Source organism: Pinus tabuliformis, chromosome 5_2 (assembly GCF_031772625.1).
Source record: "Pinus tabuliformis cultivar Carrire ecotype Pingquan chromosome 5_2, CPIR1, whole genome shotgun sequence".
NCBI lineage: Eukaryota > Viridiplantae > Streptophyta > Pinopsida > Pinales > Pinaceae > Pinus > Pinus tabuliformis.
In genome coordinates, this window is record NC_142306.1 from 555,015,094 (window position 1) to 555,087,182 (window position 72,089).

A 72,089-nucleotide genomic window follows, 5' to 3' on the forward strand; every position below is an offset into this window, starting at 1 on the left:
AATTACAGTTAAATTCCTAATTCATTTCAAGGACAAAATTAAATTAGCATTTTCTTGTTGCATTTTCAACACTCCCTCTCAACAAGAAAGGGATTATCTGTTACCCCGATCTTGCCTATGTGAAACTCGAATTTTTATCTTGACATTGCCTTTGTCAAAATATGCATCCTTCTCCTCTATAGGAATGTACTCTAGCAACATGATTCTCCTCTACACACAATCTTGTAGATGGTGATATCAGATGTTGTTATGCTTGGACCAATCATGAAAAATTGGATTCTCAAAGAGTTCGAAAAAACTCTGATTGTCACAATAAATAACTATAGGATCCATCTGCTGACCAAATAACCCAATAAGGATCTTCCTCATCCAGCTAGCCTCACAAGCTGCTTGACTAGCAACCATGTACTATGCTTTTGCTGAACTGAGTGCAATTGATATCTGCTTCATGTTGTACCCAGAAAATGCTACTGACCCAATATTGAAGATTCCCCCTGATGTGCTCTTTCTAACGGATGGACTCCCTCCCCAATCTAAATCTATGAAGCCTTGAAGCTTCACTCCCTCTGTTCGTTTGTACCAAGGACCAAACCGAGTGGTGCCTCTAAGGTATCTCAACACATGTTTGGTTGCCTTCCAATAAATTTTGGTTGGCTTAACCACAGCTTGAATAAGTTGATTAACTACAAAACACATGTCTAGTCGTGTGTTCACCAAATACATAAGTGAACCCATAAGTTGTCTATAAATAGTAGCCTCCACTACTTCACCTAAAGTAGCATTTTCCTTCCTCCAATTATCTACTAGAGGAGTCTCCAATGGTTTGCTGCTCTCCATGTGGAACTTCTTCAGTCTCTTGTTGGCATACTTTCCGTGAGAGACAAATAGTTCCTCATCTCCTTGCCATACTTACATACCAAGAAAGTAATGCATCAACCCCAAGTACTTCATCTCAAATTCGCTTGCAAGATCCTCTTTGCAAGATTTTATCAACTTCTCATCACATGTTAAAATCAAATCATCAACATATAATACTATAATCAACAGTTTACCTTCAACCATAATATGGTAAAGATTCGCACCTACTTCAATTTTAGTGAAGCCCAACTCGGTGAAATAAATGTCAATTCTAGTGTACAAAGCATGAGGTGCTTGTTTTAGTCCATACAATGCTCACTTGAGTCTGCACACATGTGACTCTCTATTGAAGGTATAAAATCCTTTAGGCTACTCAATATACACCTCTTCCTCAACCATACTGTTGAGGAATGTTGTCCTTACATCCATCTGATGTATCTTCTATCCCATCTGCGCTGACAGTTTTAGAATAGAACTGATTGAAGACTACCTTGCTACTGGAGCAAAGGTCTCATCATAATCAATTCCCTCCACCCGACGAAACCCTCTGGCCACAAATATGGCCTTGTGTTTCTACACACTCCCATATGTTGTTTCCTTTACCTTGTAAAGCCATATGGAACTCACCACTGACTTGTTTGTTGGTCTTGGGACCACTTCCCAAACAATGTTTCTGATAATGGAGTCATACTCAACCATGGCATCAACCCATGTTGGTTGTTGCACTGTTTCCTCAAATAAGGATGGCTCAACTTCCACACTCTTGCTCATTAGAGCAATGTATCCAGTGTACTGATCTAGTGACATCCTCTACCTGCATTGTGATATGGGTGCTCCCACATTCTCTCTAGCATCAGGCATGTTATCACTCAGGTTGTCCTTAAGCTCCGTGTTACACAGTAATTTGTCACCATTGGTCACCGTCCCTGTTACCCCTTTCCCGCACTTTGGAGGACTCATTCCGGGACTTGTGAGCAGTGACATAACTTAAAAACACTCGCATTAGGTTCCCCTAAGTATGGACTTCATGTGCCTTGAAGACATCTCCTGCAAAATATCCCTGAAAAGTGCCCTTTTTCCATTAGCGTGGGTCCACAATGTACTACCCGCACCAATGAAGGAAATCCTCAAAAGAAGGCGCGACAGTTGGCGCTCTGTCTTAGAGTTACACCCGCACCAACCGAGTTTGGAAAAGATTTTTAACAAACGCGCACCCGGATGTTTTTTCCCTTCAAATCATGAAGTTTTTGAGGATAATGCTAATCTCTTGGATGTCGAGATTCATCATCTATCCCTTACATCTATCCACAATGGCTTTTTGGGGATAATGCCAATCCATAATGGGTGTCTTGATTCATTGTATCTTCTTCCCCTCCTCCATCTATAAAAGCTTGTTTTGGTGCATATGACAAGCTAGTTTTGAGTATAGGGAGAATGATACTGTCAGAAGTCTGAGAGATTGTTGTTGAGTCTTATTTGCATTCATAATCAAAGAGAGAGAAAGGCTTGTTGCAAGACATATGTAGCTGTTCGCCCAGCCAGAGGAGGGATTCAACGTCAGAACCTTGGTTGTACTTTTCTCTGTTGATTACCATTAATAAACGACTATCATTATGGTTCCGATCTTATTGTTCATTATGATAATGTTTGATCTATATCTTTTCTGACCGATATATGGTTGTATTTAGTGGATTTTATGCTTGTATTCGCTTCGTTCTTTGCATGTGCAGGTATCCATTCGCGGAGATCGTGAGGATCGTGACCTGCTGGAGCAAGGGAATGGGAGTATCAACTCTTCCACGACACTAGCGTTGGACTTCAGGTTGGTTCTCATAATCCACTTTCAATTTGCAACTAGGAACTTGCATGGTAGCGTTGATTGATTGTTGCTAGACCCATTTTAGGCTAGTGGGATTGCCTCTGTCTGCAGAGGGGATTTACCTCTCCAACAATTTGGCGACTCCGCTGGGGAAGCTATTTCTTGTTTGATTCGTAAACTTTGGACGGAGCCTGAAGTATGGCCAGGTAGCCTTCAAAATGCTATTGCTCTGCATTAGCGAAGTAGATCAACGCCACTTCAGTCAATCTCCGGTTTGGTTTACGAACCGAACAGCTTGGAGTTTGTCTTGCACTTTGGTTTTCTCTTGTTTGCTTGCTTAGATAAGCTTTCTGGGTTGGATTTTTAAGTTGTTTCTTGCTGCCTGGTCTGTCTAGATACTGTTGACCAAGCCTTGGACTACTTGTTTTTATTTTTAAGCTAGCAAACTTGATTGGCGCTAGTTTTTCGCCTGACAGTCGCGCCAGGCCTGTGAACTTTTCCAATTTGCTTGTTTGCAGCCTTCCAAGCTTGGGTTTTGTGTCTAGCTACACCTTTTTCAATCACTTGAGTGTGTCAGAGTCTTGTTTGACTGGTTTTGAGTTTTTTTGGCAAATTATTAATTTGATTTCCTTTGATCATTACTTGGAGGTTTGTCTCGATCTTTTCACAATTTTGCATCTTTTTGCTTTTGTTTTTGCAAAAAAAATTCCCCCTCATTCGCCAGGGGGGGGGCTAAATTGTGTATGAGTGTTAATCGCCTTTGAGTGTTTTTAGTTTATGATCTTTGGAAGTCTCACCCGTTTTTCTTGGTTTGCACTTGATTGGTTCTTAGATTACATTAGAATCATCGTGTGTTTGAGAATTCTCTTGCATAGATCACACTTGCATAATTAGAATTCTCATTTTCAGGATATGAATGAAAAGTGTGCATAGATTACATTTGCATACTTTGGGTGTTTTCCAGTTTCTGTTTCGGTCTTCTCTTGATCCAGTCAACTTTTTGGATACTCTTTTGCATCTGTTTGGTGGTTGTTGAAGCTTGTTTTTGGGTTATTCGAGCAATTTAGTTCTTTTTGCTTGATTTCCATATGGCTTCGTTTTGAGCCTAGATCACATGGCTCATTGAGATTTTGGAGTTTTTCTTGGTTTGAAGGATTGCCTTTCTTTTCAAAGACTTGATTGTGTCCATTGAGTGAAATTTGTTTTTTTTTTTTCTCTCTGTTATCGTATCTCTCAAAATTTACTTAGTGCATTTTGCCAATAAAAGAAAAACGAGCAATCTCTTTTGCGTTATATTAGTTAAGGAAATTAAAGTTTTTCGTTGTTGTTAGTGATTAATGACTTTAAAGAAAAGTTTCTTTTATTGCCATTAGCTGCATTAGAGTTATCATTGTTTGTTTTATGATCATTTTGTTCGATTGAAATATCTCAACTCTCTCGCAGTTAGCATTCATCGAATGAAATGATATATTTTGGCATATAGTTTTCATTTAGGAAATTTTGAGATATTACATACGGTAAGGCCTGAAAATCGAAACCTAATCAAAGTTCAACCACAAAATGAACTGAATGAATCTAACAACACATTGGAACTTAACGCACACATTTAGAGGTCTAGGCTAGAGACATGTTCCAGCGTCATTAAACCTAGTCACTTTTGTTTCACATTATGGTTGGGTGATTCCCCCTTTTGTGACTCGATAGTGGTCTAGCACGGATTTGTGCTCCCACGTACCGTCGAGCATATGTGGAGACCCCACTAGGTTATCATCCTTTATCCACAGGAAGCCGTGTCTGCCGCCTTACAAGCTGTAATGCACTGAACACAACATTCAGGAAGATTGATTGTCGTACGGGAAGTCCTTGGTTTTCATCTGATTGCCAAGGTGTATAAGCAGTTTTACGGATTGTTTGGTAAAACTTTTGCCTAGTTCTCCAGAGTAGTCACTTTTGACCCTTTTCGGACTCCCTAAAAGAAAAGGTTCACCTGAGCATTTGTCACTTCGGGCTCACTAAATATTCGAAGGAGACTAGAATCATCTTTTTGTCCTTTTCTCGACTCTTAAAAAATGAAAAGGTCAAGTTATGTCCTCGCATCTTAAAATTTATTCAGCCACGATTCACATTTACCCGGTTAGATCTTGTTTGTGTTAGCTTGAGTAGGGTTCTTGCTCGTTTTCAATGGCAACCTTCCCCGAGTCTACCAGTCAAGGTGTTCCCCTGGATGGAAACCCTAGTCCATTTCCTTCTTTTGGAAATGTCGGTGCTTCGTATATGGCAACTTTGTCTTTGCCTGGGTTAACCATCGGTTTGCCCGTATGGTTGTTTTCAACCTCGGTGGTCTCGAGTGTGATGACTCCTGTTCCACCGTCTCCTCCACCCAAACAACATCATGTTGATTCCAAGGTGGACCTCTCCGCTTCTTCGCCTGTTTCTACGTCCTCATCTTCTACTTTGCCTGGCGAAAGTCTGGATTCAAGTAACCAGGTGGCTAAGAAGAAGAAGAAGACTCCTAAGCGAGAGGTTAAAAGTACAACTCAAGTCGAGCCACCTTCTGCTCCTCCGCGGAAGGTCAAATTTCCTTGTAGGTTGTGCAAGGAGGACCATCTTCTTCGCGATTGTCCTGGAATTCCGAAGGTCTTAGAAGTATGGTCTCGTGATCTGGCCCACCCCTCATCGTCCTCTGAAGCTCACGGCGATGCTAATCTATCATCTAGAAATGGTAAGGGAAAAGGGAAGATTCGAATCCCTTGTAGACTTTGTGAAGGCAATCATCCCCTTCACCTTTATCCACTCATGGATAAAGCCTCTGTTGTCTTGGAAAGTCTCACAGCTTCTTCCCCCCAACTACCCATTGGCTATCAACGTCTCTATGCAGCCGCAGATCGTTCCCCTGCTGACAAAGAGATCGACCAAGATTCCTCTCTTGTCCAGCCTCCTCTTCCTGAACCTGGCGCTACCAAGCCTGTTCCAGACCAACCATTGGTCGGAAAGAGTGTCGACTCGAGTTCACCACCAGTCGACCACTCTGTTTCGGAAGAGCATCATTCCCATGTTCTTCTCGTCTCCTCAGATTCTCCTGCGTCCGGAAATGACTCTCCTATCCCAGCTACTCCTGAGAGTCCTGCTTCGGTCCCTTTAGAGAAAGGGGGAAATCATACGATTCCCCCACCAAGTAGTTCAGTCGTTTCCTTCAACTGGAGTCGTTTGGCTACCCCCCGCCTTCCATCCCATGTGCCTTTCTGGGTCATGATACACGCCTATAATAGGGCAATACCTGGCACTATTTTCGATGAGGGTGCATCTGTCAGTATTATGCCTGCCACTACTTGGCAAGCTTTAGGTTCCCCACAGCTTGTGCCAGTCGCGCCGAATCTGATGGCTTTTGACGGAGGAACTAGTCAAGCATTAGGGATCCTTCCAAAGTTCCCTATTACTTTGGGAAAACTGTCTATATAGACGTATCGGTTACCCAAGGTGCTTTAGATTTTAGTCTTCTCCTTGGGCGTGACTATGTATATGCCATGGGGGCCCTGGTCTCTTCACTTTTCCGCGTGGTTTGCTTTCCACATGATGGAAGAATCATGATTATAGATCAATTATCGTTCGTTCGTCCCCGGGTGCCTCCTACGCAGTTCTCATCCCCTCCTGGTTTTCATCCACCAGTTGCATCTGCCCCACCGCAGATCAACTACGTGGCCACCTATCCCGTGCCTGTATCCGGCGATGCCGCCGTCGTGCATAGTGTCTTGGGGGCATTAGGTCCTGACTTCCAAGATGTTGGACTTCCATCGAGAGTGCCACTCTTGGAAGCCCCGACTTCCTGTTCATTATGACGAGGTTCGGGCGGAGCATAGTTCGTTTTCCTATGTCAAGCTCCTTAAAAAATGAAACTAGGCTTGGTCGGAGCATAGTTCCTTTCCTGTGTCAAGCTCCTTAAAAAATGAAACTGGTACTGGTCGGAGCGCAGTTCATTTTCCTATGTCAAGCTCCTTAAAATATGAAACTAGGCTTGGTCGGAGCATAGTTCGTTTTCCTATGTCAAGCTCCTTAAAAAATGAAACTAGGTGTCCGAGGATAGTTTTGATCTTGTGGCGACCTCGTTAAAAAACGAAACAACGTGTTTCGAGCATAGTTCCTGATCTTGTGTCAAGCTCGTTAAAAAATGAAATAAGGGTTATGAGGATAGTTCTTTTCCTCTGTCAACCTCATTAAAAAATGAAACCACTCCCTTTCCAAATCGAGTCTTTTGATTAAGATCTCGTAAAATACAAGTCGAGTCTTTCACAGATCTCGAGAGTGAACCTTCATTCCATCCACTTTGTTGAATGCAATGAAGCTTGGGGGGCATGTACCTCGATTTGCGTTATTATGCTGGGGGCATGCGAACTTATAACAAGCATAGTTTTTCGTTTCAAGATTGTGTAAACATGAAACCGAATCCAAGCAGAGTTCTCCATGGTTCAAGCTTGTGTAAAAATGAACCCATACCCGATTTACATCTCGTGATTGCCGCCTATTCGCTAAATTTTGTTAGATGAGCCTTGGTTGTTTCATTCCATCGCCACCATCTCTTTGGCCGATCATATGCTTTCACTTGGTTGTTTATCCTTTCCTGAGGAACTGCAGTGATGAGTGGTTTTATTAGCTAACCTCTTGACCATTATATGTTTTGAGTAGTTCCACCATTACCGGAACCAGTTGCTACCCTTTATACCACTCGTTCCTCCAGGACGAGTCTCCTTTTAAGCTCTTTTCTGACTCGTAAAAAATGAAAAGATTGCCGAGTATTTTTCCCTTTTTGACTCGTTAAAGAGAATAAAAATGGAGGTCTGCTTTCAGCTCTTTTCCGACCGTTTAAAGACGAAAAGATCGCCGAGTTATCCCTCTTGACTCGTTAAACGTAAATAAGAGGCGGTCATCTTTAAACTCTTTTCTGACTGTGTAAAAACGAAAAGATCGTCAGACCTTTGTCGTTTCAGGTTCGTTAACGGTTTCGAAACGACGTGGTTTCGATCGCTTTTTTACTTTTTCAGGTTGAAATCACTACTTATGAAAAGTACTCCTCAATCGTAATGGTCGGGCGGTTCTTTCGAGCATTGTTTTATACTTTTTCGGGCTCAAGAGACACAACTTTACGAAAAAGGACACCCTTGGAGTTTTCTTTTCCGCAGTCTTTTCAAACTCTCTAAACATGAAAAGACGCCGAGTTTTTCCTTTGTCAGACTCGTTAAAACTTAATGGCATTGGAGTCCGTCAAGATGACGTTACAAGCATATGCTATCCCCATCAAGCTTGTAAATAAAAATAATTGGGGTACTCGCCAGAAATGGTAGTGGAAAATGGAACCATAATTATTGTTGTGTCGGTAGTATGTCGCTCTTGAACATGGCACTTGACTGCTTTTGTGTCTGGGTGGGGATATCTCATCTCATTTTTCACTTGCCTCCGTGGATTTGGGTAATCCTGTTTGATCTCTCATCTACTCATTGCCTCGTCACCATGACCTCTGATCCATTGATGTCAAATACTGCCAATTCCACTGTCGTGCCGCCGATATGTTCAAGGGAAGTTGACCTCTGCAGAGTAACAACCTCTTTCTGATAGCTCACATAATTTTGATCCACCACAATATTTTTCTCTGTCTCGTGTCGATGATGTGGGAAACACTATGGCCCACCTTCGATCAAGGTCACTTCCTGTCGACTTCAACTCATTATCCAGGAAGCTGATCTAGAGACTCCCTTCCGGTGCCTTGGAGCCTGCATACCTCAATGGCAGGTTCTTCGTGTTCGACGTGAGGTTTTCATCATTGGCCTCTGATCGAATGATTCTACAGGTGTTCGACGCCAGCTCACTAATTCGCACGCCGTAGATTGTACCTATAGTACCTTGAGGGCCATTGTCATTATTGGTGGTACCTCTCGCGTCTATTAACAATTTTCATTATTGACTGGTAATCAGACGATGTTCATGCATGTTCGACTTCAGCTCATGTATTCACATGCTTGAACTTGTACTTTTGTTCGGGTCAAGATGGAGCGCAAGACCCTGGATTTTGTCTGTTGGAATCCAGGCTGTGATTTTGTGGATTCTTGTTACATGACTCATTCACTGGATGGCTGCGACCATACCTGAGTCTATTCATCGATCCTAACCGGATGGCTGCGCCCATACCATGGATCTAGATTATTATGTACTCTGTTATGGATGGCTGCGACCATACCACATATATCATGTACTTGAGCTATCAGTTGTATCTCTCTATGCAGATTCTCCGGCGGCAGATGCATGTGTTCTTGTAAAGCATTTCACCCCTCTCTCTCTCTCGGGCCTCATGCTTTAGGGGGGCATCTGTTACACAGTAATTTGTCACCATTGGTCACCGTCCCTGTTACCCCTTTCCTGCACTTTGGAGGACTCATTCCGGGACCTGTGAGCAGTGACATAACTTAAAAACACTTGCATTATGTTCCCCTAAGTATGGACTTCATGTGCCTTGAAGACATCTCCTGCAAAATATCCCTGAAAAGTGCCCTTTTTCCATTAGAGCGAGTCCACAATGTACACCCGCGCCAATGAAGGAAATCCTCAAAAGAAGGCGCGACAGTTGGCGCTCTGTCTTAGAGTTGCACCCACGCCAACCGAGTTTGGAAAAGATTTTTAACAAACGCGTGCCCGAATGTTTTTTCCCTTCAAATCATGAAGTTTTTGAGGATAATGCTAATCTCTTGGATGTCGAGATTCATCATCTATCCCTTACATCTATCCACAATGGCTTTTTGGGGATAATGCCAATCCATAATGGGTGTCTTGATTCATTGTATCTTCTTCCCCTCCTCCATCTATAAAAGCTTGTTTTGGTGCATTTGACAAGCTAGTTTTGAGTATAGGGAGAATGATACTGTCAGAAGTCTGAGGGATTGTTGTTGAGTCTTCTTTGCATTCATAATCAAAGAGAGAGAAAGGCTTGTTGCAAGACATATGTAGCTGTTCGCCCAGCCAGAGGAGGGATTCAACGTCAGAACCTTGGTTGTACTTTTCTCTGTTGATTACCATTAATAAACGACTATTATTATGGTTCCGATCTTATTGTTCATTATGATATTGTTTGATCTATATCTTTTCTGACTGATATATGGTTGTATTTAGTGGATTTTATGCTTGTATTCACTTCGTTCTTTGCATGTGCAGGTATCCATTCGCGGAGATCGTGAGGATCGTGACCTGCTGGAGCAAGGGAATGGGAGTATCAACTCTTCCACGACACTAGCGTTGGACTTCAGGTTGGTTCTCATAATCCACTTTCAATTTGCAACTAGGAACTTGCATGGTAGCGTTGATTGATTGTTGCTAGACCCATTTTGGGCTAGTGGGATCGCCTCTGTCCGCAGAGGGGATTTACCTCTCCAACACTCCGGAAAAGGATACGGCTGAGGTAACCATAGACCAACTTTGGACTGCAGGTTCTAGCCAACCTGCAATCAGAGAGGGCTCTCTCTTTTAGGTTTAGCTTTGTTTGAAATGATTTTAGGCTAGTTATCGAGCTCAGGGGTTTTTGTTTTGTTTTTGGTGGGAAGGAAGATGTCTCAAGTAGAGAGGAAAAACATAGTCTGGTAAGTTTCAAACCATTGGGCGTGGAGTCAAAGAACAAGACTGTTGGTGTGTATTCTTAGTCACAAGACAAACATGGAGCAAGGTAGCTGCATATGAAACAATCTTTCAAGCTAAAAGGATGGAGTGAAAGTTAAGGCATGAGAGGCAATTAAGAATCTCTCAAACATGTTAGGCAGAAAGAAGATGAATGAGCTCTACCTAGGAGCAATTAAGAATTCCTAGTCAGCAGGCAGTCATATGTGAAAAAGGTTAAACATGAGCCATAAAGGAATTCATATTCATTCCCAAATCAAGAGGAAAACATTAAGAAACCACAGAAACTGATCATAGAGTGCAAGCATGCAAATTCTAAACCAATCTTTCTTTCTGTGATTTGAGCATATATGAGATGAAAATAACAGAGATGAGGAACACTTATTGATTCATACAACAGCGCACGAATTCCACCTTCACTTATTCAATCATTTAAACACAACGCAGACAGTCGTTCTCCAAACTTTTGAGCATTCTTTGATTATAGAAAAAGTATCAGACATATAGTGTGAGTCTCTCTTGAGTTACATTAGCCGACCAACCCTTTTAACAATGCTGAGGGTAGTATTTATACAAAAATTAGATACAAAAATATCTAGATGAGAAGTTAATAGCTAATAACTTCTCTAACAACTCTTAAGAAGTGGCTGATGAGAGATAAATGCAGAAATAAATACAAATGCAACAGCTGCCCTTTCTGTCAGTGAGTGTTGACTTCTGAGCTCATTTGAGTCGGCTGAACTGCGCTTTCAAAAATTCGCGCCCTTAAACTTATTGTCCCAACGTCTTTGCTTTGTGACCGCTTCAACCTGTTCGGCGTGCTCTGTAACTGCTCTGTCCGGTCTCTTGTGCTTTAACTGTGCTCGCTGATGACCTGCAGCTGTCTTCGATTTTGAAATAAACAAAAAAAAGGGAAAAACTGAAATCACCTGGGCAATACGGCCAGTATTGCTTGCCACCAATTCTCAAAAGGCCACTATTGTCTTTGTATTTTGACAAGTGTTTCATCGGCCTCTGTGTACTTGTAATAACTAGGCGGCATCTCAAACAGATGATTGACCTCGTGTTCCAGGTAAAATAAGCTTTCCAGTCTGTCGTAGAGCGTCTGTCCTGTAGGTGGCCCTGTCTCTGTTGCGGAACTTGATGCAACAGTAAGCTGATTATTGAAAAAATTATTGAGCCTGGTAGAATACTGGTCACATGTCAATAGTTTTCCAGCACTGGTCAGCAGGCTGGGCAATCCCCTGGTTTGTAATGCTGCAAGACTTACGTCAAAATTGTCTACATCTCTTTGTATGTCCCGACATCTTGCCTCCAGAGTTTGCACCAGGCTTCTCAATGTGAGCACACTTTTTGCGGTCAGTATGGCATCTGTTCTATTCATGATATGAAGTGCTGCCAGTTCTTCCCTAGTCTGATGATTCAGAAAATTGATCATTCTGTTGGCCTGGTCAGGCATATTTCCCAACGCTGCCTTGGCTCTCTAGCTTTCAGTCTTAGCACGACCAAGCAGTTCCACTTGTTCATATATTGCCTGAATTGACCTCCATTGGCCAGTGATTGACTGATTTATTTTGGCCCACAGGATCTTCTTTATTTCAGCTAAAGTCTTATCCAATGACAGCTCCTTCTCCAAGGCTTTGATTCTGTCCTTCAGGGCTTTGATTTCTCTTGATTGCTCACCTATTGTCATTTTAGATTTGTCATATTTTGTTTCTAGCTCAGCCAATTTTTCTCTGGCTTGTTTAATCTCTGTTGCCTGAAGCTCTACTTCTTTGATAGCCCTTCTTAATTCGTCCATACTCATACTAGACTCAGGGACTGCTGTTGTTGCTGCTGCAGCATCTGTAGTTGTTGTCGTTGTTGGAATTATAGAAGGGGTGGCCGTTGCTTGTGCTGGAGGAACAATAACAGTAATTGGAACTGTTTGAGGAGGCTGGGAGGCCGACTCTCCCTCCTTGCTTTGTAGTGCCCTCTCCAAATCTCCCTCTAAATCAATTACTCTTTGATTTAATTTCATTATCAAATCCCATTGATCCTCAGCTTCTTTTTCCTTTTGCAATTCACCTGTTTGAGGATGCTCAGTAGGAAGCAACCTCAATCTTTTCTTCAGTGCAGCAATGTCATCATCTTTCTTTTTCATAAGGGTCCTCACACCCTTAGGATCTTTTGGATCATGACCCAAGTCCATAATGATTTCCTCCAATGTTTTGATTCTATTATCCTTAGCTGTGGAGGACAATCTTTCAAAATCCAGTTGAGTGTTGGTATTCTTCAAAGATTCGCCTAAATCATGGGCCAATGTGGCCTTTTCTGCAAGGGTAGCATAAAGCATTTCAGCTGTCTGCTTGTGTAGCTCTATTTGGTCCATAAGGTGGATATCTTTGGACAGGACCTCTAACCTTGTCTTGACGAAATTTGCAGCTGACTGCGGCTGCGGAACCTTGGGCTTGAAGTGGGTCAGGAACATCTTCTCTTGTTTTATATCAAATGCTGCCATCAGTCTTTCTTGCTTGGCAGGTGTGGCCTTTAGGAATTGCTCATATAATTGCACTCTTAGTAGCTCATTTTGAGCTTTGATTTCTTTGAAGCTGGCCTTGGTGCTGACTGGTTTTTTGCCTTTTTGTGTGGAGGAAGATACCTCCATGCCGCGTTGTGTATCTTGCTCTTGCTGTCTCTGCTGCTCTTGCTGAAAAGAGCTTGTTGGTGTTTGCAGGCTTGCTTCCCTTCTTGGACTTTCTATAATTTCTTCACTGACCTCCTCCTCAATCGGAGAGTCCCCTCTTTGCCTTTTTGACTCAGGTTGTTGCATAGACCCACTAGCAGGTGTGGATTCTTCTCTATCTCTCTTCCTGCTTCTCTCTTCATGGGCAGGAGTCTGCAAAACTGGTATTTGGGTTGCCTCTGTTTGTTGTGGAAGGGCCTGCCCTTAAGTCTGTTCAATTGAGGTGACCAGCTGTTTAGTAACCGTTTGCTCTGTCTCCATTGGCTCCTTCCCTTTGGCTACACCTGCTGCTAATGTAGAAGCCCCCTGGGCGGCTCGTGCAGCTACAGTTGTAGCTGGGCCCTCTTCCACTTGGTAGGGCAGCTTGAAATTTACCTGGTCATCAGAATCCTAGTCAAGAGTTTTTTCAAGGTTTCTAGCAGTTTGTTCCAAAATTTCCTCTTGAGCTAATTCTTCAAATAAAGTTCCATGTGCCCATGCATCCTGATTAGCATATTTTTCAATGTCTGGTTTCTTGGAGTGGTCATAGGGTGTCAACCTATACTTGACCCTTCTGGCATTAATAAAACCAAGCGGGTCATAAGGGACCCACCAAAAACTCCTTTTCAACTTGAATTGATTACTGAGTATCAGGTCAACCTCTTGCCAACCATCCTTCTTATTCATGATGAAGGGGCCTAGGTGGTCTCTGAATTTCAGTTGTGCCCTTTTCTTAATGCTGTGGAAGTGAGTCAAATCTGAGTTTATAAGCTGCCTGTAGTATTCTAATGCAAACAGCCTCATTGGCACATATCTCGGAAGCCTGTAAGGGCACAGCTCACAGCCATAAATTCTGATGACAGTATGGTTTTCATATAGGTACCAATCACCTAATTTGAAATTTTTAGACAGCTGTAAGATCTTTTGTATTTCATAGGTTATTCAGGGAGGAGGAACCTTCATTAAGAGGCAGGACACAGGATATACAAACTGGTCAATGAACTCACAGTATGAATAAGGGGAGTCTTGAACTTGGTGGAAAACTGATGACCAGAAGATAACAGACCTCTTCTCTCCCCTAGCATCCAACTTCTTGATGGGGCATTGAAAGACTTCAGACTGATAAAACATGAACAAATGATAGATATAGGAGGAATATTTGAAAATCACCTGCCTATCTAATCTGGTGAGCTGGTCATGGATCTTATCTGATATGAACCTGGAATAATTGTACTTGGCAGCAGGAGGTTGTCCTTGGCTGAAAGAGGATAATATAACCAGTATTGTTTCGTCTACAAGTTCAGTTGATGTGAAGCCCAACACATATGATATCATATCTACCAGTAGTTTGCCCACCTCATTGAAATGGTCATAAGGATATGGAGGTGATTCCTTTGGTTGGCAATATTCCCTCATGAATGTCTCTGTGATCATTTCCATCTTGGTACCAAGTAACCAAGAAGTCTCTTGCAGCAAACTGTTTATGGAAAAGGGCAATAGCGTGTGATTCGTTCTGAAGTTCAGCATCTGGTTGATGGAGTCAGGAGTAGTGTAGAAAAGTATGCTTCCAGATGAAGACTTAACGGCCCTTTGACTCGGTTCATAATTTGCAGCACAGAGATGAATAATCTCAGGAAAGATATTCACAGAAGGAAGGAAATAATAAGGTAGATTGGACTCCCATATGCAATACTTGTCAGTTTTATCCAAGAAGCTGTTTCTCAGCTGGCAGTAGGTGCGTAGATGATTCCTTTTGGCAACAAAGTCTTGGATGAGATAATCTGTATCGGCCAAGGGCATGGACTCGAGCTCTTTACTTGGTGGGTGGACGGGAGTAACACTCAGAGCAGACGGAGCGGCCATTGGCAATTTTTGAGTGCCTGAGCTGAAAGGATGGCTAGTGAAACAATCGGCTTATGAGATTTGCTTACAATAAATAGCAGGAGTAGGCGAACTAAGCTTCAAATGTGACAATGGCTGGACAGCTTAAGAGCCTATGCTGTAAGAGGTCAATTTTGCAGAATTTTGGGTCGATTTCCCCTTTTCTTGGTGAATTCTCCGGAGCTAGAGACTATGAGGGACAATGCAGGGGAACAGAGGGCAATTGTAGCTTCAGTGGTCGGATTAAAACAACGGAACAGGGTAAAATAGGGCAATGCTGAACAGCTGAGAAATCTTTACTGGGGGCAGGGCGTTAAACTGAATTCTGCTAGTAAACTTGCAAATGGGCAGAAGGTCCGTGAGACCTTTCTGAAGTAAAAGGGTTTCCAATAGGTTTAATGGGGTTTCAAGTGCAGCAGAACTATAAATTGGGGAATTTTCGCAGGTTCACAACAGATAAAATGCAAGTAGAGGGGCGAAGAGAGGAAGATATGATGAATACCTGGTTCGAATGGCGCCGAAGGTGGACGAACTGGTGCGTAGGAAGGCTGCTAACTCGAAATGCAGGCCGAGGCAGCTTGCTTGGTTGATTTCCAGCTTTGAGAGTGAGAAAATGGATGAAACAGGGAGCCGAAGCATTCAAATGAAGCAATAAGAATGAAAAGTAACGGTCGTCCACGCCCTTTTTAAGCAAAAATTGACAATTGGCGCCTTTGGCGCTTTTTTCGGGATGACGTCAGCGTGACATCATTGGCAGGTCCCGGGTACGGACGGACGACGTGGTGGGATGACATCAACAGATGACGTCATCATGTACGGGTGGGTAACGTGGCAGCATGGTGGCAGGGCAAAGATACAGAAGGGACGATGTGGCGGTGAAGTGGCACAGAAGCGGAACGCGGATGGTGACGTCATAGGGGAGGAGGTGGCGCTGACGTCAGGCAGGCAAGGTGGTAAGTGGTATTGGGTGCACCGCTTTAGCGCCTGAGCGGTTTTGGGGGGAGGGGCTCCGCCACACCCCAGAGCTTGACGCGTGGCGGGTGTACGACGGCAAAACCGCTGAACTCCTGGACGCTAAAACTCAGGCTGTTGGCGCACGGAAAGGCCCGCCCACCGTAAATCTGGGGCGGGCTAGATCTAACGGCTAGCGGGGCAACCAAAGTGGCGGAGGGTTAAAACGGGCCCCTCGCGGTATTATATTGGATTATTAACACGGCCCGGGGGAGGGGGGGTAATCATTAATGAACAAGGTTTAAGTGTTATGTGCCGGCGGGGATTTAAACTTTGGAACGATGGGTTTGGGTTTATATGCGCGGTTTAAACGAAAGTTTAATGTTTAAACATAATATGTCGACATTTAAACTTTTTAAACAATGACTGCGGGGGAAAAGGAATGGTTATCAGCTCAACGGGGGGTTGACCGATTCCAAGGGGGGAAATGAGGGAAGGGTTAAATATAAGTCCCGGATGGACTTAATATTTCCCCAGATTAGGAACATATGGCTATAGTTCCTAGGGAGGCTATTTAATATTTTTGGGGATTTTTATATAGTTTTAGTAATGAATAGGGATAAGGGAGAAATTAGGGAGCTACATAGTAGAATTAGGGATTAATATGGATTGTGAGGTGAAAGAAGAGCAGAAGGCTAAGTTTCAACAGTAAAACTTAGATATAGGGGCAAATGAAAGTGAGAAAGTGATTTTAGACAAGAAATGTGGCTTCTTTTCAATTAAGAAAACCCACTTTACCTCAATGCCTCACAAAAATGAAATGGAAAGAGGACTTGTTGGGCAGATCCCAAGGTCTTTAAGGGGATGTTAGTGAGGAACTTTTGAGGGGGAGGAGAAGGGAAGTTAGACATGCTTCCAAAATTCTGCCATTTAGAGCCCGCTTTGCTACCTCTGCCATTGATGAAATGAGATGTGCTTGTTAAAGCCCAAAACTGAAGACAATCCTGTTTCTGTAACCCCAAGCTACCTACCCTATTTACAATACCTAGATTTTTTTGTTACTTCAGGAAGGGAGCACTTAGATTTGCAAATCCTGCTCTCTTTTTCTTTTCAACTGCCTTCCTATCTAAAAACTACCCTTATTTCTGCCAGGGGCTCAGCTTAAACTATTGAGTTCCCAAGATTCTCTACCTATCTGTACATCTGCCAAACTTAAACTGTTTGGCCAGATACATTCTCTATATTCTAAAGCAAGCAAATTTAAACCTAGAGAAACCAAGCTTAGGCTGTTTGGCTTTCCTTTAACTGAGAAATCATTCAAAAATGGAACTTTTGCAGCTTGAAAAAGATGAACATTTTTGGTACTTCCACTGTCAATCATGAAATATGGAACCTGTTGCAACAGGAGGCTAACAAGGCATCAATCTTTCAACCTCTTTGGTGCACTTCCTTCCATCTCTAGGAGTCTCTGCAAGAGTGGGTGCTTCCACTCTCTTCTCCTCTGCATGTGCTTTCTCCACATCATCCTGAGGTTCCTCCTTTGGAGCTAAAATCTCCTCATCTACATGTAACTGAAGCTCCCTCTCAAGGGAACATCTCATGGCCTTCTCTTCATCGAACTTCACATCTCTACGAACCACTGTCATCCTGTTGGATGACAGGTACACCTGATAGTTGTGAGGTGTATTAGTGTACCCCACAAATATACCCAATGCAGTTGTTGGCTCTTGATTTTTCCGTGCATCCTTGATAACATGACAATAGACTGATGAACCAAAGATCCTAAAGTGTGCCACATCTAGTTTCTTACCTGAAAAAACTTCTTCTGGTGTACTCATCCTAAGAATTCGATGAGGGATTCTGTTATGCAAATAAACAACTGTGTTGCATGCTTCAACCCATAAGTGAAATGGTAGGCCTTGATCATGTAACATCGCCCATGTAGCTCCCACAATAATTTTGTTCTTCCTTTCAGCCACCTCATTCTGTTGTGGGTTATGAGGTGTTATTAACTCTCGTCAAATGCCTTCTGATGCACATAATTTCTTGAATTCATTCAACACATATTTTTCACCGTTATCTCTTCTGAGAGATTTAACATTCCTACCAGTATATTTCTCGGCAAGTGCTTTAAATTCACAAAATTTAACGAACGTCTGATCTTTTTTCTGCATGAAGAAAATCCAGCACTTACGAGAAAAATCATCAACAAATATTACATAATACATGTGCTTGGTCGTGGAAGTTGCCAAAAATAGCCCACAACATCTGAGTGAACTTGATTAAGGATTGCTTGCACTCAACTATCTTTATCATGAAAGGAAGCTTTGGTGTACTTCCCCAATGTACAATGTTTGCATGTGACTCTCTACTCTAGTGTGCCCTTAGGAAGTCCTGTAGAAATTTGTTGCATGATATTCAAAGCTATATGGTGCAAGTGACCTAATCTTCTATGCCACAACTCACTAATGTCTAGGATTTCCACTTTCTCTGCTTTAGTTCTCAAAGCAGCATAGTATTCTACATCCAATTTTTAGAGGTTCTTCGCTTGAACCCTGATTCGCTTCAGCTGTCATGAGACTATGTGATGAAGGAAAGCCTTTCCCTTACTAAATGTCACATCGCAACCACGGTCCTCCAACATGGCAACTGAAACCAAATCCTTCTTCAAACCCGGAACATACATGACATATTTTAATGTGAGAGGAGAACCAGAATCCCTCTAAAAGGTACCAGTATTAATCTCGGTCACACTTTACCTCGCATCATCTCCCATCTCGATGTGCATCTGGAGGTCCTTCTCCTCCAAGTCACTGAAGAACTCTTTGTTGCGATAATATGGAATGATGCCAGCCTAAGCTGACAATACCCACATTATGCAAATTAAATTGCATGTCACTAGTCTCGGGAATTAATCACCTGATCCATAGTGAAAACCCTCTATAACCAAGGTTTAATTCTCTTTAATCAAACGCTTAAGCAGAAACGTTTTTTTTTAACTTATCCAAAGTGTAAACCTTTGATAAACATTCGAGCAGAACTTTACATAGCCCTTCATAAACTTTGGTTAATTCTTAATACCATGCTTATTAACCATACCCAGGTTAAAACCCAACTTAACCCATAAAACCTTAAGTCCACCTATTTCTATTATAATTCTCATATAATAGAAATACTCTGCAAACCACATGTAAACCTTACCTTTCCGCCAATCCACAAACCTCTGCACACATACCGATGTTCTCTTTATCACGTTCAACCTCCACCGTCGATTTCGCTCCTTTAGATCAACGGCTATCGCGCGATCTCCAACTGTAACCCATTCACCAGCCGAAACTCAAAGAGTTTAAACTTATTTGAATAATTCATCGGGTCTACTCGAAATGTTAAACCACGCACACTTTTCCACGCGATTACCGTCTGATCCACCAACCAACGGACAATCCAGATGATAGGAACTCAATGAGGATTTAACCCCGCTGTATAAGTCCTCATCGCATCTAATTTCTAGATTAAACTCCATTCATTTTTTGATGCAATATTCGTCTGATCAATCATCCAACGGACGACTGTGATCTATCCGGAACTCAACGGAATTAGATCACAGTTCATAACTTTCTCAGGTCCATTTTTTTAACTACCGCTTACGACTTTGAGGTCACACGAGAAACCACTTCCCGCTTACGAAAACCGCTTCGTCCTTCTGCTAACACATGGCTTAATCTCCGCCATTCATCTTCTTCACTTTATGTTGCACGACTTAATCCTCGTTGTCTATCTCCTTCGCTTTCATTTGTTGATCTAATTGATCTAACGACTCCTGTGCTTTGCTACCTCCTTTTGACTTTTTCTGTGTAATAGTCCATCTGTTTGGGTTTTTGCCTTCCGATCTTCAATTTTTTCTGATTCGATCTTCAGCTTCGTTCTTTATTCCTTCGCTCTTTTATACTTCCACTGCGTAAATCCTTAGGTTTTAAGAACCTTACAGTCTACCTTTAGTGTAACGTTAAGGTTTCCTCCAACACTGTCTGCGTGTAAACCCGATACACTTTCCCCTGCACTTGATCTTGGTTCTGCACACCTGCAACCCTATGTTATGTAGATTACTCCAATTCACACAATCTATAATTCCACCAATCAACACACATCACACACTCAGGAATCGAAATCTCTGTGTATATATAAACAAATAATTACATCATGAGTCTCTGTCTCTCTCTGTGGCCCGATTTCCTTATCAGTGGCCTTTTCTCTTTCTTGCCCATAGGCTTACAATCAAACCTATCTAACTCTCGAACTAATTCCTAGCTAGCTAACCTTCTTCTATGCCTTTTAGGCTTACATTTATACAAAAGGATTCTAGAACCAATTCTTGGTTCAGACCCATAACCTTCTCAACAAAATCCTAAAATCTCTTCTTTATCTCTAAGGATCCTCTCTAATCCACAAAATCATCAACTAATTCCTAATCTAAGCTTTACAATTAATTCTCAAATCTCTCAATCTCTCAACTATCCTAATTCTCTCATGTTTTCCAACATTCAAGAACATTTAAAAATATGCCTCACAATACTTAATTAATCCCTATTCTAACTTCTCTCATTAAAATCACTTAAAACCTTAACAATTACATTATTTTCATACATAGGAAACCAACTTCCTTGAAAACATAAGACCCCCTATGTCTATTAGAATACAATTAAATTACTAAGCTGGATGCTCCTGCATCAAACTCCCAAGGTTAAAATAATCATGATCTCTTGATCATGTGCTTCTGATTTGTGTCCTCCTGGACCCCATACTTTGTTCTGTAGTCTGTTTTTGGTTATTGTTTTTGTTTTTTGCTGTTCTCCAGGTCTCCACACTTTATGCTGCATTGCCCCACTAGCTATGCTCTCACAGTCTCCTGTTGTCTTTTTCTTGCTACTGCTTTGCTTTCTTTCTGTTGTCTTCTCCATTTAAGACACTTTTCTCATCAATTCCATCATCAATTCAATTTTTATGTTCAACTCATTTCTTGGTTGGACTTTTTCCTCTTCCTCTCTTACATATCCTTTGCAATCTTCATTAGTTTCTTTCTTCCCTACTGGTGCTTTCAGCCATTTCTCCAGTAGCTCCAATTCTTTCTCCCATTCACTGATCCTTTGATGAGAGTTTAGTCCTTCTTCTTTATTGACTGCCTCAATAACTTCCATGGTTATCTCCATTGTGCCTATCATCATGATGAAATGATGATCCTTTACTATGTTTTCAGCTAACATAGTCTCTTCTTCAAGTTTGCCTTTAATCTTCTACTGGTTCCTTCACTTTGTAGTTGTTGGATCCTTACTTCCATGCTTACATCCTTATCCTCTTGTTGCTTCTGAACTTCCATTTCATCTCCAAATAACCTCTGTTCAATTTCTTCGATCACAACATCATGCTCATTCATTCTATTCATTGTTTCTGCAAACAAAGTATTGGTTTGTGAATTAAAACACTCTTTTGTCCCCATGTCTTTTAGAGACTCTCTGCTACTGTCAAGTACTGTTGTAACCATTTCTTTTCTATTGCCATTTCCTCCTAGCAACTTCTCCAACAATTCAATTTCCTCTTTACATTTAGCAAGTGTTTTATCACTATGCTTTTCATTTCTAGCTTCATCCTTTACATGGTCATTGTTGCTCAATGATTCAATCATATTGTCTTCCATAGACAATTCTGTCTCATTCATTTCCATAAAAATAAGTTCTTGTTCAACACTTATAATCCATGTATTCACACAACAATTGTCAGTTTGAAAAATGTTGGGCTCTACAGCCTCAACTTATGTTTCACATATCAACTCTTCAGGCTGAACTTCATCTCCTTCTTCCACAAGGAATTGTCCTTGTTTTGTAACAACTCCAAACATCAATTCATCAATAATTTCTTTCTGCTGCAACAATTCAATATTTTCCTCATTCAAGAGGCATTCTCCATAATACTCTACTCTAGAATACTTATCTTCTGAGAAGTACTCTTCATCCTCTGTCAGCACATCACTATGATGATCCAAGTTCTCTTCTGAACTCTGGTGACTTTTATCAATTTTTATGACAGCTTCATAAGACTGCCAATCTTTTGTAAAACCTGCAAACACACCAAAACTAATAGATTCAAAAATATAAGGCTTGATAGCCTCTTTTGCTACCTTTGTCCACATTTCCTCAGGTTGATTTGAACTATCCCAATAGTTCAGTGATCTCCATTCTTTATCTTCACCCAGAACTTCCCCCTGTTCTGCTTCACAAATAGAAACTTCCATTTCTAACTCAGCTTCTCTGATTTTTTTCCACCAGCCACTTCTCTTCCCTTTGTTGTAGCCTTCTCTGTAATTTATGCCACTTCACTGCCTTTTTCCTCAAGATCCAACATTGTCTTTGGCTTTCCTCTAGTATCACCCTTAATGCACCGAGTTGTTCTTTTAACTCTGCAATCTCCTTGTCAAGCTCCCCTTGACCCATCCTCTTTCCATTTGCCTTGGCATCCTCCTTCTTCACTTTTCTTCTATTGTGGTCTTCCTCAGAACCTTTGTTACCTCTGTTATGAATCTTAGTAGTCATCTTCTTCTCTATCTTCATGAGTTCCTTACTCACTTACTATGAGCTATATTAAAGCAACAACAAGTCCACCCTGTTGCCACTTACCTCACCAAGATTTCCTCTGTACTTGGTCTTTTGGCAAGCACTTGGTTCACTATCTCTAGAACCTTTCGAGAACTTCTCTCTGCTCCTTCTAGGCTTCAACTCATATGCACCTTTTAAGAACACAACTATCCTCTTGTACTTCAATCACAATGAAATACTAGGTTCTGGCCACCTCTTCTTTCACTCAGAAATTCGTACCAACTTTCTTCATTTCTTAGCAATTCTACCCACATCCTCTGTGGAATTGCCTTTATGATCCTTCTGTGAGCTGCAACAAAACCTCTGCAGTAGCAAGTCTCCTTCTTGCTACACATGCCTCACTAAGCTTTTCTCCTCTGAGCTCAGTCTTTTGGCATCTCTCTGGTTCTTTCCTCTGGAACCAATTGAGCACTCCTTGCTCTAGGTTGTTGCAATCTTCCCACCTGCTATCTTCAAGACCTCTGCACTATCGTGTTCTACCATTCTCCTGCACTTTGAATGGATTGTTCTCTATTTCCTCTGCATCTGCCATCCTACTGCACTTTATCTCTGTGTGCCTGTCTGTCAGATTAAAATATGATCTCCTCTTGCCTGCATACACATCTTTTAAAACATAACTCTTAGAACAAAGTTCTCTCAAAGAATTCTTTCATACAGAATTTCCTTATTCTGCTCTGATACCAAATTATGCCAACCTAAGCTGACAATACCCACATTATGCAAATTAAATTGCATGTCACTGGTCCCAGGAATTAATCACCTGATCCATAGTGAAAACCCTCTATAACCAAGGTTTCATTCTCTTTAATCAAACGCTTAAGCGGAAATGTTTTATTTAACTTATCCAAAGTCTAAACCTTCGATAAACCTTCAAGCAAAACTTTGCATAACCCTTCAGAAACTTTGGTTAATTCTTAATACCGTGCTTATTAACCATACCCAGGTTAAAACCCAACTTAACCCATAAAACCTTAAGTCCGCCTATTTCTATTATAATTCTCATATAATAGAAATACTCCGAAAACCACACATAAACCTTACCTTTCCGCCAATCCACAAACCTCTGCACACACACCAATGTTCTCTCTATTGCATTCAACCTCCATCGCCGATTTCTCTCCTTTAGATCAACAGCTATCGCGCGCTCTCCAACTGCAACCCATTCACTCGCTGGAACTCAAAGAGTTTAAACTTCTTTGAATAATTCATCAGGTCTGCTCGAAATGTTAAACCATGCACACTTTTCCGCGCGATTACCGTTCGATCCACCAACCAATGGACGGTCCAAATGATCGAAACTCAACGAGGATTTAACCCTGCTGTATAAGTCCTCATCATGTTCGGTTTCTAGATTAAATTCCGTTCATTTTCCGATGCGATATCCGTCTGATCAATCATCCAACAGACGATTGTGATATATCCGGAACTCAATGGAATTAGATCATAGTTCATAAGTTTCTAGGGTCCGTTTTTTAAACTACCGCTTGCGGGTTTGAGGCCGCGCGAGAAACCACTTCCCGCTTACGAAAACCGCTTCGTCCTTCTGCTAACACGTGGCTTAATATCTGCCATTCATCTTCTTCACTTTATGTTGCGTGACTTAATCCTCGCCGTATATCTCCTTCGCTTTCATTCGTTGATTTGATTAATCCAACGACTCTTGTGCTTTACTACCTCCTTTTGGCTTTTATTGTGTAGTCCATTTGTTTGGGTTTTCGCCTTCCAGTCTTCAATTATTCTGTTCCGATCTTTAGCTTCGTTCTTTATTCCTTCACTCTTTTACGCTTTCGTTGTGTAACTCCTTAGGTTTTAAGAACCTTACAGTATACCTTTATTGTAACGTTAAGGTTTCCTCCAACACTATCTGCGTGTAAACCCGACACACTTTCCCCTGCACTTGATCTCTGGTTCTGCACACCTGCAACCCTATGTTATGCAGATTACTCTAATTCACACAATCTATAAATCCATCAATCAACACACATCACACACTCAGGAATCAAAATTTCTGTGTATATATAAACAAATAATTACATCACGAGTCTCTGTCTCTCTTTGGCCTGATTTTCTTATCAGTGGCCTTTTCTCTTTCCTGCCCATAGGCTTACAATCAAACCTATCTAACTCTCGAACTAATTCCTAGCTAGCTAACCTTCTTCTGTGCCTTTTAGGCTTACATTTATACAAAAGGATTCTATAACCAATTCCTGGTTCAGATCCATAACCTTCTCAACAAAATCCTAAAATCTCTTCTTTATCTCTAAGGATCCTCTCTAATCCACAAAATCATCAACTAATTCCTAATCTAAGCTTTGAAATTAATTCTCAAATCTCTCAATCTCTCAACTATCCTAATTCTCTCATGTTCTTTGACATTCAAGAACATTTACAAATATGCCTCACAATACTTAATTAATCCCTATTCTAGCTTCTCTCATTAAAATCACTTAAAACCTTAACAATTAATTCTCAAATCTCTCAATCTCTCAACTATCCTAATTCTCTCATGTTCTCCAACATTCAAGAACATTTACAAATATGCCTCGCAATACTTAATTAATCCCTATTCTAGCTTCTCCCATTAAAATCACTTAAAACCTTAACATTTACATTATTTTGATACATAGGAAACCAACTTCCTTGAAAACAAAAGACCCCCCATGTCTACTAGAATACAATTAAATTACTGAGTTGGATGCTTTGCATCATGGAATGAGGCTCCACTATCTAGGTACCACACACTACCCATCACTGATGTAACCATGCAAGTGATGAGGGTGAAATCCAGCTCGAATTGTGAAGCAAGAGCTTCACCTTCTGCTCCTCCTGAGGGCTTCTTACCGAACTTCTTGTGCAGACACTTTGTGGCATAGTGTCCTAGCTCATGATAGCGAAAACATTTAACCTTTGGCATGCCCTTCTTCTTTCCGCCCTGACTTGGAATCTGATTTGGAATGGGATGAATTCCCCTTCCCTTTATTCGCCTTTCTGGCTAAGGTATAGTTCTTGTAGTGTTCTAGCTAGGGTACTAGACTAGAATATATTAATTATCGACCAGGATGCGTAAGCTTAGAGGCATGCGTCTAAAGTATATAGACATAAAGGATTGTTGGCTAAGTGGTTATGATGTAGGTCACAGGGCTTCTTTACGGAAGACTGGGGTATGTCACCTATCATCAAACACTCAGGTCACTCTGCTAATATACCTGATTACAATGCTATCATTAAATGCATTTACCAAATTATACACTGAAACTAAACACTGTGTATCACTGCAACAACGATCTCAATCTCCTTACAAAGACATTACACATAAAACCCTTGTTCAGTAAACACCCAGCATTCGCTAATATTTATACAACATCAAAATATACAGAGATCATAAATGGATTGTGAAATGAAAACAAAGTTTATGACAGTGCTTTTAAAAGACAACACAGGGATCGAATCCCTTACAGGACGCACTTCCAGATCTCAGTGATGACTGTTCAGCATTACCATAAACGCAAACCATATACATTCGATGGAAATCAAAAGCTATGGAAATCGAAATCGATTAATTGTAACTGCTGTGCAAACCATATAATACCTATTGAAATCGAAATCCAATCAATCGTAACTACTGTGCAAACCATACGATAACCTAAGTGCAAATAAAATGAAAAGAACAGTATACCGGTTGAACGCAGGGCCCGTCCGCGTTCCAGAGGTACACTGGACTATATTCGACCGAATATCAAATCAATGCACTAGACACAAGTCGTAACTGCAACTGGGTTCTTAGTATTAAGTTTCAAAACTCTGTTTCAGAATGATACAACGATTAACCATTTATCCATTACTCGGACTGTATTTACATATGTTTTGCACAACCATGTCATTTCGATAATGAATTTACATTCGGAATTTGGCTGTTGCCACTTTTATTACATTGAGATTTTCAAAATGTTTCTATCCTAACTGATCTCAAAAAGAACAAAAACTAAATCAAAATAGAATGAGCTGCTGTTTCTGCCTTTTTCGCCAGTGTGCCATGCTTTGACCTGAGTTGACCGCGCATGTAGGAGGGTCGATCCGGCTGTAAGATAGGTGTTTGTCCATGCTTGGACATTCTACTTTTCATCCATGCCTTTCGTTCTCGCCCAGGTGTTGTGCCACATGTCAAACAATGAGCTAATTACAGGATGTTGGAACTTCCTGTAACCATTTCGCCAAAAACTTCTAATTCTTCAACATAAAATTCCTAAATCAATTCCAATGCATTTTAATAACTATAAGACTATTAATAATTAATTTTCAAGGATTCTAAGGGATATATGATGAAAAGGAATGGGTAAATGATATGTTTTTAGGAGGAAAAAGGGGTCTTGGGATGATACCAACAGTTCTCGTCATTGTCATGCTTGGATGATGATCTATCTCTGGTTTTCGTCAAATCTCTTATTGTACCAAGTCGAACCACAATCACTCGCACTCTGGTAGCTTCTCCCTCCCATTAATTGAGTCTTGGTAGTTGTTCCAGCTCTTGGGAAGGCCTAGAAGTGATAGGATCACTAGATCATATTCAACAACTATAACACCGACACTTCCAAGCTCATCCCGACATTGGGTGAACTTGGTCAAGTACATCGGTATGTGTCGCCTTTCTCCATCTTGATTTTTCTGAGCTTGTCCTTTAGTGCTAGCTTCCTATGGTCATTGTTGTTTTGAAAAAGGTATGTCAAGGCCTTGCACATTACAAATAGAGTTTCCTTATCATGGTTATTCGAGACAATATGAACTTGAACTCCTTCCTTCTCGCCTTTGCCACAAATTTTCTCCACTCTGCCAGATCTTGAGCATCAACTGGCTTAGGAATATCTTTGTCTATGAATTCCTTAAGCCTGTTGTCTTCCAACACTGCCTCCATCATGTCCTTCTAAGCAATATAGTTCGAACTACCCTCAAGGGAATATTTGAGTCTCAATTCGTAGAACTACATACCGCTGGCTCTGAATTATGATACTTCAAATTCAATATCTCCTACAAAAGACAAACTCATATTCTCCTCTTCTATAGTGATTTTGACTTTGATACCATGTAGAAATCCCTTGTAGATTCAAACTACAGATTGTAATATGCTAAAAAAATTGACTTGAATCTACTCTACTCATCAGCGAAAACAATAAACGGTCTATGAAATCATGATGCATAAAAGAGAGAGAATTCAATCACACATAACACAATAATTTTAAGGGGAAAGCCATAGCTAAAAACCCTTGTTATTTGTATATTGTATTAATCGGAAAACATGAGAATATTACAATGCTTTTCTCAAGCCCGAGCAACCTTTGCACTATCTCAATTTGTCTCACTACTTCCTAGACAAGCTCAAGCCAATACTTAACCAATTTTGCTGCCTGCCAAGCTCCTATTTCCTTGCATAGTTTTCTTGGGAATTAGCCCATATTTAATTGGGAAATTCTGCAAATATGAATTGTGCAATCCTCATAGGCCTTCCTCTGATTGCATGCACCATCTATAAAATTTAGATGATTATAAAACTGATAGTACATTGTCCCTTAACTCTAATCTCAACTGGGTCTTTCTTTGATCTTACATGCATGAATTAATTATGAGTGAATCTTTAGTTTATTGGTTGACCACTACAGATTACACCCCACTACTGGATCTCCCACTAATTCCTCCATTAGTTGGAACTAGTTTAATTAAATTTAAATCAGTTAGCCTGAATTAATTAATTACAACTCAAAATAAACTCAACCAGGACTCCTTTAATGTAGGAGACACTCTACATGATTAAGTTAGACCCTCAACTTGAATTAATTGAGCCAACTAAGTCAAATTAACTTAGTTCACTATTACAAGTTATAATGAGATGTGGAATTACAATTTAATTCAAGGACAAAATTAAATTAGGATTTTATTGCTGCATTTTCAACAAGGTGGAAGTGGAGGAGGGAGCGGGTAGCAACAAATTTAAGAACCTTCCAGGTTGGGAGCGAATCAGGAGCAATTTTTATATAATATATATATATATTTTATATTTTCTTATGCATATATGTCAACAAAAGCATGTAGAATGATGAATTAGTTATAAAAATCATAAAAACGTGGATTGAACCATATAACATCCATCATCTAGTAGTTATAATCTTCGTCAATCACATGTCCACAATTTACACGTTACAACATCTCGATTCTCATGATTTATCAATCTTAAAGTTTCAAGGTTTCAAAATTCAATATATAACACGTCATCACTAAAGTTGTACTTGTAACCATTATCAAACTATAACAAAGAATATCGAACATGAAATGAAATGTTTCGACTTTAACGAAGCATGATATTCATAATTCATTACCAATGAGTTATAATTGCCAACTCCAAACTTCAAACTTAAATTGTCATATATTGTTTACAAAAAATACCATAAAAAATATGAAAGAGCCAATAGTTATAAAAAGTACTAGAAAGGGGTCTTCACAGGGAGGCATTTCCCATTTAAGTTAAATGAAAATGTCCAGATGGCAGAAAAAATGTGATTATTCTCTTTGTTCTGTGGTTTGATGTAAATGTATTTACATAAGTTTCCTCCTATGAGGGAAGAGTCCCCATATAGAGAATGCTACACATATTTGATACATGACAACTAATGAAGATGGGCATGTGTGGAATTATTTTGTATTTAATAATTCTTAGAGTGGCAATGTCATCCCCGGGTCATGAAAATGCGACTGTTATTGTTGATATAAGCATGTTTGAATGTTTTTTGTATTTTGATAGCTTTGTTTTCGTATTGTGTATAGATATTACATAAAATGTCTCGTTAACAAAAAATGACAAGCAATCCAGAATACCAACTAATTTGTAATGGATAAACGGTGAACCCTTGTTGATGTGGATAAAGTCGGATGCTTGATGGGACATTATGCTTGAGGAAAAAGGCCCAAAATATTTATAACTTTTGTGGATGGTGATCATACATCACCAATGCATTAATTTTTTACTTATGATGCAAGGCCATAGTTGTTAAACTTAGTCACACAAACTCAAGAAAGATTCACATGAGAAAATGGACTCATTAAAATATATACTTTTATTACAATGAAGTCAATTCATAACAACGGGGTTGATCCCCTTTATGTCATTGGATAGGTAGTTGTTCTACAATTACAATGTAACTACCTTATATAATATTATCTAATTGCCATTTTAATAATCACTTATTTGAATGTTGACTTTTACACTAGAATATATACTATTGGAGCATTACACCCCAACACTCCCACTTAACGCTACAATACAAAGTGACAAAAAAAACACAATGTCAAAAAATTATTCTTGAGGAACTTCACTCCATAGTTCAAAATCAGTAGGCACTACATCAAGCTATCTCATACACTCTTAAGGTGAGTATTCTGAATTCATGAACTCGTCGAATTCCTAAATTGTCAAATCAAAGCAACTCTCTAAATTCCCAAGTACTTGAACTCCCAAATCAATGCAATTCTTGAATACCTGAATCACTTGGACAACAATCCATACTAAGTTAAACCTTGTTTGATTCCCTTCTATTTTGGAATTTCAACGACTCAATGCAAAATATGCACAATAAATTTTAGTTACTGTTGTTGCAAAATCTAGTAGGCTTGGTGCAAAGCCCCACTAGGAAGAATTGGACTTTATGGCAACAAGAAAAAGGGTTGCCACTATCACCTCAACAACCTTTCTTCTTCTCTTTAGTGGTATTTTACCCAAGGATGCTTGGAGGTGGGAGGCGGAAATGGAAGAGGGAGCAGGGAGCGACACTTTTCAAAAGATTTCGGGTTGGGAGCAAATCAGGAGCAATTTTTATATATTATGATGCATATATGTCAATAAAAGCATGTAGTATGATGAATTAGTTATAAAAAACATAAAAACATGAATTACACCATATAAAATCAAATCATCCAGTACTTATATTATTCATCAATCATAGGTCCATAAGTTACACGTTGCAACATCTCAATTCTCATGATTCATCAATCTTAAAGTTTCAAGGTTTCAAAATTCAATATACAACACGTCATCACTAAAGTCGTACTTGTAACCATTATCAAACTATAACAAAGAATATCAAACATGGAATGAAACTTTTCAACTTTCATGAAACATGATATTCATAATTCATTACGAATGAGTTATAATTGCAACTTCAAACTTCAAACTTAAATTGTCATATATTGTTTACAAAAAATACCATAAAAAATATGAAAGAGTTAATAGTTATAAAATGTACTAGAAACTATAAAAGACAAGTAAATATATTATCTTCTACATTTTCCTCTTGCCACGAGAAATTTCTAATTTCTCTTCTCGTGGTTTATTAGGAGTTTCCTCTCGCATAGTCAGATGGTCACATCTAAAACCAGAAGGTACATGACCTCCACATGAGGATGCAGATGGAGGTGGTGGCAAAGCTCGTGCAACTTGAACACTGCTAGTGGATGAAGCGGGTGGCATGGCTATCGATGTTGTTGCTACTACTTCATCATCATATTTCAAAAGTTTTGCTTCCAATTGTTCCAAATGTAATGTTCCATTCTTCAAATTGTCCTCTGAGTTGTTGTCCCAAGTGAAATATGCTCTATCATATCGAGCTCGCTTACTATAATGTTTCAACAACCTCAAGTTGTAGTGTACATAACCAAAATTTCTACCCAGTTTTCATTGAAGCAATTTCTTTTGACATTGTGGATGAAGCTATAGGTGCTCCAACATCTCTCCGCAGAAGAAGTATTAACCACCTGTGAAAGAACTTTAACTGCCAATTTTTCCAAAGCCATACACATTACATACATACATGTTACGCCACTCAACAGGGTCCATTCTATCTCTATCATCAATAGCATGCAAAGAACCAAACACTCCAGTTTGATTGTTCTGCATATTATGTTGCCTTGGATAATTGCGTCACCTTGAAGGTAAACCCCCAAGAGAAATGAAAAGAGTTGCTAGCAAAAACTTCAGGTAAATATCTCTGGGCTACATTCCAAGCAGGAAAGTAAGTGTTCAGGTGGCACTTTTGAATAGTCCGTTTTTTGTTTAGAATGGAGGCTCATGTAAAATATTTTGATCATGATGGTTTTGGCCTATAGGCCTTATTTATTTTTATAGTTTATTTATATATAAAAGTCTTGGTTGCGATAATTATTTAGCCCTAAAGCTAGACATTAATAAAAATATAGAATTTTGATTTTTTTGGGGTTTTAGAGGGTAGAATTTTATAAAAAGAGAGAGAAATATAGGATACAAATTTAAAAGGGTCCCAATTCTTTATTATGATTAAATACAAAATGGGAGGTTGTTGTTTGCTACAACAATTGGTGACACACTCGGTGAACTAGTTATCTCTGTTTATATTAATGAAGAGAAGAAAAAAGATAAGATTGCATGAATAAAAAACTTACAACTTAATAAAAATCACGATGAAATTTTTATGGCCATTTAAATAATAAGAAAGAAGGACTTCTACTCATACCTTTCATTTCATCTTTATCCAAAAGGGAACGAGCAACAAAAAATTATTTATTTAAATAAGAAAATAAGCTTTTGATTTGATTACTAAGCATAACTTACTACCACTATAAGGATCTCTGCAAAAATTGGTAAAAAATGTCAAAAAAATCTCTGCTACAACATCTATTTGTGGTAGCAGATGTTTTAGTGGAGTTGATAACGAAACTTCATCACAACTGAAAAATTCTAGGTAGCTGTATGTTTTAGCGGATGTTTTCTTAGTGGTGTGCTTACTGAAAAAATCACACCGATGCACTACTAATATAAAAACACCGCTATAGTAAATTTAAATAAAAGCACTGACACTGGAAACAAATGTTTGGAGCACCAGTGCATTAAATTTATAAACGCACCCATGCTTTAATAATAAAAATGCAGGGGCCCGTATAATTTATTATACCATGCACCGTTAAATTTATAAACACACCCATGCTTTAATAATAAAAATGCAGCGGCCCATACAATTTATGATACCATGCACCAGGGTGTTGAATGCAAATAACACCGGTGCCTAAAAAGTATATCGCCTCATTGCTTATGCATTCCAAAATGCCACGGATAATACTTTTAAGGAAGGGAATTGGGGCAGGAAAAAAGCTTCCATGCCTAGTGGTTTTATCTTTTCCAACACATTAGGTAGTTATGCGTAACAATGCATTAGTGCTGATGAGTTGCATAAATAACACCGATGCTTCAAAAGTATAACACCCCGGTGCTTATGTGCTTGCAAAAGCCCCATTGTTATACTTTTCACAAAAGGCATTGGGGCAGGAAGAAAAACTTGAAGTATTGATGCTTTTGTGTAACCTAATGCACCGTTGTGTTAAAGGTAACGATGCACTGATGCATTGAAGGCGAATCAGACTAGTGCATGAAATATATATCTTCCGGGTGTGTATTTATTTTACAAATTCACCAGGATGCCATTTTTTATTATTGTAAATATCGTTGTCGAAAAAGTCGTATTCAGAGCGGTGCGCATTAATATATGATGTCTTAGTATCCATTTTGTTGTTTTTAGAAACATCGACTTGTGATAGTGCAATTATTGTGATTTTTAAAATCTGTTATTCATCGAAAAATTGACATATATCTTATAACAATATTCATATAAATTCAATTTTTATTAGTGCATTTGTATATGATGTTTGAATTAGTTTGTTATATCATGAGATTTCACATACATTCATTATAATATTTAATCATCCATATATTTAATCAATGGTGTAACATTTCATAGCGACATTGAACAATGAAATATAATAAATAAAAATGTATTTTATTATATATGTATAAGAGACTCTTTGTCATACAAAATGAGATAGTTATTGGTAACCCTTTTTCTTTCAATTGGGACACTATGGAAGAAACGAACCAGGGCATCCAGAAAAATGCCGACGACGTTGTTGAACACCGATACTTCGAATTTCAGTGCCATGGTGCAACGTTTCTCTGCAGCAGATCCGAAACAAGACAGCAAAGGCGCCATGGAACATGAGAACGGCTCGCATGATATTTTTTTGGGGTGCGCCGGATCTGGTGATTTACATATCGGATCTGCTAAGCGAGTACCCAGAAATTGGCTCATTGGAGGTGGATGGCCCTCTCACACTGTGGGACGACATAGAAACCCCGGATCTGCCATTATCCCGCTAGATCTGGCATACAAACCAGGGAACCGGGAACTGGTAAGAGCTGGATCTGTCGCAGTACACATCGAATCTGCGATAGTAGCATTGGGCAAATCATTGGTTGAAGGCGGATTCTCCTCTCTCACAATGGGAAGTTTTGTGAACCCCAGATCTACCATATTTCCGCCAGATCTGGCTCATAAACCAGTGGATCAGGGCCTACTCCTCACGAACACAGATCTGATCCAGATCTTCATTAAATCGATTGAAGGCAAACATCTGTGCATAAGACTCAGCAAGGGGACGAGCATACACAAGTTAAAGAAGAAGATCCAGGGTCACCTTGGAACCCCAGCTCAATATCAAAATCTTATATATTCTGGGTACAGTTTACAGGGCAACCAAACACTCCAGCACTACGGCATTACCAACGATTCAACCATCATGCTTAATCTGCGGCTGCGTGGTGGAAGCACCGGTTCCAGCACAAAAAATACCAGCTCTTTTCGGGATGCAGTCAAAGGGAAAAAAATGGAAAATAAAACAGCACCTCCATCAGAGTTGCCAGGACCATACATCGTTGAACAAAAGCCAGAATCACCAACTCTACAAGTAACTATGCCAGAGGTAAATAGCCTATACACCGATCTATCTAATTCTGCAGTTATTTGTAGATTCAATGGCTTCTGGCCTAAATCAGATGCCCTGCATCAATGGATCTACTCAACATGGACACCAAACTGTGAAATCTATCTCTGCCCCAAGGGTTTTTTTATAGTTAGATTTGATACAGAACAGGAAAGAGACAACATTATCAATCAGGGGCCTTGGTTTTGGGGCAGTGCTGACCTCTTCACCACCCCCTGGTTCTCAGATTTTAATGCTAATACAATGATAGTCTCAAAAATGCCTGTATGGGTGAGGCTACATGGACTCCCACTACACTTCTGGCATCAAAAAGTGTTAATCGCCATTGGGAATTCTCTTGGGAAATTCCTAAAAATGGACGAAGATAGAGCTATCAGGGGAATCTTTACATTCGCCAGAATATGTGTAGAAGTGGACTTGAGTGAGGGGTTACCTGACCACATCACGCTGAACTTTAATAATACTCAATGGATTCAGCAGCTTGACTACGAAAACACAGCATTCCGGTGCAGGAATTGTATGCAGACAGGGCACCTTCAATATAACTGCCCATTAGCTCGGAAGGACCCCAGGAAAACTAAGAAACAACAAAAAAAGCCCAAAGGCTGGCAGCACACAGACCCATTGGAAGAAGAGGAAATAAATGAGGAACCCACAGAGAACCAGACGGAATCGGCCTCTCAAATGGGACAAAAACAAACTCAAGAAAAGATTCCTTCTACTCATACAGAGCCGATTATTACAGATCTGCATCAAGAGTTACAAATGGAAATAAGTGGCATAAAGAGAACCCACAGCTCAGAGGGCTCAGAATCAGATAAAGAACTACAAATGATCACAATGGAAAACCAGCTAGCTACTATTACACCCACTGCTGACTCAGGATGGCGTCGGGTGGAGAAGAAGAAGGGAAGAAAAGTTTAAGCTTGCTGGAACATATTATTTTTCTTGTTTTCTGTTATTCTGTTGGTCCCTGTCTTTACAGGAATAGTTCTTTTGCTATCCAGTGTTATTGTCTCTGTTCGCTGCCTGTCTTACAGGATCAGCCATCTGCATATGCCTTGGCATCTACAAAATGTAATTTTATCAATTATGAATAAAATTACGATTTTTTCCTAGGGGAAAAAAAAAATTGGGACACTATGTCCATTACATTAAACACAATTTCTAATTTTCACAGACAATTATTTCAAAAAAATCAACAGTTTTCATTGATATCCAAATAGATCGTCATTGTTCGATGGAATTGTTGTCAGTGCTTGAGCTACTTCCATGACTTTGGTTATTTGGGCGAATGTTTTGTTGATTGCATCGATTGTTTTCGTCTTCTTCGATTCCCTCTACAAACATAAAAATAAAGTGCAATGAGTGTATCTACATTGACGACAATAATGAAATTTGAAATAAATAATATACACAATGTAAATTGAAAAGGAATGTACCATAATGAGAAGTGAGACGTGAATTATAGACATTCTTTCAAAACCAAATCTCATGTCTTATTTCAACAACTCTTCTCATGGTGTAGTTCCATACTTTGTTTCCGGCAAGTTTTATACCCCATAATAAATCATAGATTTAATACAAATTATTTTTGTTGTTCTATTAATTATAAACTCGAAGAAGTAAAAAAACATGGATATTTATAAATTCCCCAATTAATTTTTGATATGCCAACATATACTCACAACCCATATTTAACCCAATGTCAATTAATTCTTCCAATGACTCTTCTTTGTATGTTAGCACCTATTTGAAGACATTCAAGGATGGTTGCTGTAAAATAACTTAAAATATACAAACTGAAATCTCAAGTTGTTGTTTCCCACGGGGCTTTAGATTAACGGTGAATGGGTGCACTGTTAAGGCACTCCTTGTGATAGTTGACTGGTTCAAATCCCCCGTGAGTGCTTACCTACCAAAAAAAAGAAATCTCAAGTTGTTGTTATATGGAAATATTAACAGTTACTCACAAACTTTGATATCAACCCTTTTCTTCTTTGTCCCCCTGTTTGATGTGTTGAAGGAGTTCCATTTTTTTTGTTGCAAGAAAATACTTGAAAATTAGTATTTAATGTTAAATTATTTGTTTATATGTATCTAATAGAAAAAAATCAATGATTACATACATTTGAAGCATGTTGTTCTTGAAATGGTTCCTCCTGTGATGCAATTATGTCCATTTCTTTAACCATCTCCTTGTACACTTTTTTGGACATTCCCACTAACATGTTTCAGATATCACCTTGTTGATCCTTTGGGATATTCATAATCTTCCTGAAAAAATAATAAAGTACTTTTATATTGATATATGAAAACTAAATATAACAAAATTAATATTAATAAATGAATGCTTTGTAGTAATATATACATATAATTTTATAAAAGCATTATAATTAGGTATATTACTTTTTGAATGATTATTTTTTGTTGTTGTATGTTTTTTCTATTGCAAGTCTCACAGGTCTCATTGACCATTGCTCTGGAAACACTTCATGTAGTTTAAATATAACTTGGTTCTTAGAATCATTGCATTGATTTTTGTATTGTAAGCTGAAGATACATAATACGTTCATTCCACTATATCCCTGATAGTTTTGTAAAAGTTCCCCCCTTTCATTAACCTCCAGCACCACTTTAATGAGCTAAAGATCAATTCATTGTCATTTACATGTTCTAAAATTTTTGTTTTCTTAGAACGACATTATTTTCCTTAGTTTTTGGTCCCTATAGAACATTAAACATATGTGAATAAATATATTGTTTAAAACATGTTATCTAATATTCTTAAGTATATTATTAATGAGAAAAAAATCATTTTTAACAATATTTTTCATTCACCTGATTCATCTTTGTGCACTTTTTCTATTAGGCTTTTATGCTCTTCTGCACTTAGATCATAAATAATCTTATCGAGCTTCCTCATTTTGTGGCTCTGCATGACACACATTAACCAATACATATTAGTTAAACTTACATATAGTTCAAACATATTAATTTTGTAAAGAATTTACAAAGAACTTGCATTTTCTGCTTTTTTAGATGTGTTATCATTGTGTCGATCAATATTTTTATTATTTTACAACTTCTCAAATATTTTTTTGTCAACATGCAACATGTACCATTCAATACAAAAGCCATTAAATATATTTTATAAATAAATCATATAATTTTTCAGCCAAAAAGAGGTCGGGTAACCGGTGTGGTTATATGCATAAACGCACGAGAGTGTTTAATTTAGTAAATGCACCCAGACATTTAATTGTTGAGCACCAACAACGAAAATTATTATTTTTTAAATAACTTTAAATTATGACGGTGTGATATGTAATGATAAAAGCACCACCATCACAGTAAAAAATAAAAACATAAAAAAATTAAACCCAAGTTTTTTGGACTTAACGGTGTTATTTTACAGAGGCACACCGATGCGTTATATTACACAGGGCACACTGACAAATAGAAGCCTTTTTTAAAAAAATGGATAGGGCTGACATGGTTTATATCTGATTCAATAAGTCCCCCCCTTGCTTTACATGTCAAACACCTTATATTTAGTAACACAAACCCATTAAATCTAAAATGCCTAAAATGAAAAGCCCTACTTGTGAAGTGGTTGAGGGAGTTAAACCCTAAGGTGAAATTTTTGTTTTGTTTTGTTTTGTTTTGTTTTGTTTTGTTTTTTTTTTAAATCTAAATAAGAATAGAGATTGTAAAAATTTGTATAAGTAAAATCAATAGTAAAATTTTTACTATGTAGAGGTTTTTTGTTTTTTGTTTTTGAATTAAATATAACAAAAATCGTAAAAAAAATTATTAGTAAAATCAACAGTGAAATTTAAAATTTGTGCTATGCAGGGTTTTGAGTGAATCACGACACCTTTCAAATTCTGACCATTTGAATAGTTTTGTTCCAAAGTATTTTGCTGCTCCATAGTGTTCCTAGTATGTCTCTCTTGCAAATCTTTCCCTTGAAATTTTGGGAAAAATAATGAAATAGTGAATAGTTCTTATTGTTTATAAGACTTTATGAAATTAGATTTCGAAAAGTAAATTACCGCTAAATGCGCCAATTTTTTTTTTTAGAAAATTGGTGCATTTCATAGTAAAAAGAAATGATGCATTTAAGAGAACACGGACTTATTAAAATAACTTATCGATGCGCTAAATTTTTTTAACGCACCAATATATATATATATATATATATATATATATATATATATATATATATATCTGCCACATCTCTTCTTAGAGATAAACTACCATCGCCTGAGCTAGTTTATTTGCATTCTGCATGTATACAATTTTTAGATATATATATATTTCCAAAAATTAGTGCGGTTATTTGATCTATATTTATGCAGGAATGAAATGAAATATAGATTTAAACAGAATCACAAAGCTACAATGAGAACTAAACTTCAGCTCATTGATAATAAAAAACTGAAAATTGTTTACATGCAGAATGGAAATAAACTAGCTCGGGCGATAGTAGCTTATCTCTAAGAAGAGATGTGGCAGCTATATGACTTTGAACTATGATTCAGAAACAAGGGAAAACACCAAACATCCAAAAATAAAACCCTAGGAGATGAAGCGGCAAATTTTTGTGGGCCTCGCTGGGGTTAATTCGTACACCAACTTCCCTAGGTCATAACTTTGGCATATGATCTTCATTTGATGCGTACAATGTCTTGTTAGAAATATCCATTTGAGGACTACAACTTTTGACTACAAACTCTTGCTGCAAGCTATGGGTTTACCTATTTTCCAAAAAAACGTCTTTTATGGCCTCAAAATGACTCTGGAAGTTCAGGATCTGAAAAATTGCCAAAAATAGTAAATTGTGTTACAATTAAGGAAACTTAAAGAAACAGTGTTGGGGGTCCAAGTGGAATAGGTGGGTGGCTACCAATATCCACTTGGATCATTATTATTTAAACACATATGTGTGTTTAGTTTTTTTTTTCCCGTAGAAAAAATCGCAATTTCCATTAATTTTGAAAATTACATTTTGTAGATGCCGAAGCATTGCAAAGACAAGGCTGTGAAGCCTGACAAAAAAGGGGTGACACAAGTGTCAAAAACAAAGAAGAAAGTAAACTGCTGAAAAGAAAACCATGCCTAGAGCACTGAGATGCCTAGTGGGGGGAAGATCAAGTTTTCCTCCCCTTTTTCTTCTCTACTTTGCGCCATTCGCCTTGAACCGGATGCATGGGAACGAGTTGGTATGGGTTTTTCTCACCGGGTCGAGGGTTTTCCTTGTCTGAGTCCGAGGTGTCCGATTTATGCTGCCTTTTGGTTCCACTGAGTTCCGTTTTGTCTGAAGTCTGTTCCGGTTGCGATTCCATGGCCATTTGTGGAGTTTGTTCCTGCGGTTCTGCTTGGCTGTTCTCATTTGGGCTAGGCAATTCCTCCTCACTTTCTTCCTCTTCCTCAGGGGCTGGTGGGGGGAATGTCCATCCTTTTTTTTTTCCGGATTTCCTCCTTCTTTGGCTGTCTTTTTTGAATTCTGGGCAGTCATTTTGTAGGTGCCCTGTCTGCCTGCATATTCTGCATCGGAATGCTGTGTTTTCATAATCTATTGTTTGCATCCAGCAGCGATCTTTGTGCTTCAGTACTATGCGATCCGGTAATCCTTTGCTGAGATCAACCTCCACACAGATTCGTGCGAAAGTGTAGATTCCTTCTTCCACTCGCTGGGTGTCCATTTTAATATATCTGCCGATGGAGTTTCCAATGCAGGCGATTGTCTTTTGGTCCCAAAGATGTGCTGGAAGGTTGTGTAGACGTACCCACACTGGCACCCTGGAGACAATGAAGGTGTTTGCGTCAAAATCTGGGGTCCAAGGTGTAATGAAGAGTCCTGAAGATCCCCAAAACCACGGTCCCTGCTGTATAACTGCGTCCCTGACCTCTGCAGAAGGAAGATTGACTATGAAAAAACCTTTGGAGCAGAGCATGATGCCACAATTAAGAGACCATTTTGTGAAAATCCAATGATAAAGGTCCATGGGCTTTGGCCAGAAACCATTGAAGCGGCAGATGAGGGCTTGTCTTTCATATATGTTGCGCACCTCCTCTGCTTCTGCTGTATCTATTGTTAGTTCAGGTGTATAGTCCAGCTGCTCCACTATATATGGGTTGGGTTCTGTTCCGGCCTGCTGTGGGGTTGTAGAGGAAGATTTTTCCCCTTGTAGAATATGCTTATATGATGTTCCTTCACTTTTGTGCTGCTGGTGTGGATCTGGCCTGTGTTTTGCTTTAGATCCACTGCCCTCTTCTGTTTGTTTTCGTGGGCCATTGGCTGCTGCGCCTCCCCGTAGCCGCATGTTTACAATAATATTAGATCGTGGCTTGATGTTGTAAGATCCAATTGTCCTCTGATCTTGTATCGATCTGCCCTCAGAGAGAAGATGTTGATATCCTTCGGGGAGGCCGGTGTGGTTGGCAATGTTTTTCTTCAGATTTGAGACACTATCTGAAGCTTGAACCCAGATTAGGGTTGATTTCCCAGAGGGGGGTTTTATACTAATCTGAAAGCGTGGATCTGGTGGGGTTGCCGCCACAGAGGCAATGGGAGCAGTTCTCCTCTGTTTTGTGTTCTGGATGTCCTCGTGCCATATAGCCCCTTCTGTGATCTGGGGGATCAGATCGGTGAAGAGTGTCTGTTCTGGTCCCATCGCCTTTGCCGAGGCAGGGTTCTTGGAGGCACAGTGTAACAGGTGGCTGAATAATTGCGCATCCCCGTTCAGCCAGAGTTCCAGGGTACATAGGACTTGGCGATTCCTTTGCTGGTTGACCGGATCCGATAGATCCAGTCCAGATCTGGAGATTTTTTCTCTGTTCCCAGCAGGCGGAAGCAGATCCGCTTCATGCAGTCGGCCTCTGTTGTTTTCTGCGCTGGATCTGATGAAAAAACCCCTTCTATCCAATCCTTTTTCATTTTCCTCTCCAGGAGTGGCAGCTGAATCCCTTGGAGGGCCTGAGAGGCCAGCCTGTACCAGGCCGGGAAATAAAAACCCTGCAATAAAATCGCTAGAGACGATGGCACCCGTGGCCACTTCAGCAAAGCCTGCGATGAGAAAAATGGACACATCGGCTTCGGTAAGCCCTACAACAGCAAAGAGCGATGAGGGTCTGGAAGTGGCGACGCTTCCCAAAGATCTCATGAGTGCGAACGCAGAAGTAAGCCTTTCGAGCTTCTGGCAGAGGACGGGGGCCTGGCCTTTCGTGTTGCTGAAGTATCCATCGACGAGGAAACCCTACGTCATTTGCTGATCTAGAATCGCCCTCCCGAACGCCATAGCTCCGTCAAAATCTATCTATGTGTGTTTAGTTTTATAAGAGCACTGATATGCTTTAAAAGTTATCTGAATTTTTATTTTCACTTAAAATGCATATTCATCTCAAATTATCCTTTAAGATGCATCAACATGAGTTATAGTAGTTCATAGTATACAATTTTCTGATTAAAGTCACCTTATTCTTGAAAAATGGTTTGAAAACTATATTGAAATTTAGATTGTTGTTATATGGTTCTCGAAATTAATTTTAGGTATGTACACAAAAAATTATTGTTGATTTTGCTCAAATGTAGGGAGAAAATATCATAATATGAAATGGCCAATTCTTCAAATTCTAACTCATTCCATATTGCTCAAAGTCCTTTGCGGAGTTCTCCCTTTCCATCTCCAATAAGTTTAGATTTTATTTATATTTTGATTACCTAATTGAATTTATTTATTTTTGTCCATGTCAATTTGAATAAAGATGTATCCAAATTTGCAAGATCTCGATTCAAAATCAAGTTCAGATGCAAAAAATATTCCACCTATGCAAAAATGTCGGAATATCTTATCAGTAGCAGCATACCACAAGCATTTGGTAGATGAAGATGGGCACTCGCTTTACCCTGCCAATTGTAACATGCCATCTTTCAGTTGCAATCTCGGGTCAATGATGGTAATAATTGTTTGGTATAATATCAACACACCAATTACATTATGCTTACTAATATCATTAATGTACTAATGCTCAACATTTTTTGAAATTAGGATTCTGGTGATGATGAGCGACCCACCTACCATCTTCTGGTGCACCCCACTATAATGTCAAATTGAGAGAAGGATGCATTAAGAGAAAAACTCGAACGGGAAGCATACTAAGAATGGTTGAATAAACCACCTATTGAATTCCCACTACGTCCAGATTCACCAATTAGGAATGATTGCAACAATAGTAGTTCTTCATCACAAGTTAGCAATGGAGGCAATCAAATACAGGTTGGTATGGATGATTACTTATGGGATACGATTGCCATGGAGACAATGTTGTTAGATGCATTCCAGAACAATGAGCTAGGGGATGATGGTAATATCACTGATACCTTTTTCAAAAGCCTGAAATCTACTTCCATCACACTTCTCTTTGGACCCGACGGCGAGTCAAAGTCTACCTAGCTAGGGACAACAACGTTATTGTACAACTTGAAAGGAAAGTTCAGCACGTCAAATGCATGTTTCTCAGCAATATTGAGGTAAGTGACCGCGATTAAGTCCCTTATATTTTTAGAAATATTGTCACACAATCAACATTAAAAATGGTCGATTTTATGAATGTTAAATATTGACATTTACATTTATATTTCCCACCAACTGCAGGTTCTCCAAAGATAAGGTTCTTCCGACTGAAATGTCTTGCCTGATAACTGCGAAGAGGCAAAACAATTGTTGAAAATGTTGGGCGTTGAGCACATATCATATCATGCATGTCTGAACGATTGTATTTAATATAGAGGAGAATATGCAAACAAATAGATATGCTTGAAATGTGGGCATGGCAAGTACCATAAATAAAAAAGGGTAAATCACATGGTTCTCCTCATAAGATATTGAGGCACATGCCTATAATCCAAGGATTCAAAGGCTCTTTCGTTGCAAAGAGTTAGCTATGTTCCAGGGATGACTTGCCTCATGCAGAAGTAAGTCTAGACTTATGCGAATCCCAATAGATTCTATATCCAAGAAGCATATAGAGGATGCATGGCCCAAAAAAATCAAGAATGAAGTATGAATTCTAGATTATAGCATAGCCATGGATGGCATCAACCCATATTCCCTCCAAAACACCAACTATTTTGTTTGGCTTGTCGTATCGATCAATAATAATACCCCCCATGGTTATCCGTGAAGAATGGACATCTTATGTTGGCTCTCATAGTCCTTGGTAGAAGACAAGTGAAGAATATGGAAGTCTACTTACAACCATTGGTAGATGAATTGAAGGAATTAAGGGAAGGGATACAAGTATATGATGTATTAAGACCCATCATAAAAAATAGGAGTTTTACGTTGTATGGCATATGTTCTTACAGAACACATGATTATCTAGGCTTAGGAGTTTGCTTTGGTAAACTGCATGTTTATTGATTTGTTTATATACATAACAATATTGTTTTGCATATTAATTTAATTTGCTACAATTGTTTTGATCTTCATGATTGCTAACATGCCCTGTATAAAATAATTTCGCAAGTCTTGTAACAAAATGGTATCATGGATGTAAACATTATGGACCTTCTCTGAAGGCTAGGTGGTCCAACCACCTACTAAAGCCAATGTATGACTACTCCAGGGTATTTCTCCCAGAATGGCACCCTTACAAAAAAGCAACATCTGCTTTCAATGGTAAACCAGAGAGAACCCAAAGGCCTGCAATAATGGCACCAAATGAATGACTTAAAGCATATGAGAGAGACAACGAGAAGTAGATTACGTAAATGTTCAATTCAAATGGGGAGCCTATGTTCAATGATCCATATTTTTTCAACACCTATGTTGAGAAATTGCCCATTGGGATGAAAAGGAAATATGTCTTTTATGAGCTCCCATATTGGGAGCATTTTAAGATTTCCCACTTACTAGATCCCATGCATATATTTAAAAATGTTTCATCTTCTTTATGGAGGCACATATCATCGAAATAAAATGACACACTGGTTGTTAGGAGAGATATTATTTCTTCAAAAACTAAAAGAAACATTGACCAAGAAAAGAAGAAGAGGAGAGGTTGGTCCCTCTTGGTCATTCAAAAAAGGTGATGTCCCATGGATTTTAAAGAAAAATTATCTTCTTTGGCAAAGGAAGTTATAGTGGGTGTGAGGGTGCCTTGTTTATATCGGTCTTCACTACAATGCCACTTCATTGTGGAAGACCATTTTTCGGGGTTGAAATCGCATGAACATGTGAACCTTATAAGAGTGCGTATGTCAAAAACATGATTTTATTATTTGTTAATATTTTTATGCCATTAGATAAAATATAATTAAATTTTGGATGTGTTTACTTTACAATGTCATTATCCTATGCTTGTGCATGGGTGTGTGAACCATGAATTCCCCCAAGACCTATGATGTGCCATATCTAAATTATCTGCATTTGTACGTTGGATCACATCAAAGGAGATTCATATGGTTTGCATTCCACAGTGGTGTCAAGAGATAACTGAGATGGTTTGTATGTTTGAGAAGGAACTGTCGATGCGTTTCATGGAATTGCAGGTTCATCTTCTAATTCACCTAGTAAATAAGGTTGAATTAGATGGGGTGGTTTCTTGTCGTTGGATGTTCTTCTTAGAGAGGTACATGAAGAAATTGAAAGGTTTTGTTCGACAAAGGGAAAAACCTGAGGGGACTATGGAAAAGGGGTACATATTGTATGATTCTTTCTATTATGCCAGTGAGTACATCAAACATATTGACAACACAGTAGGTGATGACGAAAGGGATGAAGACAAAAGAGAGGGGTGGTGGGGAGGGGGGAGCGCTTCTTGGAATGAATGGAAAAAGGTGTGTGATAAAGTGTAAGTGACTTATGATTTGTCAAATTTCTAGATGATAACTATTCACATGAACTTCATAGTTTATATTTTGATCTCATTATATGCACTATATATGTCAGTTTGATTTCATCAGTGAATTCAGAAATTGAAGCCATCAACAAATTCATTCTTTACAATTTGAAAGCGACACAAACATAGGTTGCATTATATGAATAAAAGAGGAGGAAATGGCATAGTGACAGGAAATAATTTAAACGGTTGAATTGTAAAAGTGGGACTTATTCTTATGTTGTAGCGGCTACAGCGACCCTCTAAAATTTTGGCTCGCATGCAAATTTTGGAGCCTACCTTAGATCCTGCGATCAATTATTCTTGGTCACTTGTTGGTAAGCTGATGATTTCAAGCTCCCCTTCTTGATCTTAAGAGTTGTCCGTGTTCTCATCTTCATGAAACATGTGTCATATTTGGGCATAGGGGTTGTGTTTGTCATACAAAGGGAATGTTGTCTTGCTTGAAGGGAATTGTGTGCATGTGAGTGGTTGTCAAGACATAGACATGTTTCACACTCACCTCACGCACTCACGTCACGAAGGTTGTGGCGTCAAGCAAAGTATGTCTTATGTATTCTGGATGGTTTACGTTGTGTCACTAAGTGTCCTTGTGCGATCACAATTAAGTCCCATCAATGTTTGCATATGTTTCACTGATCTCACACTTAGCCATTTTCCCAAGCAACCTAGCCTCATCCAGCTTCTCGGAACTATGCGCTTTGCTTCTGCAACCATCAAGCTTCTACCCTTGTCTGTTGAAACCCCGCAGTGCACATAGACACCGACCTCCCTTGCCCGCTGAAACCTCGCAGCCCACAGAGGCCTTAGCCTGCACCACACTAAGAAATTGTGCAGAGGTTTCCTTCCAAGACCCCTGTCCCGCAGCAGTGCCTTGAGCCTCAAAACTGTGCAGTGTTGTCCAAGTTGTCTTATTTGTCTTGCATGCAGAAACTGCACAGACGGGCCTCCCAAGGCCCCATTCCAGCAGCAATCATTATTCGCTGAAATCACGCAGATATACCTCTTAGTGACTACAGGAAAACATCACATGCTAAAATCGCTACAAGGAATTGAGGATAAGGACAAAGGAACCACGTAATGGAAAATATCAGGATTGCATGCGAACTCTACTAGATGCATGATCATCTTGAGGGTAAGTATGGTAAGTAAGGAACATCTTCCGAAGTACCCCTCTTAGTTGAGTATGCAGGACTGCTTGTCATTGTCATATTATCATGTCCTCAGTAAAATGCATGTGGGCAATCATGAAAAATTCATCTCATGTTTCTCTTCTACATGTCTTGCTTCTTTTCATTTTGTTCGACCAACTATCATCTTCCGCATGTTGATTGATATGTCATGCTTGCAACCTCATCGTGGTGATGTTGAAGGTTGTGTTTGAGTTGTGTTCGCCATGTACATATCTATTGCACTCGCACACAATGTTGTATGCACTGTCGTGCTAGTGTTGTCGTGATTGTTCAACGATCCATCACAAGCGTCGCGCTTGTCGCTCGCACCATTGGTCAACCATGTCAAGCATATGTTGTCTTAATGGTTTGAGGCGTCTTATCGTCAAGTTATGTTGAGTGTGTGTTCGCAATGTTTGCATATGCATAAATTCACTCCCTCACACACTTAGTCATTTTGCTGAAGTTCTGACAACTAGATCACTCTATAACAGTCAGACCTCCACCTTGCAATCGACTCAACTAACTGTCACCCATAACAATGCAGAAGTGTCCAACAAGCCATTTCAATATGCTCTGACTGCAATCTGATCATCCAACCCTCCTACTGGTCAACCAAATATTTTGATTGGGCAGTCACCCCAGGACTCACTCCCCTAAAAAATTGCACAAAAGCTACACACCTTGCCCACTCTAATGATTGAGAAAACTACGCAGACAGGCCAGACATACACCGAATGTCCATCCCTGTCTCCCCTCCAAGATTGTGCAGCTTTTCCAGCCAGTCACCAGTAAGTGGATTGACAGCTCACTCAAAAAACTAGGTAAATTTCTGAGCAAGCCCCTTAGCAGCTCAGCATCCTGCTCAGCTCAAAAACTATGCAGTGGTGGTCAGCAGGTCAGCCTCTTAGTAATTGCGCAGTTTTTGTCTCCAACAAACCCCGCAACTTGCTGCCATCTCCCTCCAGGAACTGTGTAATTTTTGTTGCCAAGCCTCATGAAGCCCGCAACCTGATCCCTCCAGGAATTGTGCAGTTTTTGCTGCCAAGGCCCGTTGCTGCACAAACTGCTTCACCCTAGAAATTGTGCAGATCTGCCCTCCAGCTAAGCCAAATCTCGTGTATAGTCACTGTTGATCTGGATTGTCCATCTTAGTATCCCAGTGACCTCTGCGCAGTTTTAAGCAATAGTGCCCAGAGCTCCCATCCCACCTCGAAGCTCGCCTCACGCAGTTTCACAGACTTGTCCTCTCTCCCGGTCACCTACATACAAAAGCGAACAATAATGCATAATGGAGGACTAGAAGGTTTATGGATTTGATGTCGTCTCATCATGAGTGATTGCAGATATGGGTACATGAACAAACATGGCGCGACAACGAATGTGATGAACAATGATAGTACATGCAAAGGGATGTGTTCGCGAACAGACAAACATGTCAAGCATGCCAAAGTACAAACAAAGGAGCGATGTGCACATGCAACATCAAGCGATCCCAATGACCATCGAGAACTTCACACACCTTGCCATGCGGAGGTGAAGCTGCGATACACCAAGATGACATCCATCACTCAACAATACTATAGCTTGACATGCACACCAACAACAGCATGAACATACGATCACAGTCATGTCGAGTCGTGTTGGCCACATCACTACTGCAGGCCATACTGTTGTCAATCAATGTAATGTAACGTGCAATTCTAAGAGACCGACTTGTAATCTGAAGAGTCATGTAATCTAAAAAGTCATGGAAGTCAAACAGTTATGAGGAAAGTCGAATAGTCACAAGGGCCAGTTTCACCCTTGGCTATAAATACCCCCTCATTTGTACATGCAAAGGAATTTTTTACCTTGGCTCCTCCCACATAGCCTTGAGAGTTTGTAATATTTTCTTTGAAGGGTGAGCAGTGGCTCCAATGCCCCGCCATTAGGGTTAGTGATGTAATGTAGGTTTTAACCCCATATAGAAATTACTTGCATACAAATTCCAAAAACATAAAATAAATAATGGTGAGAGCATAACACATAAAACAAATATATATAGAGATTTTCCCCTGGATCCCAAAACCGGGACTACCAGATTGATTTTTCATTATGTTCCTTTTAATGTTACAATACATATATATTCATGTCGAAGCATCCATAAACCCTAATCCATTAACCCTGGATTAGAACATAACCGTAGTTCCTTTGACCATATCTACAAAATACCATGGACCAAAAACCATCACGCCCAAAACCATGTGTGAAATCCATGCACAAAACCATAGGTAGGTTCGCCCACCTGTTATAGGGTAATTTATTTATTTTTACCGTAGAGGGGGGCTACCACCCCCCTCAAACCCCCCGACAAGGGGGACTGCCGCACCCCCATGTGACCCCCCTGCTGTGCTCGACGCAACGAAGGAGACTCTTACTGCAACCCCCCCCCCCCGCCCTTCTAACCCCCTGACTTCACTACTGGGGCTAGTCGTGGAAAGAATATAACACATCCCAACAAGTGATGTAATGGTGTACCTTTGTGTCTTTTAACTTTCTCTTAATTCAAAAGCCTGCTAACAAGCCAACACGTTTTCACACATGTGTTGTAATTGTTTGTAAGATTAATCTTGAACACTTGTAATACATGTTGCTTTAACCTGTGTTAAACAATTGAACTCATTCAGCTGTTCTAATACATATATTTATGAAAATGTGTTGTATAAGTTGTTAACGTTGTCCTATCCGTGTTGGTTACCTCCCTGGACATCAGACATAACCTTTTACGAAACCTGCTATAACGACTGTCGCACTCGCGCGGACTGCCCACTGGGTGTTGTACATGCTATCTTCCTTTGTGTGTTGTGATTGCCGCATCCGTGTGGATTACTCTTTTGGAAGCTATGCATGTCCTGTTGTGTTGTGTGTCTGTGACAGAGTTGTGACTTCATCCCATCTGACCTGAGACTCACTCCCACCCTGTCTCTATGCTGTGAAAGAACCTTGACACAAGTAACACTAGCACTCACCAGGCACATGAACCTCGTTGTTCGAAGACAAAGCAGACCACTCTCTTATGCTGACAAGTAAGAGCTAAGGCAAACATTTAAGATAATGGCAATTGGGCCATCATACCGGATGGGACTCCTACACCAAACGATGTGCGGTCTAGTTGGGACTTCATACTGAGGAGATCCCCTAATGTTGGTGGGTCCAGCACCGTCAACACCTTATCATTTAAAAGAAAATATGCTAATGATATGCCCCAACAGTTGGGTTGCTGACCAAGTCAAAGAGAAATACAGTGCATCTGGTCATTACCTGCATGCTAAAGAGGATGCACTAAACATGGGGATTGGGTGTAGCAACTCGGTAATAATCTCTTTCTGTACATTTTTAATTTCATAATGCACCTGTGAATTGTAACATCTATATTTTATATTTTAATTATGTTTAGGTTATTAGAGACATGACACTGTGATTTTTTTTCACCTGTTTATAGGTGCATTTGTTCCTATCTATGTGGGCATATGGACATAATTTTCGCATGGAGAATGTCGATGACGGACGCATGACACAATATCATGGAGCAGAAGTTGAGTTCACCAATCTAGTCATGCTAGCCACCGTGATCAAAACTTGATACCAAGGGCGTTAGGTTACGTCAGAAAGATACAAGAGATCATTAAAGTGGACTTATCTTTGTTCCAATGTGTTATTTTTAGGTGCAAGTAGTGGGACAACTTTGATGGGAATAATGTTAAGGAAGATAGCGATAGTTGGTTGATATCTATCAACTGTAAAAAGATGTTGGCATGAAGCTAGGGAGCCTTCTATTTTCCCCAGACACTACAACCATATGTTTTTTTACCCATATGTGTTGGATAGGGATTGGTGGTTCATGTTAAGAAACAACCCTAGATCAAAACATATTTTTGAGAACAACAATGTTATCATGCCAAGTGAGGAAGATAATCAAGGTGATGGCAACAAAGAGTGATATGTACTTATGTTATTTCATCATTTCTACTATTGTTGTATGTTTGTGTTTTCTTTATTTCGTTAATTATATTTGTTTTTATTCATCTTCTTGGAATTTTATATAATTGGTAAAATTCACAAACGTTTTTACACATATTTTTTTTTAGAGTTAAAACTAATTATTTCCAATTGTGTAATTTATCATTTAAAGATTAAATTTTTAACATATTTGTTTAATTTTGTTTTCCAAGGAAAAAAATGTAATTTCATTAATAGGATTAAAAAAATTACATTTAGCACGTCAACCTTTCAAGAAATTAGTGCATTACCGTGATTGAACCATACTAAAACAAGAAGATGAGCGGACTCCCAACAATAGATAGGGGCATGCCCAAACTGTAAATTGTCCAACCAAAAAAAAACTGCCATGATTGCAAAGAAGCCATCCAAAATAGGTAACCATACAAAGTCTGAGAAAACATATCGAGTGTCTATTTCTGAAATTCCCTTCAAGGTAAGAGTCATTGCAAAAAAAAGAACACATTGTCACGAAGACTAGTGATAGAGCAAAGCAAACAATCAACCAAGTGACCAAATTCGCGAATATCAACATTGGAAAAAATAAAACAAAAAGGTGGGTTTCATTATGGGGCTAGGCCAAGCCCCCAAAAACCTGTAATCTATCCTCATATGGTCTGTGATAGTACTCATAGTGGTCCGGATCAATGTGTATTTTCACCTGCTAGAGGTCCTTGTCTAGGATAAGGCCTTCCTTAGAAAGTTGGTCAAATTATTTATTTCTTTCTCTGTATATGTGTCTACAAGAGAAGTGAACAAAATCAAGACATAACATTCTGGTATCCATCAAAATGTTTTCCAAATAATTTTTCCTGCAATGTTGCACACCATTCACCCAATTAACCACCAACAAAGTCCCCCATTATTTGCAAAGTTTCACACCCTTTCTCCATAGTAAAAACAATTAAGGACCTGCAGGCCAATGTTTCAGTCCAGATATTCGTAGCACTCCCAAGGCTAATTCTAACATGATAGAAATGTTGAATAGACATGAAGAGAACAAAACCACCACCCACCTGGAGCCCATTGTTTTGAGTGGCCCCATAGAGGAAACCCCAAGGCATTGCGTTATTAAAAATTTCCTCTCTAATATGTCGAATAGGAGTAGTGCTTTTAATCTGTGGATAATGACACAATATAGTAGTGCTTTCCACCCCTATCTTCCCTTGGTAGGAAACAAGATCTCTAAAAATCGACTGAATTCTGGCAATCAAAACCCCCTAGCAGATAATGAAAAGTATTTCTCTAATCGATTTGTTTGCATGATCTTGTTCCCATGAGAACCAGGTAGCTGCAAAATGATCCCCATTCCATCTACAAGGTATACGAAGGATAGCATGACACTCCATCTAGACTTGTTGAGTGAAGGGGCATGAGACAAACAAATGATTCAGGGTTTCTCTAGAGTTTTTGCAAAGCAAGCACCATCTCGGTCCAAACATAAAACTTCTTTGCATTACCTTCCAAGTGGGAATTTTTCCTGCCATTATACACCACATGAGTAGTTTCAATTTAGGGGGGCATTTTTCCTTCCACATTGCTCTCCAGCATCATTCAAGATCACAAGTTGATTCTGAGCCATGATGTGAATGTATCCCATTTTAGGAGTATAAATACCAAGAGGGGACAAGGTCTAATTAATTCATCCTCCTGGTCATTTAACTTAATAAATCCGCTTTCAAGAGCCCCCACAAAATGCCTCCATTCCGCTCAGAACTTCACATGCATATTTAAGTCTTTAGCAGTAAGCCAACCATGTATCCAAATCATAGTAGTACGATGATTTGCAACTTGGGATAGGCGAGTGAAACCCTCATCACGAAGCAATAGGATGATTTCTTGAGGGATGATATGTTGCGCCGCACTGCAAGGCCAAGGCTCATAGCCCAACTGAGCCTCTAACCATTTCCAATCCTCTAGGCAAGATAAGAGGCTACCAAGTTGAAAGAATTTAGCACTGCCCACCAAACAATTGATATATTTTGTTTCGTCTTATCAAGTAGTATGATCCAACTTTCCAGGGACATAGGGCTGATGTATTTATGAATCACAACCTCGATCCAGAGACTTTTTGTGGACAACAATCTCCATCCACTCTTTGCTTCTAGAGCTTTAGTAAAGAAAAATATATTATTTATCCTCCACCCCCCCCCCCCCCCCCCCAACATTTTTGGATTAAAAATTCTCATCCATTTGAACCAGGGTAAAACATTCTTATCTACCGTCCCTTCCCATAGGTATTTGAAACAAATCCGCTTGGATTTTTCTAATACACCTTTGGGGATCCGTGTAAGGGCCATCCAATAGACTATGATGACTTCTAACATTGAATTTTCCATGACCAATTGACTAGCCTGAGAGACCCATTTGTGAATCCGATTCAAAAGCATCTTCTCTATTTTTACAATAAGCTAGTGCCAATCTTCAATCATGTAGAAGTTTGGCTTTATATGGAATCCCAAGTATTTCATACTTGCCTCAAAAGTCAAGATAACATATGGGAAGAAGGATATTATATTTAAAATATCTTGATTCTCAACATTATGGATAGTTATGGAAGATTTTAAAACATTGATGAGCATACCAGTAGCTCTACAAAATAATCCCAAAATATCATGAAGGCATTGGAGATCATTAAAAAAAGGGATCGCAAAAAATTAAAACATCATCAACAAAGAGGAGGTGGGAGATGTTCTAGTTCTAAACAATCCTTATGTCGTGGAAATCTCCTCTTCTCTTTGCCACCTCAAGCATTATACTCAACCCTTCAGCAACGAATAGAAAATGGAGCAAGGAAAGAGGGAACCCTTGACGCAAACCTATCCCAGCTCTGAAAAAGGGAGAAGCTGCCCCATTGATGAGCATCGTAAAAGAAACTACAGTCATACATCCCACAATCCACTTGATAGGTCCATCTTGAAAATCACCCCCTTCAAGTTCTTGGTTTTGATGTTGTGCAATCCTTCTCGAGCCACCCCAATGGCTTCATGGATTTTTATTCCATCCAAGAAGACAAACTCTTCACAAGAGATAGATTGGGAGAGGATGAGCTTAATCCTCAAGACAATCACTTTGGTAAAGATTTTGTAGATGCAACTGCAAAGAGAGATAGGCCTAAAGTATTCAAAAGAGGAAGGGTTGTCTTATTTAGGGATCAGGGCAATGAAAGTTGTATTGAAGGCCAGGAGACTACGACCCCCATGCCTGGATTCATTAATCACCTACAAGAGATTCCCACCAAAGAGATCAAAGAGTTCTTGAAAAAATTCAATTTTCCACCCATTAGGTCCGGGACTCTTGTCTTTTTGGAAGATGGAAAAGGCACCTTTAAGTTCATCAATTGAAACTTCCTCCATAATATTCTGGTTTTCCTCCTCAGCCACAAACATTTGGAAGTGATATTCAACTCTAAAAACTTCAGCAATTGTGGTTCCTACGGGAGCAGAAAATAAACCGTGGAAATGATCCCTTCCCAATTTAGCGAAGCCTTCAAAATTTGAGACCTCCCTTCCAAGAGGATATTTCAACCTCCATATTGTATTCGAAATCATCCATTTCTTGGCATATTCTTGGAAAAAACTTATGTTATCATCACCTTTCTCAAGCCAAATGACCCTGCTTTTAAGCCTCCATTTCGCTTCTTGGGCAACCAATAACTCCTTCCTCCATGCGAACAACCTTCCTAAAGCTTCCTTGGAGGCCAGGTCATGGAAATCTTCATCTCTTCAGCCAGATAAAAGGAGGAGCTGACTTTCAGTTGATCACAACTCCTCCTCCTCCATGAGTTTCTTCTAAGATGCCCAAGACTTTGTTAGAGATTTTATGAGTTTTAGGTTTGCAGCAAATTTTTGAGTTGTTGAAGAGTTTGCACTTACATCAAAGGGTCTTCAATTGTTTTTTACAAGATTAAGGAATGAATCATCTTTGAGCCACTCGTAATTCATTTTAAAAGGGTTGTCTAGCTTAGAGAAATTCCATTTCAACTCAAGGAGGATAGGAGAGTGATCCGAAGCTCACCCATTCGCAACTCATTGTCAAAGAAGACTTGGTTCATTAGGGCCTCAACAATTAGGAATCTGTCGATATGCTTAGCCAATCTATCTTTCCTGAACCTTTGGTTCCTCCAAGTAGGCCTACTCACCTCAAGATTTAGTAGCTCCAAGGGAGAAATTGAGATCCCCTCCCAAAATTAAATTATCTCTCTTAGCAATTGAGCAGCCAAAAAGTCCAGCCAAAACCTCATCTAGTCATCATGCAGACCATATATTTTAAGAAATGTGAATCTCCTCCCCAAGTCCACCGAACAACCCTCCATCCTTAGGCCAAAGGGGATACTCCATATGTTATTACCTTGGATTTTTCGACAGTCCCAACCCAAAGACATCCTCCCAGGCTGACCCCTAACATCTGATCCAATAAATTTCCAAAAGGGAAGTGTTTTTCAAGGAAATCAACAATTCAATCCCCTTCCTCGAGTGTTTCCTATAGAAAAATAATCTCAAGATGTTCCACTAGAGTGAGTCTTTTTAAAGAAATATTTTTGAGGGGGCTTTCTAGTCCACGACAATAGAAGGAGAGTATAATCATTGGATCACACCACACTAGGCCTTCAAAGCTCTAAGGGCCCTATCCATGGAATATTATTTTCCAGAAGCTAGCTCCTCCCTAGCTCTGGCATGGGCAAGAGAGATGTTTTATTTCTAACCCGTTCCTTTCCCAGGGAGAGGTGGTCCAAGGACAAAACCGAGGCCTCCAAAGGAAGGATCTAGAAGGGAGTCGATTTGTCTTGACCTTAGGTTATATCGAACAAAGTTTATGCCAAACATTTTAGAGGATTCAAAGTCGGAGGATAAAGATGGAGATGCACATACCCCAACAACTCCTGTAATATCATAGGAGGCATCGAGGCCAGGTAAGGATGAAGATTGATAAAGGGAGACTCTCGACATCAAATTACAAGGAACTAAATCCATGTTCAAATCCATAATAGAAAAAAGACATGAAATAAAAGAATTTGAGATACATGGGGGATAAATACCATGTGAGTTGCCCACCTAACGCTGATTAGGGACCTTGTCCACTGCTATTATTGGAATGAAAGAATTTCCCACTTCATTAATAAGCACGGGGGTCAACATAATCATTTCCCCCATAGCAGTTCCCAATGCCCTGATTTCCTTTAATTCCTTGAAACTTGAAATTTGTTGCTTCCCACCTGAAATAAGTTCCTCCCCTAAGCCCATTTGTAAAATACTCTACCCCAATAGACCCAAAAATTGCACCATCTTCGTTTGAATACCCACATTGGTTTTCACTGATATGGGGGCCACAACTACATTATTAGATGATTCTCCCAACACTAGGGGTCAGCCAAATTTACTCGGATTCTTATTAGGGCATGGGACCATCTGCTTTGGGTTGAAAGGAAAAGAGAAGTTTCTAACCAAATGGGCATATTTATGGCACCTATTACATCTGAAGGGAATCCATTCATAGTCCAACTCCACTATCCATTCCAACTCCTTGCCTATGTTCATTGTTTGGTAAAGCTTCTGAGTCAAGTCCAAATTAACAAGTATTCTAGCAACCAAAAAATCCTTGGTTTCCTTGTATGAGTAGCCAGTCGCCAAGAATTTTCCCAGGGTATTCCCTATGTTTGTGAAGCTTTGCATATTCCACATATGAGCAGGAAAACTTGAAAAACGAACCCAAATTCACATAATGCCCATTTTCTCCTCATGAGCATAAAAGAGAGGGGTGCGGTGTTTGAAAGCAACATGAGTGTAGTCAATGAACCATACCTCCTTCTCTATCTTCTCGGCATCCTCCTGGGACTAAAAAATTAGCTTAATCCAACCATTGAACAAATGAAGGACCTTAGGAGGGGTAGAAACCTTGCCACTAATGTTCAGGTCACGCCACTGCTCCAAGGTACCTACACTGAAAACCCTATTTTTGGCCCTTCCTACTAGAGATTCTTCCACCATCTTCGTTGCTTCAGACATTTCCATGTTGTCCCCAACACATAGATAATACTGAATAGGTCTATCTTCACTATTCAAGATCTTTTCTTTCTTTTTCTTCTTTGAACTTCTTTTTCTGCTACCCTAGACCTATGCCACACTATGCTCCTCACCCTTAGAGTTCACCACGGGGGTCTTCTGAAGAATATCCCCTTTTTGTGTAGGCAACGATTGAGGAATTGTCTCCTCTGAGTTAGTATTTGTACCCCGTTCCTTCTGAATAGGGAAAGCTTTAGAAACAATGCCTTCAGACCCTGGGAGCCACTGAGTGTCAAAGGCCGACTTCCCATGTCTCTCATCCACCCCTTGACCTGTTTCACTAGAGGAAAAACCATGGAACCCGAAGATGTCTGAAAGATCCCCCCACACGAAGTGGTAACAACCCCTTTGCGCACAAAAGGATATCCTTCCCATAGTTTCTTGCCTTCAGACTCACGACTCTTAACATGTGATAAATGGTAAAAACACTTAGAGGGGCCAATAATGGATGAAATGACTATCAGGAAATCTGAGCCTACAGTGGAAACGACTGCTTCCTTGAGGTGTTTAGTGACATGTACGAAGGAACCAGGAGAAGAATCCAATTGTGGGTGAAAAATCTAGCCTGGAAGCAGGTTGAATCCCTCTACGGAGCTCAAGGCCCCAACAATGATAGGTGTGGCGAACAAATACCCTTCCATAGGACTTTCTGGTTCATAATACACAAGATCCAAATCCATCGACATCAAACCACCAATACCACCTCAACATAGCAGTGAATATATAAAGTGAGCTAGGCAACGGGGATATCGAGAAATGGTAGACAAGCCAGAAAAGCAAACCCAATGAAATAGTAAAAAAAACTTATGGTAATTCCAAGGCAACTTCTCGTTGAATGAAACACTTTAAAGGATAATGCACTCGCCAACATGTAAGCTCCATGAAATAGGATCCTCCTTGATTGGTGCGGTTTGGATTGACTGCAAATCCTAACTGCCTTCAATGCATTCAAACCCTAGACTCCTAAACGACGACATCTCCCTCTCTAACCAATTTCCCTGCCATAGTTGTTTAATTCTAATTTTTTTTTTTTTGCTAAGTAAATCTAATCTATTATTCACAGTAAAAGAGTACAATTACAACAAGCTGAGCATGGTGAATCAACTAGCCTGAGAGAAAGGCCATTTGAGCCAGACATTGTCCAAAGCTGAGAAATTGGAAGAAATTTCCCACGTAGGGGATCTAGAAGATCACAAACAACATACACAACAGCAACAACAGACAGACACAATTGAAACTGGAAATTGATCTCGACACAGTAACAGAGACAGAATTTGACACATTGAGCCAAAAAACCTTTATAACTGGGCCGCAAAAACCGGTTGAGCAGCTACACCGCTGGATTACTCGTCAGGTGATTCCTCCACGATCCTGCACCAACCCCCTGCATTCAGGTCCTGGGCTTGGGCCGCTGCATTATCATTCAATTCTGGAGGAGCAGGAGCCATAGGATTAGTATTGACAGCGCTGGCCGACGGAACCATCCCGAGCTGCATACCAACAGTTGGCTTTGGAGTATTGGGATCACCCACCTCCTGCTCATCCTCAGTGAGTGGCATTGGGGCACTGGTATCGCCCTCATCTTGGGCTTCCTCTAGAAAGAGGACAGAGACATGAGCCGTGATCCGAGGGCGATTGAGGGAGCAGTTAAACGTGAAAATAGCAGAACCAAAGGAGGGCGAATTCGAAGAACCAGGGGAGCTTGGGTCGAGGAATTGACTGGGCCTCAGAATGCCCTCATTTCCACTGCGAGGACGAGGATCCTGATTAATGGCGTCAGACCCCGAGGATGGGCGAGAAGGGTTGCCCCGTCCTGAGCCTCTACGGCTGAGAATTCTCTGGCGAGGCCTCGACATTGTAGAGGGAATACCACGAACAACGGAGGGAATGCCACGAACAACGGAGGGAATGCCACGAGCAGCAGAGGGAATGCCACAAACTATAGAGGGAATGCCACTAACAGTAGAGGGAGTGCCATGAATAGTAGAAGGAATACCACTACCAGCAGAGGGAGTGCTACAAACAACAGAGGGATTACCACATACGAATAGCGTTTGTGAGCCTGCCGCCTGAGGTGCGGGCCGCTTAAAATAACCAGAGCATGACCCCCACGAAACCCAAGCGCCTGCAGAACCCATAACCATCCAAAACAACATGAAGCACAACAACATATAGCCATGGCTGAGGCCGCCTATTAAACAATTCCCACCTCCTCGATCCTCTCCCGCCATAACATTGGCATTCATGGGAGCCGAAGACTGATATCCAGTTGCGCATGCGAAATGGGACGGCATATTAATGCCAGTCTCAAACATTCCTTTGCCATTTATGACATCCACCTGCAAGCTCTTCACCTCCCACATGGCCTCATGTCCGGTGAACCTGGCTGGCAGGTGGCTTCGCCTCGTCGCCCACCCCAGTCCCATCACACTAATTGCTGCTCTAATCACCCGCATCCGGGGTGTTTAATTCTAATTTTATGATAAGTTTAATTTTGGATTTGTGATCATTTGGTTTTCAACTTCGCTGTTTGTTAATTTACATAGTTTTATCATTGCTTTTGGAAATATTGAAATTATGCCCCCAACATTGATTAAAACCATAATTAATAAAGTAATTTAAAATTTTGATAGCAATCAACTTACAAAATAATGACAAAAACAACAAATATAGGAATATCCTATATTTGCGTCTATAAAATTTCAGGGCCAATAGAATGCTTATGATTGGAGATCATAACTTTTTTATAATAACAATTTTTAATGTAGAAGGATCTATTTAAAAAGAGTAAATAGTACAATGGAAATAATATTTATTCATATGTAATTGTTTTTTGAAAATGAATTTAGTTAGAATGGATATCTCTGAACTATTTATACAATAGAAAAATATTTATGGTAATTTTACAATTATAGTTTCAACCATATTAAGCTTTGCAATTTATAAAAAATATCTTTGCATTTTTGTTATTATTTAAAGTAAGTTTTTTGCATGTACTTTCATATATAAAATTTTGATATAAGTTTACCAATATATAATCTATAATAAATATACATATCATTTCATACAAATAAACATCATGATGGTAACCATCTAACAAATGTAAACATAATCTAAAATACGCATTCAAATTTGCTAGCATCATTTAATTATCTACACCTCCAACACATTTAAACATCATTAGCTAGCACACAAATCTAATAATTTAATAGGGCATCATCATTGTTTATTGATTTCTTATTTTTTGTTTGTTTGTCAAGTTGTCTGTGATCCTCCAAGCTTGACTTGTGGTTTGAGGAGCTGCGATTCAGGGGCATCTAATCTATCAAAGTCACCCAGGGATTGTACTCGGCCTGGGCCACACCAACCCTAAGCTGACTGGATTTTTTAGCATGTCTCCTCCCCCTAGCACAGGGCACAACCAACCCCTGTGAGGTTTGATCCTGGGTCACCTTGCTAACGAGGCCCATCCTCAATCAGTTGTGGTAGTGAGGCTTGACCATTTTCTTATTTATTAATTTAAACATTAGAAAAAAAATTATAATTATGATTTAAAAATTATATTTTAAATAATAATTATAATTAATAAATATATTGTTAATGATGCTTCATTCATTATTATTAATAATAAATAAACTTTGATTTATTAAATTTATAAAATCAAATTAATTGTAATGTTATTTTATAATTCAATATTTCATGAACATTTTTTTTAATTATCGCTGGTTTTATTGACCAATCAATTATATATTTTAATTCTTTTATAAATATTTTGAAATTTTCATTTAATGATTACATGTTGCAATATATGTTTTGAAAATTAATTGCAAAGATTAATTAGATATCGCCTAACTCTTGTATTATAAGTATAGGTCACAAGTTTTTTATTTATAGGTTTGACTATGACTAGAAAGGTAGTTTTGTTTAGAGATTTGTACAATTTAATTGTGTGTAAAATTGATTTTGTTTTGTAGTGACCCTTTTTTAGACATGTTTTATTATTATTATTATTTTTATTTCTATGTTTTCTATGCGCAGGGACTATGCTGCTCACAACCCTTGTTTGAATAAGAATTTAGTTAGAATGAATATGTATGAACTATCTATGCAATAGAAAAATATTTATGGTAATTTTACAATTATAGTTTCAACCATATTAAACTTTGTAATTTATAAAAATATGTTTGCATTTTTTATTTGAAGTAAGTTGTTTTGCATGTAATTTCCTATATAAAAATTTGATATAAGTTCAACAATACATAATCTATAATAAATATCATTTCATAAAAATAAACATAATGATGATAACCATCTAACAAACATAAACATCATCTAAAATACACATTCAAATTCACTAACATCATCTAATTATATGCACCTCTAACACATGTAAACATCATTAGCTAGCACATATATCTAATAATCTAATAAGACATCATCATCGTGATCACATCTAACAAAACACAAGCATTGTCTCACATCACTACCACACACATCCTCTAATATACATATCATATTGTCAAATAACTGCTATAACATACACATCTATATGCAAGCACATTAAATGAACATATCTAATATGACCTAACAATATACACATCAATATGGATAGAAAAAATCCACCATATATATATATAGACACACATACACACACAAAAGTCAAATAACTACATCAAGTCAAATAACTGCTATAGAATATCTGATACAACAGTAGTAATAACAATCTTGTTTGTAGCGGAAAATGATGGATGGTCATCTTCCTCAAGAGTCAAACTATGAGGTGGAGGAGGAGGTGACTGGTATGCTCTGAGAGGAGAAACATGAGGAAATGTGCAATGAGGTGAATGAGGAGGAGGTGGAGTACTACCAGAAGGATCACTAACCTGATCATCATCTGATGGGGCAATACGTTTGGGTGAAGATTGTGTATCTGATGCATGGCCATCCCGAGGGGGTGGAGCTACCAGAAGGATCACCATCATACTCATCATGATTCGATGGGGTAGTATTGGGTGAATACTATGTATCTGCTACATGGTTATCCCTCCTCAATGCCAGTATAAATCTTGTAGCTTTGACGATATGACGCATAAGACTCATCATATCGTGCGACAAGTTCGTCCAATGCTCTAGGAGCCTAGTATCTGCCTTGATGTCTCAAGTCATCGTAGGGCGAAATCTCACCTCAACCAAAAGTCTAGAGAATCAGTTGTTCAACTCCATCGTGAATCTAATATTAGGCCTACGACGTGACCGCATGCCCACAGGTATCTACATCCGATCAGGACGTCCCTCACGCTCCACGGCCTCGACCATCTCTACATCTGCATCTGGTGGGGAAGGAGGCATGTCCCCAACAAATGTGCCAATGACTATAAAATATATAATACACAACAATAATTAGACAATTTCATTAAACAATTTAATGAAACACGTTAAAGAACGTGCTAGAATGAATTTTATTCTAATTAATTAAGACAATAAAATGAAACTAGATCAATTTAAAGAAAACACTAATACTACCTCTATCATCAACTGACTCATGTCATGTGTTGGGCCTCAAAATAGTCCTTATTCTCACTCCATTATTCACCAATACCTTCACATTACTTCCATATTACCTTCTCCATTCCACCTCCACATCATTACATTTACCTCATCATTGGGTTATAACTATGCTTTTCCAAAGTTTATTAATTCTTAACATTTTAAAGTGGATTTATGGTTAAACTTGAGAAAATAATATGCTTATACTTATACCTAACAATTAGAAAGAGTTTGTTGACATGTGTAGGTATAAAGGAAGCTTCCAAGGCATCCTTATGTGGCACTCTATGTTCAAATTCGAATTTGAGAAGATCATGAACTTCATGGAGAAGATCATGGACCTCATGGAGGAGATCATGGAGGATTGGGTTATGTGTCACCATTGGTTGAGAAATATATGGATCAAAGGAGGGAATAGTGGGTCTACATTTATGAGTTGGTTATCATAGTTTTTGTATAAATAGGAGCACCTCCTCCATTCCAAAAGGGAGGACTCTTGGAGCATGTATCCAACTTATGATGGAATAGAATAAAGCTTCATTTTACATAAATTTCCATACTATAGTTTTAGATATAAATTGTCTTAATGTAGTATATGAATTTATGGAATAGTTTGTCACTTTGTTCTTAAGAGAATTGAGCTCACTCTAAAAGGATCAAAGAAACATTTTATTTCATAATAGATCTTATTTCATTGCTTAGATGTTTGAGGATTTGTTTGTGATTGGTGAATGAGTTTTAAATTAAAATCTTATCAGCATATGAGGGAACAACCAAGGGTCTAAGTTAGGCTCTCCCTCTATTTGATTTGCATGATAATTGAAATTCATTCTTTTGCTTTTAAGTTTCAAGTTATTTCATTTCTTATGCTTATGAATGAATCTTAGTTTAGTTTGGATCAGTATATGAGGGGACAATCAAGGGACTAAGTTAGTCTCTCTCTCTATTTGAATCTGAACAACAATTAAATTCATTCTCTTGTCTTTATTTCAAGTTTCTAGTTTTATGTAATCAATGATTTCTTTTCAATCTATAATACTGTAGGGAAGGACAACCAAGACCTCCTCAATTAGGAGCCTCTTCCCTTGCATATTATATTGAATCATAAATCATTTAGTTAGACATAGAGTTAGTTGCCTACTCCTGCATATATTTTGCTGGCATCATCACAAGCTTACGAGTTTCCCTGGTTGATAATTTACTGAAAGCAAATTAAGCAATTAAATTGCCCAACATCATGTGAAGAGGATGTTGGAACACTATCACCAATCCATCCCCATGTAAGGACATAGCACCAATATGAACATGTGGTCCGCCTCACAGGCCAGTAGCCACAGTGCATCGATAGAAATATTGGCTGGATACTCGAGCTGGCCCCTCTTTGGCATCATCTCACCCCACATGTGCATCCACACCTCAATCATCGACCTAGGAGGGTGGTGGTCAAAAGCAAGCCTCATCTTTGGAAACCTCTCAAAAAATAAACAAAACAACTCTGAAGCAAAAGGGAAGTTTTCCCTCCCATGTATCATAGCACACCATCTATTAATAGATTTCCCATCCATGACATTCCTTAGCCTAAGTGTGCACTTTGGGGGAAACCTTAAAGCCTAAAAACACCTTTATAGTATTGTTCATACACCAACTCTTCTTAGGATTAGGTCACTAAATTATGTGGCCAACTCTTTCCTACTTCCATATCTTGGAAGGCCACTATCGTAGGAGATAATCTGTCCTCAATCATTAATTTCCATGAAACATGGTAACTACTCATAATTGAAGTATTTTTTCTCATTTGAAAGAAGCAAAATGATGCCATGTAATTTATTTTCTTTATAGGGAAACTCTATAATCTATGACATTTTACATATGTAAATGTTTGTGCATGTTTAGAAAGTAGAGCTAGGTGTGGCACCCTTTTCCCAAATTATAGATTTTTTTAGGGTAACCCTTATACTATGAGCATGTCACAACTCATTAATTCTCTATCCCATTTCAACCACTCTAGGTAATCACAAAGATATGATAAAAGGACATGACACAATGTTTTCCTCCACACTAGGATACTAGAACGATAAGTTCTTATGGTTCACCTTTTCTATTTTTGAGATAGAGAAGCATCTTAAGAAGGTTGAGTGGGGCAATGAAAGTTGAGAGCAAACCATAGTAGATACATAGCCATCCAATAATGATCAGGTACTCGATCCCTAATGATAATAACACCCCCCTATTTTAAGAACGCCTTATCTTGTTAACTATCCAAATTGTGTTTGTGCTTTTTGTTATCTGTATGAGATGGCCATATTTAATTGTTATTTATAGCTTTGGGTCCACCCAAATTATAAACATCATTGTATGCTTAAATGGAAATTTAGTTTTTTGGCCATGTTAACCTTGAGTATATCTACATATCTAGATATCGAAAACATAATTGTTATACTCATGGTAAAAAAATTTTTTTTTGGAAGGCTCATTATAATATAGAAATTTTGCAATGCTTTTAACTTAATTTCTTTTCAACAATGAAAATGACAGTTACAATTGAGAACACTTTGTCCAAATCAATGATAAAGGCTTAGGATTTACATAGTAAGTGACTTAATCTGGCTTTGGTCTATAACACACCCTTTTTAAGAGAATTGTGACTAGGTGTGTACTTTCATTAGGTTTTTATCATGATTGCATATATGGGTGTTGAATTCTTTCTTATTTTCAGATCTTGGTAATAATCAATTTATGATTAATAATTACACAATTGAAAAATTCTCAACCATAATTTTGTTTTTACGATTAGCTACATATTATTAGATTGATATAAGATATATGAGATATTTATTGATTTCTAATTACAATTGAGGGCCCCGATATATATACATAGTAGGTGTGTCTTTTCATTAATATACATGTCTTTTCAATAAGACATGTCTTTTTTTTATTAATATTAATTAATTATTGATTATTTATATTTATATATTATATTATAGATAATATATAATATATAAATATATATTATACATTCTTGTCTGGAAGGGAATACCTTTCGCTGATATATAAAACACCAACACTCTCTCTTAGTGAGGAAGGTATTCTCCCATGCTGTGCTCTAGTAGTCCCAATCACACCCAACCACTTCACATGGTATGGATAGGACTACCACCATAGTCTTAAGAGTACGCTGCAAGTAATGATGATATTTCTCCTCTCCTAGTAGTCCCAATCACACCTAGCCACTTCACATGGCGTAGGAAAGACTTGTACCAGGATACTCATTACTCCCTCAGTCACTTCACATGATTGATCTGGGAAACCCTTGGCCAGAGGGAGAGTATCTTCCCATTGTAGGAGAAACATCACAACTCCCTCTCAACGAGGGTGGACATTCTGCATCATGCCAAGCTTGTCTATGAAGTATTCAAACTTCACTTTAGATAAAGGCTTGGTGATAATGCTTTGTTTTCTACTAATCTGTGGATATGCATCGAAGTTCCACAACTCCTCTCTGTACCATGTCTCAGATGAAATGTTATTTGATCTCTATATGCTTTGAATTTTCATGAAAGACTGGATTCTATGAAAGCTTCACACAACTTTTATTATCACAATATATCAAATTTGGCTCTAACTCTAGATCAAATAACCCTGCAAGAAATTTCTAAAGCCACACTGCTTCATGGCTTGCATCATTGGCTGCTATATATTTTGCCCTTGTTGTACTGACTGTCGTTGATAATTGTTTTCTGCTAAACCATGAGATCATACCTGATCCAAAACTGAAGCAACATCTTGATGTGCTTTTCATGTCTACTGCACTCCCTACCCAATCAGAATCTGTATAAACGTGCAGCTTTACTTCATTATCCGAGAAATATTTGAGTCCATATCCAACCGTACCATGCAAACACCTTAATACATGCTTTGATACTACCAAATGTACATGTCTAGGCTCAACCATGTACTGACTCAATGTGTTCATTGCAAAGCATATATCCAATCTGGTATTAACTAGGTACATCAGGGATCCAATCAACTATTTGTACATTATGGGATCAACCAAATCTGAAGAAAAAGCACTCAAGAACTTCAGATTCATAAACATTGGCCACAGACTTGCATTCCATCATCTAATTTTTGTAGGGTCTCAATTATATACTTCCCTTTACTAAGGAAAATCTCATATTATCTCTACCACACTTCTAATCCCAAGAAATAGTTCATTAAGCCCAGATCCTTCATTTCAAACTCTAGAGTGAGCTCCCTCTTGCACCCACCTATGAGCTTCTCATCCCATGTAGGAAACAGGTCATCTACGCATAGTACCAATATCGAGGGCAAACCATCTTCAACCTTGTAGTGAAGGTTGGGATCTGCATTACTCTTGGTAAACCCCAAGATCATCAAATAATTGTGTGTTCTAGCTCACCATGCGTTGGGTACCTGCTTAAGCCCATACAAAGCTTTCTGCAATTTACAAACATAGGACTCCTTCCCATGGATCACAAAACCTTGTGCATGTTCTATGTACACTTCTTCTTCAATTACGCCTTTCAAGAAGGCAATATTTACATCCATCTGGTGTAATTTCCAACCCATAATAGAAGCAATACAGACGATAAATCTAATAGAAGTGTACCTGGCTAATGGGGCAAATGCTTCATTATAATATTTTCACTCTTTCTATGTTGTCATCTGTAGCATGCTTGATCTTGTAGATCCATTTGAAGTCACCACTGAATTCCCTTCTGGTACCGAAACCATGTCGCAAAGATCATTTTTCATGATGAATTGGTACTCTTCCATCATAACATACTTCCACACTTGTTGGCCTGTTTCCTCCTTATAGTTGGATAGATAGCTTAGAATCAATGATGTGACACATCATTGTTACATATCTTGAGTACTTATTAGAATGTTTTCTTTCCCTAAAGGTTCCACGAGGAGTTGCATGTCCCTTTGCATCCTTCAATGTACTTAAAACCCATGCTAACCTCTTCTTGGATTTTGGAACAACAACCCTAAGTGGGTTCACTAGATCAATGGGCCCTTTTAGCTCTTCTTGATGATCTAAAGGATGTTTCACGGGTACAAAAGGAGTTGGATCCACATCCTTGGGAGCCTTCTACTCCTCATCATCTAGAGATACCCTTTGGATCTTTAGTAGAATGCACCATTCCACTCTACATGACTATATGCTTCCTCTGACCTAGAAGCTCTTCTAGTTGTCTGGCATGGTTCTAGATGTCTTGTTCCATTTCTCCCTCTTGAACACAAATCTCTCTAGCTAAGTTTGTACTCCACCCTGGGAGAATCCTCTTGTCATAAACTTTTCTTTGTTCTTCCTGATGCTTCCATCTACTGCCAGAGCCTTGGAAACCTTCATAATGTACCTACAACCCTCATTAGGATGTCCTTTTAATATGAGCATTGTAGGGAATTGTCAACTCCCTTACATGAAGCGTTGCAATCTCATCAAGCTAGAAATGCTCATCCTTATCCTCATCATCAACATGTTGCTTTCCTTTCCTTTCAAGCATGAGCTAGGGTTTCTTCTTTCAATGGAAACATCAATCTAGGTCTATCTCTAGGGTTTTATCCATAAACCATAGGGCTTTCTTTTTCAAGACTTCTAGTTTTCTAGGGTTTACAAACACTAAGACTTCCAACTTTCATTAACACCCTGTGAATCACATCACTAGAAATCTTTCTCCTCAGCTCCCTCTAGCTCTGGAGTATCTTTCAACTTTGTTCTTGAAACTGCCTAACAAGGCCTAAACGTGAGCCCTTATCTTGGTCTTGCTACTCTACTTTGTAGAGTTTAGTTCAACCGTATTCTATGATATCAATTAATCGGGAACACTTCATCTCAGCCAAGCTACCAATTGATCTAACTTCAAGTGGCATGAGCATGTTCTAGACTTCTTGGCAGATCTTAGATGATTTCTCAATCCTAGGAGAATCCTTTGAGATGTCATTTAGATCTCCTAGGTTAATTTCTGATGAACAATAATGGATCTATGTCGCTATTCACCCCACAACTATTCTCTAACCATTTACCCATTAGAGCTATGATGTTAAATCTCTCCTGGCCTTAACATTTGTATTTTACTCCATTGGAATTAGGCTATAATCCACCCACATAGTGTTTTACTTTGTTAAATTGTTCCTCCATAATTTATGTGATTCTTTGCATAATTTTAGGAGAAGTAAAAAGTAAATGTGCAGTACATTCTTTATATTATGGTAATTAAACAAATTTATGGTATTGTTGCCCACCATAATTTATGGAATTACTTGGATAAATTTAGGCAGAGTAAAAAGTAAATATGTTGTTACATAAACATTGTAACAACCCCAAAAATTTAAAACACTTTTTACCATGCTGAATTCTTTCTTATTTTCAGATCTTGGTAACTATTGCCTTATGATCAATAGTTACACACTTGAAAAATTCTCAGTCATAATTTTATTTTTATGATTGATTAAATATTATTAGATTGATATAAGATATATGAGATATTTATTGATCTTTGATTACAATTGATGGCCCTGATATATATACATAGTCTCGTGTATTTTCATCAATAGAGAATACACCAGACTATCAACAATACCTTCCATTGCTATATAAAATATCAACAATGGGCGGTTCATATTTATGGTCATGTTTGTAGTCATTCATGTAATTATCACTCACACCTAATCTCCAACATGCCGTGGATCTTACATTAACAAACGACTCACATGGCCCTTTCCATACATCCACATCTATATAATAACATTTTCTCATGTATCAACACTCATCTTTCCATATATCAATACTCATCTAATAACACTCTCTCAATGTAGATTTTTTAATTTTGTTGATATAATTTTATGGAGTAGTCTAACCATCATTTTTTTTTATAGAAATTTGGTGTTAAAAATTCTCACGAGATTGTGTATTTTTTTTATTCATCTAAACACTCCTTGTGGCAACCTTGTACTTATGATGCATGACAAGTATTACCTATTGAAATATCACAAAGACTAATACATTAAAGGAAAACAATCATGCTAGTATCATGACTAAATTGTCAACGAGTACCTAGATAAGTTCCATGACTTCATGAATTCTTTGAACAATAAAGAGGAGGAAATGAATATAGTCCTCAAGAAGCAACACAATTTACACTAGTCCATCAGTAGGAGTTGGAGTTCGTAATCATGAATACATTTAGTGACACCCATAGATTTACACAATAGATTAAGTAGAAGCCCAAGTTTAAGCAACACACTAATCATTTTGGTGTTCAATATGATTAATAGTGTAATATACTTTGCGGTGACAAGAAATATAAGAAGAAACATGCTCATCATAGTCTACCCAACTTTTTTATAGTTTGAAACACACATGTATAAACAAAATAAGTATATATGAGTTAGTTCCAATATAAGAAGTAGAAATATATCAACAAGTGGTACAATGTAGAGGAAATCTTCTAGTAAAGTGTGTGTTGTTATTGTTGTACTGTGTGGTACAATCCTCTTAAGACATGTAGTAATGCTGATTCATATTATCATATTATCATATGTATCAATTTGTTTAATTTAATACACAAACCAGCTACACAAGATTGTGAGAAAGGTATATAAATCATCAATTGTGCACTGGAATGCTCTAGTGTTGCTATTCTCACAATAGACATAGACTACACTCCCTCATTGAGAAAAAATAAATAGGAGGAAGAGATACTGAATTAAACAATAACGTGTGGGTAAATAATCACCCTCACAACTTCATACTCAACATAGAAATAGGGAATTAGATCCAATTTCCACGATGATTGTTCAGTGATTCAAATTAGAAACCTCGATGCACCCATGGCCCTACAACATTAGGTGGTTATTGTATAGAATGAAATCTACATTACCAAACAATGTGCTTTTTAATATGCTAGTTGTAATGATACTTTTCAATATATTATACAACCCTTTTAATATGAAATTGTGTTGTTGGGATAAACATACTTCTAGGAGTGTTGCAACATAGTTAGGGAGGATAATTAATATAATGTCAGGTACCTAAGGAAGATAATTAATGTAATGTGACCATACTAATGAAACATGGCCCACTAAATAGTTGGTGTGAACTCATAAATTAATGTAATATGAGCATACTCATTGAGTAAGGCCCACTAGGTAGTTGGTAAGTAATAAATATAATAATGAAGGGTAGTTGGCATATGTACCTACAATTACTCATGAGAGATTATATACACACATGCATTAAAAGCGATATTAAGAAGACTATAAGTCATGATCGCATAGCAAAACCCTTGACATAATATGGAGATTGATCCAAAAAAGTAAAACTTGGGCTAAAAGAATATTTAGTTTAAGCTAATTAACTTCACAAGTTTATTAATAATACATAAATTTCCTTTTGTTGACTATTCGATGGGCCATCACGTAAAATATATCCACACCCATCTAAATATCTTCCATGACATACCACATAATATAAGTTACTACCAACACTTTTGGAGGACTACATTGACAATAAAAGGATATTTCAAAAGTTTTGATTTATTTTAGTATTGTTTGTGATATGTAGACTATTGTGAATATTCTACTCGACAATTCGGCATAATATATCTGGTAAAATTATATTTAAAAATATGAAATCAACACCATGAGGGTTTATTTCTCTTTAGATTTTTCGATATGTAAATTATTATAAGAAGAAATTTCGGCGTAAATCACATTCAGAAAATCATTGTCGACGCGTTTCGAACCAACTAGTGTGGTTCATCATTAGGACAAGTTGGTTTGAAACGCGTCGAGAATGATTTTCTGAATGTGATTTACGCCGAAATTTCTTCTTATAATTGTTATGGATCACAGAAGCCTCAATTCAACCATGTAAATTATAGTTTATTAATTCTTGAAAAATAAAAATAAAAACGTAATTTTATTTATAGACAAAATTACATTTTTGCAGATGCCTAGGGGCATTACAGGTACATTAGCCGAAGCCTACCAAAACATATGCCTCATGGTGGAACAAGAACCTACAAGCCAACAAAAAATTAGTAGTAAGCTTTAAAAAAAACCTAGGCACATGTCCCCCGGATAGCCTAGAAAACCCCAAAGAAACTGTGGCAAAAACAAAACAGTAATGGGGTCATCCACAAGGGAAGAGATAAAAGGCACAAAAATAAAACCGACACAGCAGGGGAGTTACATTGACCCCGCTCCCTCAACTCCCATCTCCACATCAAAGATGACAAGGGGTCATTCCAAAAACAATCCCACAGACCTAATGACCTACAACAGACACCCCCAACAACACCCAAGCAAGGAGGCCCCACAAGCCGTAAGACATAGAAACAAAGAAGAAACAAGGGCAAGATCCCTATAAATCACCCACAATGACCACAGAGGGAACCAAATGAACGCAACAACCAACAACGTGGCAACATTGTGGGAGGGTGAAAACAACACCAACAGACCTTACAGGCAATCATAAGCAGAAAAAAACTTGAGAAAAAAAGGCCACAACCACGATAACAACACCCTCGGCCATAAGAAAAAAATGTCCAAGGTGGCAAGAACTACCACAAAACCCAAGCACTGCCACCCACGACCACTAAAAACATTGACCAAGGGAGGCATGAACCTGGAGAAAGGAAAAGACTATGAAGTCGCCCAAGCTCCAACCCCCTTGACTCCCTAACTCGGAAAAGAGAGGCATGAAGTTGAAAACCCCAGCCCCCTCAACCCCCTCTAAAAAACCCGAGCTAGCGGTGGGAGGCACAACAACATGATTGGGAGAACAAATTAACTCGATGGACGATGATGTCAACAAAAGCATGAGTCATTGCGGCGATCGAACCAGAGTAAGGGAATTTTTTTTTGCAGAGGGCTGCGGCGACAAGGGTTCCTGCCGCCAAGCCCATATATATCCAGGACACAAATTATGTTCTAAATTCAAAATTATTGTTTATTACGTATGCATGCAAATTA